We start from the raw sequence: 61,233 nt of genomic DNA, 5'->3' as shown, positions 1-61,233 counted from the left end.
AAAAAATTTGGTGAAAAAAAAGGCCTCTATAAAATTAATTTGGTTATAAGTATATTATACGACAGATAAATTACAAGCATTTGCATAACTGATTGCCAAAAAGGCCTCAATTACTCTTGGTCATGAATTCAAATTTTGATCTCCACAAAATTGATTTTATATAAATATTCTGTTAAAAAAAATATTTTTAAAAGCCACATTAAAATTTTTGTTTTAAGCCTCTTAATCTGTTGGGTCGGCCCTACCAAGTTAAATAATAGCCTATGAGAACATAGCTTGATTTCTATCATCCAATTTTCTTCTTAACTGTTATCATCCAAATATTCTAAACTTACCAACACCTTGGCTTCAAGCTTGTCCATGTTTCATATTGTGTCTTATGCATCAATTTTTTTGTAAGACGCCTATTGAGAATATGCATTATAGTTGATATAACTTCACACCAAAATCTTTTTGGCATATTCTAAGCTTCAACAACACTCCTAGCCATATTCAAAATACTTCTATTCTTTCTCTCGGCAATACCATTTTGTGGTATACAAGGAGCTATAACTTCATGTTCAATACCTTCTTTCTCACAGAATTTTGCAAATTATGTGGAGATGTATTCACCCTCACCATTAGTTCTAAATTTCTTACAACAGTGATAACATTGTATTTAGAGAAATGATATTTGAACATCCATTTAATGACAACTTTTGTGACAACTTTCTATCTCATATTCATATTATTTTTACTTTATCTCTCTATTGTTTTGATTTCCGTGCAAATACCTACTTTTTCTTTATAAACTATGGTTGTCACAAAAGTTATCAACTAAATTGGTTGTTCAAATAACACTCCTCTTGTATTTAAGTGGTCTCAATACCATATTAGAGTGATTATAATATTAAATCCGAGTGGTCTTAATAGCCATATTTAAATGTGTAAGTCTTGAATGGTTAGCTATAGTGCAGTAGTTAATCGCACAGTTTTAGCTGGACTTATTTTATCCTAGAGTTAGTTTGATTGATAGTCTGACATGATTTTAGACAATGCAGAACCTCTTAAAAATAGTGACCTAGTCGTGACTCAATCAAGTAATAACTTATAGGAGGATACAAATTCTTTTTCAAAGTAGACCTTGAAAATCCAAATAAAACAGTTTTGAAAATTGAAAACCAATAGAGAGCATCTAGGATTGTCCCTGTTTTACTAAGTTAGTTTGTGCCAATTCTCTTGAATAATAGTCAAGCTTTATACGCCAATATTTTATCATTCTCATTTTTTTCTTTATGTAAGTGCTCATTTACATCTAATTAGCTTCACGATTTGGGTTGACGGACCACGAGTCCAAAAACTTTCTGCTTCAATTGTTTCTTTAATTTCTATTTTTCAAAACAAAGAAGTACAAAAAAGGGGGACGTCAGACCTGACCCAGTTAGTCCATACAAAAATGTAATCAACTCAAACGGGAAATACAAAGTGACGAAGCAACACAAATGGACATGTTTCTAATTAATCATAATAAACAAACACTCTTGACATGCACAACTTCAGCGCACCCGTGTACGGGTACGAAACCAAGATGCAAAAGAAGATGAAGAGCAATCGTTAGATGGTCTCAACTAGGGTTCAGAAGTCAGCGATTGAACCGACTACGAACACAAAATTCGATAATAAAATATGTTGGCCCGTGATATCAATTATGAAAATTGCTAAATCTCGCGACACATTTACACATGAATCCTTCCCGAAGGCTATTTTCATCTTCTCTCTCATGGTAATATATCCCTCTCTTTTCCTTGAATTCCGCACATGCATTGTTTTTGATTGAATACTCGTTTATTCGGGACAATCTTAGGATGTTTTCATTCGCTTTAAATAGCACGGCTCATCAATTATCACATATAGCACACTATATAAGTACAAATATTGTCATCATTGACTTCATTTCGATTCAATTACATTTTATCCATGTCATTATTTATTGAGATGTCTTTATTTTCACAAAATTTAATGTACCTAATATGTTTTTATAAAGCTAAAAAATCAAGTGTTATAACCTCACTTGAGTCATCTTGCTTTTTTGCTCTCTTTCTTGTTTGAGAATATTTATTGTTGGAACCAATATTGTTTCACACTGATTGCATGGTTGAAAATAATTTCCAATGATAAATTGTCAAATAGGAGCATCAATTGTGATTGAAATTTGTTAGCAATTGGTGATTGGTTTGCTAAACTTTGCAAATAAATTATCTTTTGAATGTTTGATTCATATTGCTTTGTACAAGGATAATAAAATAAATGAGATAATAATATTAATAACTTATTCTAACTATCTCTTTTTCCAACTGCTTTTTCAGTCCCATACAATATTGAGAGAACTAATTGATCAAAATTGTAATTAGCAAACTTATTAGTAAATAAATGTTCATTATTGACTCAAGACACTTACTTTCTTATATGTATATTCATACCCAACATATTCGTTTTGTGAGCTCATTATTCAACTCCAAACAACATATACTAAATAAGCCTCAAACTAAGTGGAGAAAATTTTGAAAGTTTTAATAACCAAATAAGTATATTACATCCTATATATTTCATCCCATATACAATTCCTCCCAATGTGTAGTTTGATCCATGTGTACTGTCATATCTCACATGCAACATGTTTAGTTCTTTGCAACTTTAGCTAGCAAGATTTTGGCATACGTGTAGAAAACCAAATTCCAACACAAAAACCAAATTCAGTATCCATATAAAATGTAGAAAAATTAATTCATTAGTTTTTATTTGAGTAAATAGGCAATTACTCTCCTGAAATTGTAAGTTTCGTCAATTATCCCGTGACATGAACAAAACTTCTATTACCCCCTGAAATTGCACAATATTAATCAATTTAGCCCCTCCGTCAAATTCTTCTTTTAGTCAACATGACGTTTTGCAAATACCTCCTGAAGTTTTACACTTATGTGCAAAATGCCCCCGAAATTAATTTTTTTTTTTCTTTTTCTTATCCTTGATAAAAACACTTCCACAAAGCAATAAACCAGCAACAGTATCAACACTTACAACAACATTATTTATATTCTTGAAAACACAACAACATGATAGTGAACATGGCTTCTCACTTCAAGATCTACATTTGTTTCAATTTTGATGTTTTTCTTCAACAATGACTTTATGGGTTGCTGAGGTAAACAACAGCGTTTTGAGTTTCACAGTCTTTCTAAATAAGAGACCGTTTATTCAAATCCTTAGAGATACCAACCAACATTATAAATCTGGATCAACAACGTAAAATTCGTTTTTGGCATGTTTGTTTCACATTTTACATCCTACTAAAATAATAATATAAAACTCCATAATAATGTTGCATTAATGCAGAAGGTAAATATAATAAAAAGAAAAACTCCATAATGAAAAAATACAATATACGCGAGTTGGTTCAAATTTCCTTAAACTTGTTGACAATATTTGCATTATTGAAATTTTGCAGCCAAGAAAGAATTTTTGAAACCTTGAGTTAGATACACTTCTAAACTAAACCATGAAAAGGCTTCTCATAAAATGAAGAGATCTTAGATTTAGTTGAGAAGCCTTTTGAGTTAAGTATAAGAAAAAATATATAAATTTTCAAGTTTAAAGGGCATTTTACACATAAGTTCAAAACTTCAGAGGAATATTTGCAAAACGTCACATTGACTAACAGAAGAATTTAACGGATGGGTAAATTGATTAACGTTCTGCAATTTCAGGAGGGGTAATTGACGAAACTCACAATTTCAGCGAGGTAATTGTCTATTTACTCGTTTTTATTTATTTTATTTTTTTTGGATGGAAAATATATTATATATAATAAATAATTACACAGATATTCCGTAATAATATATTTACAATATAAACAGGTTTCCATAGATATTCAATATCATTTCCTTTTATATAATTAGGTTTGAAGAAAAATAATATTACGGCTTGATTTAGTGATATAATATGAACAAACTTCCAAGTGAAATTCATTTAAATTAAAAATATGTAGTTACAAACTCTTTTTTTTAGTACATGAATTTTGGAGAGAGACATATACTGTTTTAACACAAATGCTTAATTAAGATCTACCTTCAACTAGGTTAGCTGGATTTGGGTAGGTTGCTTTGTTGCTTCCACTGGCTGAATCCTTAGTATTGAATATCAAGACCATGGTAGTAATCTTTACTACCATCACTTCTATAATCCGACACACCAAAATTTTAATCGAGTGACGAGCAAGAATAACTGGTATAGATCCCCATACGAAGAGCACAACCCAAAAAAGTTGTCGCGGCAGCAAGATGGAGAGAAGGGAAGCCGAAGAAAGTATTCCAAAGAGGAGAAGGGCAAAGCTAAGAATTTGTTCTTGGTGGCAACCACGAGTCTTCGTGTAGATCTTGATTCCGATTAGCGAGCAGTAGATGCAGATGGATGTCAAGAAGGTTTGCATATGAACCTTGTGATCATCAAAGGGAGATTCTTTCTTGTTTTGATACTGAAGTTGCAATACACCAATGAGTATTGTATCGAGAAACACAAAGATGGCATGGCATGGGATTGAAGGGATGAAGTCTTGATCCTTCAAAGTAGTTGGTAATCTACAAAGTCCAATTAGATATATAAAAATTAGGGCTTTTGCTATACTTTTAACCAAACCATAATAAACAAAAATATGTGCTACCTAGTTGTAAGAAATTTGACCAAATTAAAATAAATAAAAGAGGGTAGTTAAATAAAAGGATTGAAAAATACAGTAGAATCAAAACATGCCAGTACTATTAAATTAATATATGTGATAATAATTTTTTAATCTAGTCTTATTTAAATATTTTGGGTTCAGTGAAGAATCATATAAAATAGGGTTTTTATGATACTTTGTTTACGGATTTGATAAAACATAAGAAAGAGAAAGATAATGATAATAAATTAGAAAAGAATCAAACTTCATACTGTTTAAGATGTAACAAATTTACCAGTGAAAAAAACAAAATAATAAATTTAAGAACTTTTAAACCATATAATGGAAGACTAATTAATACCTTGCTTGATTATAGTATTTCTGACGGGATAAGCAATTCACTAACTTCAATTTTCTTTGGTTTACTCTCATGGCCACTCTAAGTCTTCTTTTTCTAATTCTGCATACTGATAGACTAACATCCTTTACATCTTCAGGTTCTTCCAAATCCAAGACAATATGGTCATTACATGCATCCATGTCACTCAACACAGAAGAATAATATATAATATTGTTAGATAGAGAATCTATATATATTGAGATCCAGTTCTTCTCATTTACTCACTCCGTTTAGCTATCATTTTAAGCTAGGACGGAGTGAGAAATTAAACTTAGGGAGCATCAAACTTAAAAGTGTAATTTAGTAGAGAAAAAATATATTTCAAATAAAAATTTACTGTAAATAAATGTAAAAATTTTTATGATATAGCCGAAGTTAATGTTGTCAAACAAATATAAAAAAACTAACACTTTCTTCTAATAAATTAATTTTCATGGGGCATCTACCATGGTCTATTGATAGACAAACAACATGCATTTCATTAAGTCATTGTACAAAGGAATTCTCTATGTCATTAAACTCATTGAAGATGTTACGAGTGTACTTACAAGTTTTTCGTCATTTTTTATCTTAGCTTAAGGTGTTATCTCCTCTGTTATATGGTTTTCATTGTCAGCATGTTACTCGTTAATTTAATCAAGTGTTTGACCCTGCCAAGTATATGGTCTTAGTCATTATGTTCCTTTAAAGATGTTTAATTTAGTTATGAGTTTCCTGTCTTTGCTCATCATTGAGGGGAAGGGATTAAGCTTGTATTTCTTTTCTAGGGATTTAAAATTTGCTTTTAACATTTGGATCTTTTTGTTAAAAAAAATGGTTGAAAATTAGTTGTTTAAGATCCAATATATTGAGTTCACAAAAATTAAATATAGAAACTAAAAAATAAATAAATAACATACACTAAAAAATAATTGTGGAGAATGTGGCCTTTGTTGGGCCTCCAGATATGATTTATGAACATTATGATATAATTTAATCCATTTAACTGATCTTATTTAGTGAGATAAGTTTGGTTGTTGTTGTTGTTTGTTGTTTACATACAAGTATATTATTGATAGAATAAAATAAAAAATTGAGCAGATGAGATGATAATTGATATTATGGCTGCGTTTGTTTCAGCTCTTTAAAAAATATATTTTGGTTAAAAGAATTTAGAGATTGTGTTGACCAAAGAAAATAATTTGGAGAATTTTTTGAGAGATTCTTAAAAAGAAATCTAAAGATATTTATATTTATTTAATATCATAAAAATAATTTTTCTAAAATTTGAAGCTCTTCCACTTGAATTCCTTATTTTTAGAAGAAAAAAAATATATTTTGATAAAGCTACTAGAAATAGCTTTTCATTTTAAGGTTAAAAATGATTTTTTTTTTAACAAAACGTATTTTTTAAAAATCTAAAACAAACACTAAAAAAATAAAGTATTTTTAATTAAAAAAAAAAAAAAAAAAATTCTTTCAAAAGAAATCCCAAACAAACTAACCCTATATTCATCTTTGAAATGATAAATAAATAGAATCAAACTAGGCAAATTCTATGGTACACCCAATATATTTTAGTGTATTGGTAAATTCAGTCTTTAAATTAATAGTTAAATGAGTTGTTTTTTGAAGAAAAATATTATTTTTTATCATCTATAATTAATAATTAAATCTTATTCATCAAAAATGTCAATGAAATAAAATTAATTTTATTTTTAAATTTTTTCACTCATAATTAAGAACATTGATTATTTTTTATGATAATATGTAAAAAAAAAATATTATGATTCTTATAAACAATGAAATGATTTTTTTTTCTTATGAAATAATATTCTATAAAATATAAATATTAACAAATAGCTATTTATTTTATAAAAAATGATTTTTAATTTATAAAATTATGAAGCAGAAGTACTAATACATCTCATTTTGTGAGTATACCGTAGAAGTTCCCATCAAAACTAACCCCACGGATAAAATGAATAAGCGAGTAATAGGCTAAGGTCATTCTCAAATAATGAACCCCGCATATTACGACCATGCTTTGCATTTGCACCATCTCCATGTTTTCGTTTTCTTTATACGAGAAACACCAAAAAGAATATGTTGACCAGTGAAAATATAATCTCTCTGTCACCTAATGCAACAAAGTGGGACCCACTATGAAGGTTGGCCAAAGTTTCCTAGTGTGAAATTGTTTCTGACAAATTACTTATAAGAAGAAAATTCAACAATGATGGCCGGCCACTAGAATAAAATAGCGAGATTCGTTTGGATTTAGGGCTTTGGCATCACAACATGAAGAAATCTTTTTTGAAGAAACGTGAACAAGTTTTGGTTAGTCACAAATACTTGAGCATATTCATTCACAAATAAAAATAAAATAGTAGAATTTAATTATTTTAAAAATATACGTTATTTCTTTCAAAATTCTGTCTAAAATATTTTTAGTTTTAGTTCTATAAAATTTACGTTCGTTTTACATTGTTATAAATAATAATGAGGAGAGAAGATTCATGTAATGGATAATTGTGATCAAGAGAAAGTTGAAATTTTGGAAATAATAAACTATAATATTTAAGATATAAACGCTAAAATCTTTGAGATGGTTTCTAAATAGGACAAAACTCAACTACATGTTTTTCGTGTGGTTCTTAACTAACTTTTTTTTTTTTTTTTGAGATAACAAATTCTGAGAAAATTATGGATTTAAGGAAATCATGGTGAATTTAGTTAAGAACCATATGAAAAGCACCTAAGGAATTGTACGGAAGTTTTTTCCTTCTAAATATAATATTTTGGAGATAATTATGATCTTAACTAACATCAGGTATCAGGTGCAAGGAAGAACTTTATATTTATATTGATCAGAAGAACTTGATAATTACATCATAAGCATGTCATGGACTCTAAAAAAATGAAGGGCAAGATTGACCATGGAATATGAGATCATAAGTTGATCCAAGTCAATCTTATGAACAAAATTCTTCAATAAAAAAGAACTTTAGAATAGACTCTAGAAGCACTTCAAATTGTAGATCAGAGGATGAGGTAGGCACATCAGAAGCACTTCATAAAGGCTAATACATGAAGTTCAGAATCAGTGTTTAAATTGATATTCATCTCAGAAATCAATATTAAAGCTTTTGAACAATGGAATGAAGATCAACGATACTTGAGGTTGCAGATCGGGTAGATCAGAAATGCAAGTCAAGGAATATTTGAGACTCAAAATCCAAAGATACGAAGCAAATCAAAAGAACTTCATGATGGGAAATTCAAAAAAAAAAACCATTAGGAAGGATGACAAAAACATTACCAGAGGTGCACAAGATCACAAGCAAATATCATAAGCTAATAAGCAATGCATAACGGCTAGTTTCAATACTTTCTTAGCCCACAAGGCAAAGCACAAAAGGACAAAATAACGGCTTGTTCTTTACTTCCTTACCAAGATTGAAGCTTTATATATGGATGCATCATTCAAATGAGAAACCATATATCTCTGCAACAACATAATCTCTCACCTGTTTACTAGTGTTTTTGGTAAATAAGAAAGGCTGGTTTTGGTTATTACATTCATGATCAAACCAGAAATTATAGGACATGTTGTGCAATGTTTTTCCAGAAAAAGAGTGAACGTTCATCAAATTCATAGGTTGTTTTATGAACAAAACGAATCTGTATGGTATCTTTCGACAAAAAAAGGGATAAAAGAAAAGAAAATCCAATAAATGCAAATAAAATACAATGAGTTTAAAACGCATAAACTTAAAGAAAAAGTAAATATTTCTCTCTTCATTAGTGGAAGCGATGAAATCAGAGTCATTTGACACAATGTCAAACATATTTCTCTCTTCAAAAGATTTTCTTGTTGAAGATTTTTCTAAATATTTTGAATGGGTAAACATCTTTGAATGAATATGCTAGATGATTTTCTCATTATAATAGAAATCAATTACATGTGTTTAACAAGAATTTGGAAGACACACATGTTCTCAATAAAGTATATGATTAAATTTATTTGTAAGTGTATATGTGTGAGTTCTCTTAATGCAACATAGTTATACAAACATATATTGATACACCATTGATGTATACATCTCTATTTTTGTTTCCAGTGTTTGCAAGTGTAGCAAGGTAGACATTCATCAATGCTTAAACTAAATTTCCATGTCATGGACATGTTCAATATTAGTTTAGGTACAAAACATGCAAAAAAATTCTTTCTTAGAACAATTTTGAATCACACAAATCATTCTCATATAAAACAATTATTGACTTCTTTGTTGATTGATAACCGACAAAAATGTAGGTTATTACCTTCAATTTTACCTCTAAATCAAGTTTCTTTTGAGTGATTGCATAACATATTTCTCCTTATTTTGTGTTTTCTGATTGTTTTACTAAGCTGATCTCCTCTGCAATTTATTGCATGATTTTTGAACATTTGACTTGCTCCGAGTATGTTTGGTTATGTAGGAATGGAGATGGATAAAAGGTAGGTCACGAGAAAGCTTCCAAGTGGACGGATACATCTTTTGTTGAAGTTTGCTGATCGATTCTTGCGAGGCCAGCAGGCGCTAGGCGCTAGAAGATCACCTCAGAGGCGCCAGCTCCCTGGAAGTGGGCGCTAGGCGCCCATGCAGCAGCGCAGCGCTGAGATAGTTCGTGTTCCTCAACTGTGCACCGACGCTAGGCGCTAGAAGACCACTTCAGAGGCGCCAACTCTCTGGAAGTGGGCGCTAGGCGCCCATGCAGCAGCGCAGCGCTGATATTGTTCGTGTTTCTCAAGATGTGCACCGGCGCTAGGCGCCCTAGTCGGGTCAAAGCGCCCCGTGTTGGGCCTGTTATGCTATAAATACGTTTTTAATCAAAACATAGGGTTCTTAATCACTTTTGAGGGGAGAAACCTGTGACCTAGCAGACAAGACACAAAAGAGGCGGCTTTCAACACCATTGAAGGAGATTTATCAAGAATCGTTCATGGATCGTTCTTGTAATTCTTCTTTAATCTCTTTCTCTTGTTTATTTGCTATGAATAACTAAACCCTCCGTTGTTGGGGATGAGTAGACCTAGATGATTACATTTGTCATGTGATTGGATTATGATTATTGATTAAACTTATTGAATTGTTTTTCTTATCTCCATGCTTAATGCTTTTATTGATTGATCACCTTTAAATTGATTTACGGTTTATATTGTGAAACGGAAGTTGAATTTATAAACGCTTTGAGATAAGAAATTCTTGCCTTTGTAATCTAGGAATAGATGCAAACCCTTGAAACCACTTGAGAATTCTTGTTCATTCATGCTTAATTCTAATCCTAAATTCACTAAGGAATTAGGAGTTGTTTTAGAATTAATGGTTTTGTCACTAAGGAATTAGGGCAAGAATAAATTAGAGAATTCGGTAATAATTCGATAAGTTGATTCAATAGTTCTATTAGAGTTACTAACTTAAGATAGTCATCTAGCGAACCTCATCCTCAACAATTTTCTTATTAGAAAATTCAAACAAATTTTCTTCTGTTAATTTACATTATTGCTATCAAACAAATCTCGTACCTTTTTGTTCAATTAAGTAACAAGTATTTTTCGACAGTATAACGCGATCCTTGAGTTCGACACTCGGTCTTACCGTTTTAAATTTACTACTTGAACGATTTCGTACACTTGCGAAAACCGCTATCAAGTTTTTGGCGCCGCTGCCGGAGATCGCCAAATCACTGTTGAATTTTATTTAACTTCTTAATTGAAATTTTTTGCTCTGCAATAAAATTAGTTCTTTCATTTTATTTTAATTATTACTCAATCCTCTATTACTCACTCTTTGTCTAATCTTGTATGCGAGGCCAGGCCTCAGCTGAACTTCTCTTTGACGCAGAAATTGAAAAGACTTGCCGAGCAAATCGGAAAGAAACTCAACTCAGAAAACGCAGAGAGAGGGAAGAGGCTAGTGAAGTAGAGATTGACACGGACGAACAAGTACTCGAGGTAGTCGACAGAACCACCACCACCACCACCACCTGAAGAGAGGCTTCTCGGAGACTATGGGACCCGTGATAGAAACCGAAACAGGTTGACCATTACTAATCAGCCTGTGACGGTGAACAAGTTTGAAATCAATCCAGGGTTGTTGCGTGAGCTGAAGGCGAATCAGTTTGCGGGAAAGTACAATGAAGATGCTAACAAGCACCTGAAGAATTTCTTTGTGATATGTGAGACAACAAAAGTGGATGGGAATTCTGAAGAAGCCAAACGGTTGAGACTATTTCCCTTCTCATTAACTGATGATGCTAAAGAGTGGTTCGATTCCTTACCAGCTGGGAGCATAACAACTTGGAATGAAATGGAAGACAAGTTCTTGGAGCAGTTTTTTCCTACAGCTTTGTTTGTGAGAAGGCGACAAGACATTTCTAAATTCCAGCAGAAAGATGGAGAATCACTTGGAGAAGCTTACAAGAGGTACAAGAAGTTACTAGCTGCATGTCCAGAGCACAATTATGATGGTACTGTTCAGATGCAGATTTTCTGTAATGGTCTACTCCTAGCTACTAGACAAGTTTTAGACACAGCTTCTGGTGGTTCCATAAATTTCAAAACCGCTACTCAAATCATAAAAGTCATTGAAGCTGTTGCACTAAATGAACAAATGGAGATGTATGACAGAACTGGTGGTACAAGAGGTGGACTTATAGACCTGAATCAACTTGAACACAGAAATGCTCAGAATATACTCACCAACAAACAAATTCAAGAGGCAGTGTCAGCTGAAGTAACAAAGAGGATGGCAGCTCTTAATTTAAGTCAACCTCTAGTTGCTCCGGTTAACCAAATGAACACTGTAAGATGTGACTGGTGTGCGGGTCCTCATTTCACAATGCACTGCGATGTTCCTATGGATGCATCACAAGTAGAAGCGGTGAATTTTCTCAGCAACCAAGGGGGTCGTCAGCAGAATAATCCTTACTCAAATACATTCAATCCAGGCTGGAGGAATCACCCAAACTTCTCATGGAAGAACCCACAAGGTGGACCTCAAAATCAACAACAAGGGGGTTACCAAGGAGGCCTATCAAATCAAGCGCCGGTTCCCCCAAAGAAGGCAGATTGGGAATTAGCTATTGAAGCAATGGCCACAAACATGAACTCGCTCACTCAAGAGACAAGAGATGCACAAAAAAACACCAGAGCTTCAATCAAAAATCTTGAAATCCAAGTTGGACAAATTGCTCAACAGCTCTCTCAACGAGCTCCAGGAAATCTTCCAAGCGACACTGTCACTAACCCGAGGAATCAAGAAAATGTGAATATGGTCACTACCAGAAGCAAAAAGTTGGAGGAATCAAAATCACCTAAAGTTACACAAGATGGAGGTGTTTCATCTCCTGAACTTGTTGAAGTAGAGGTTGATGTTCGAGATACCATTCCGACTCATGATGTTGAAGAACCAGAAAATAAAAAGAAAGATGATTTGCCAAAGCCACAAATTAAGTTACCTTTTCCTCAAAGGTTGAAAAAAGAAAAGGATGAGAAAAGCTTCGGTAAATTTATTGAGATATTCAAAAAGTTACAAATCAACATCCCGTTTGCTGAAGCTCTTGAACAGATGCCGACCTATGCAAAGTTCATGAAAGACATTATTTCCAGGAAAAGAACAATTGGTGATGAGGATGTGACGCTTACCGAGCAATGTAGTGCAATCTTACAAAGAAAAATTCCAAAAAAACTCAAAGATCCGGGAAGTGTTACCATTCCTTGTACCATTGGAGATAGGACTTTCAAGAAAGCATTGATTGATCTTGGAGCTAGTGTAAGTCTGATGCCGTTATCCATTTACAAGAAATTAGGCATCGGAAGGGTGAGGGACACAAATATGACATTGCAGTTTGCAGACAAATCTTTCAAATACCCATATGGCATAGTTGAAGATGTACTTGTGAAGGTGGACAAATTCATCTTTCCGGTAGATTTTGTTGTTCTTGAGATGGAAGAAGATGACGATATTCCACTAATCTTGGGGCGACCGTTCTTACAAACTGGAAGATGCTTGATTGATTTGGAAGATGGTACGTTGACTTTGAAAGTTGACGATGAAGTGGTCAAGTTAAATGTCCTCAAAGCTATGAAACATCCGAAAGAAAAGGAAGAATGTTACAGGGTAGATATGCTGAACTATATTGTGAAAGAAAAGTTACAAACCGAAGTGCCAGTTTTACCGCTTGAAAGAGTTTTGAGCTTACCACCAGAAATTGTTCAAGAAAGTAGTGACCCTAGAGAATGTGATGTTCTGGCTATGTTGGAGGCTTTTCCATCTTACAACCGTCGCACCCCTACTAGGTGGGAGGAGTTACACCCCAAAGAAGAAGTTGTTGTGGAAAACTCAAAGAAAGCATCAGTAGTTGAACTTAAGCAATTACCCTCTCATTTAAAGTATGTGTTCCTTGATGAGAAGGAAAAGTGCCCCGCCATTATAAGTGCAAGTTTGAGCAAACTAGAAGAAGAGAAACTGCTAAGGGTTTTAAGAATGTACAAGGGTGCCATGGGGTGGTCTATTGATGATTTGAAAGGTATAAGTCCTACTTTCTGCATGCATAAAATTTTGATGGAGGATAATTTCAAGCCGGTGGTGCAACCACAACGAAGACTCAATCCAGCCATGAAGGAGGTAATAAGAAAGGAGGTGGTAAAACTACTTGAAGCAGGCCTTATTTATCCTATTTCAGACAGTTCGTGGGTTAGTCCTGTCCAAGTTGTTCCTAAAAAGGGTGGGACTACTGTGGTAATGAATGAGAAGAACGAGTTGATCCCAACTCGTACAGTCACTGGGTGGAGAGTATGTATAGACTACAGAAGGTTGAACACCGCAACAAGGAAGGATCACTTCCCACTACCTTTTATTGATCAAATGCTTGAGAGGTTAGCGGGTCATGATTACTACTGTTTCTTGGACGGGTATTCCGGCTACAATCAAATTGCTATAGCACCAGAAGACCAGGAGAAAACTGCCTTTACATGTCCTTATGGGATATTTGCTTACAGGAGGATGCCATTCGGGTTGTGTAATGCTCCTGCAACATTTCAAAGGTGCATGATGTCCATATTCTCCGATATGATTGAAAAACATATCGAAGTATTCATGGACGATTTTTCTGTCTTTGGCTCTTCTTTTGATAATTGTTTACATAATTTATCTCTTGTTTTGGAAAGGTGTCAAAATTCTAATTTAGTCCTAAACTGGGAAAAATGTCATTTCATGGTGAGAGAGGGAATTGTTTTGGGTCATCGAATCTCCCACAAGGGGATAGAGGTAGACCAAACAAAAATTGAAGTAATTGAAAAACTTCCCCCTCCCACTAATGAGAAAGGCATTAGAAGCTTTTTAGGCCATGCAGGTTTTTATAGGAGGTTTATTAAAGATTTTTCAAAAATAGCAAAACCCCTCACTAATCTGCTTGTAAAAGACACACCTTTCCAATTCAATGATGATTGTCTCAATGCTTTTGACACTTTAAAGCAAAAATTGACCACTGCCCCTATTGTCACTGCACCTGATTGGTCACTACCTTTTGAAATTATGTGTGATGCAAGTGACATAGCTGTTGGGGCAGTGCTTGGACAAAGAAAAGATAAGTTGTTGCATGTAATTTATTATGCAAGTCATGTTTTAAATCCAGCACAACTTAACTATGCCACTACAGAAAAAGAACTCTTGGCTGTTGTTTATGCTTTTGATAAATTTAGATCTTACTTGTTAGGGTCTAAAGTTATTATATACACTGACCATGCTGCTCTAAGGTATTTGTTTTCTAAGCAGGAATCTAAGCCGAGACTTCTTAGGTGGATATTGTTGTTGCAGGAATTTGATCTGGAGATCCATGATAAGAAAGGGACAGAGAACACAGTGGCTGACCATCTTTCTAGGTTGGAGAAGATGGATGAAACTGATGAGAAGAGGCCCATCAAGGACCTATTTGCAGATGAGCACATCTTAGCTATGACGGTGATGCCGTGGTTTGCGGACTTTGCAAATTACATGGTGGGTAGGACAATACCTTGTGACTTCAACTCTCAACAGCGTAAGAAATTCCTTCATGATTGTAAGTCATATGTGTGGGATGAACCATTTTTATATAAAAGGGGGGTTGATGGACTGCTAAGAAGGTGTGTTCCCGAGGATGAACAAGAAAAAGTGTTGTGGCATTGCCATGACTCAAGCTATGGTGGACACTTTAGTGGGGATAGGACTGCTGCAAAGGTCCTCCAATCTGGTTTGTTTTGGCCTACTCTGTTTAAGGATGCTTTTACCTATGTTAAGAGATGTGACCGCTGCCAACGCACAGGAAATATTTCAAAAAGAAACGAGATGCCGCAAAATCCTGTGTTAGAAGTGGAAATCTTTGATGTGTGGGGAATTGATTTTATAGGGCCATTCCCATCCTCATGTTTAAAGATGTACATTTTGGTGGCAGTAGACTATGTCTCTAAGTGGGTAGAAGCAATCGCCACACAAACCAATGATGCTCAAGTGGTGGTTGCATTCCTCAAAAAGAATATTTTCTCACGCTTTGGAGTCCCTAGAGCGTTGATTAGTGATGAAGGAACCCACTTCCTCAATCGAAAGATGGAGGCGTTGTTGAAAAAGTACAATGTGCATCATCGGATTGCAACACCTTACCATCCTCAGACAAGTGGACAAGTGGAAGTATCAAATAGGCAAATTAAGCAAATTTTAGAAAAGACTGTGAATTCTTCCCGAAAGGATTGGTCACTTAAGCTTGATGATGCATTGTGGGCGTACAGGACCGCATTCAAAACGCCTATAGGTATGTCCCCTTTTCAAATTGTTTATGGAAAATCTTGTCACTTACCATTGGAACTAGAACATAAAGCATTATGGGCCACGAAATTCCTTAATTTTGATCTATCTAAAGCGGGTGAATCTAGAATTCTTCAACTTCATGAGTTGGACGAGTTCCGGAATTTCGCTTATGAAAATGCCAAAATTTTTAAAGAAAAAACAAAGAAATGGCATGACAAAAAGATCCAAAATAGGGAATTTCGAGAAGGGCAACTAGTTTTACTTTTTAATTCCAGGTTGAAATTGTTTCCCGGAAAGTTGAAATCAAGGTGGTCTGGTCCATTCAAAGTTTCAAAAGTTTTCCCATATGGTGCTATTGAAGTGAAGGATCCAGACTCGGAAAGAACATTCAAGGTGAATGGACAAAGACTCAAACCATACTATGGGGGAGAGTCTGAGCGTCCAACCGAGTCCATCACATTGCAAACCAATTAAAAAAATTGGTGCGTCAAGCTTAGGACGGTAAACCAGCGCTTGATGGGAGGCAACCCATCTGAGGGAGTTATTTTTATTTTTTTTTTCAATCTTATTTTCTTTCTTGTTTTTGTTTAAATTATGTTTTGAAGTCAAGTCTTTGTTGAGTCGAATTTATTTTTCTATAAAAAAAAAAAAAAAAAAAAAATCTTTGGGGTCAAGTTTAGTTGAAATTATGGCAAGTGTCGATGATGTTGTACCCTCATTACTGTGTGCTACTCGGTTGTAACAATGCTTGTTGAAGTGCATGAATTTCATAACCTTTCCATTTCAAAAAAAAAAAAAAAAAAAAAAAAAAAAATTAAAATTGTTTTTGTCTCAGAGAAGTGTTCTTTTGTACCATTAAGGCAGAGAGCTAGCTTACTTCTAAAGTTCAAGAGCATGACTATGGGGGCTTGCTGCGGAAGATACTCATCAGAATCACCACTATTTTTCTCTATAGCATAACTGGTGAGAAATTTGAGCCAAATACTTTCCATTTTATTTACTATATTTCTTTCATATGTGAGTATCCATGTTTCAATGTTATTTTCCTCGAGTTTGCACTGGTTCTCTACAGTCTATTGGTCGTATTGTCATACACACGAGGCACTTGTTTGGTACTCTGAGCCTTTTCAAGCCACCCTGATTATTCTGATTATCCTTTGCTAACCCCATTGAGCCTTCATGCAAGATTCTTTGTTGTTTTCGTGACAAACTGTGTCACAAGTTTTAAACCCAAAATGTTATGTCTGTTTAATTTCTTTGGAGTTAGATAGAATCACAGGTACTTGATATTAAGTTTGAAACTAAGTTTGGGGTTGTCCTTGAGATTAGCAACGTTGTAAGTTTGGGTGAGGTACTAGTAAAAGGTAGAAAAAAAAAAATGAAAAAAATGGTAGACTTAACCACAAATAAATAGGTCTACGCAAAAAGAAAAAAATTGAAAAATAAGCGCCAAGCAATTATAAAAAAAAAAAAAACCAACAGAGAAAAGAAAGAAATTGGTCTCTTGGTCTCTTCGAAAATGAGAACACAAAGGTAGAAAATAAATGAGCAGTTTTACTAGTTCCCATGTTGTTTTGGCAATGAGATTGAAGGTTGGAAGTACTTTAATGTTTAGGGATCCATAGTGTGTATCTAACTCCAATTCTTTTGGTTCGCCCACTTTTCCAAATTTATCCACCCTTAACCTAAGCCACGTTATAACCTTAAAAGACCTCTAAAGTGTGTGTGATGGTACTTGACTTTGAATGATTGTTTAGAATTCTTTTCAAGTTCATAGGAAAATGCATTAACATGTTGAGTTGAGCGGGCAAATGCCATATGACCAGCCCCACTGGCTTTGAGAATTGGTGAGGAAGAGAATAGGGAAAAAGTGTAGTTGAAAGAATCAGCTATCTTCTCTAAGTATGTCCCGCTTGCGCGAAAGTGGTAAGCTAGTCAAAGTCAGAGGTGGGACGAACAATGATCTGAGCACCCTCTCGGAAAGGTCTGTAATTTTTTTTAAACTTTGTGCAAACTTTAATTTTTTAGCTATTTTGTTACTCGAGGACAAGCAACATAGTAAGTTTGGGGTTGCGATTACTCGTCATTTTCATATTAGTTTTAGATTCTGTTTCGATTAATTTTCTTAGTTAGTTTATAGTTTGTGGTCATGTACATAAAAAAAAAAATTTGAATTAATTTGTTTTTATTTTATTTTATTTTATTTAGCTTTTAAAAAAAAAAAAAAAAATTGCATGTTATAAACAAAACAACAGGAGCTTCTTTCTCTTGTTGCCTTTTCACGTGAAAACAACACAAAACCCTCACCTCCATTTTTCTTCCCATCACAAACCAAAGGCCGCAAATTCACTCACCTAATAGTATCAATTGCATTAGTACCTTTCTCTACTGCATCCACTCCGTTCTTTTGTTAGCTTTCTAAACTCCACAAGTAAGTTTCTTCAACTCTTTGATTTCAATTTGAATGTGAAATTGCTTGATGTAATTTGCTGTCACTTTAATTTGAATATTAATTTTCTGCTTGTGGTGTTGATTTTGTGTTTAAATGTACGAGATTGAATGCTTGGGCTGCTTCTAGTTTTTACAATTTTCACGATGCCCTCTAGGTGTTTGATAATTTTCCTGACATAAGGAACACTAGTTTGAATGGTATTTGTGAAGAAGCTACTGACATGTTTGTGTGGAACAACATCTATTCTAACGTGTTTTGTAGATTTCCCATGGCTCGAAAAGGAAGAGGTAAAACTAACACATCGGTGCCAGAATTTGATGCCGAAAAGTTTCTTTCTGCAGAATGTGAAAGTAGAAGGGGGTTACTTGCTCGTCGGAATATCATTCATGAAAGGGTGCTCTCGATACCCGAAGATGACATGCCTCAAGTCCCTAATCAGATTGAGAAGAGAGGTTGGGAGTACTTAGTGACATATCCAGAAAACAAGGAGGCCTATGCTGAGTTAGTCGTTGAGTTCTACTGCAATGCTTATTGTCCACAGAAAGATAAGCAAAAGGAGAAAAGTTTTGTAAGAGGGAAACAAATTCCTTTTGATGCTGACACTATTAATTCTCTGTTGAAAAGCAAGCTACTCAGAACCAAAGATCAATGGCCAACCTTTAAACAAAATGTCAACACTGTTAGTCTCTTGAGGGAGTTATGTAAGGATGAAACTGAGTGGATTTTGGATTCGACCGGAAAGCCCAAAAAGTTTCCCTCTTCGTCCCTTGTGCCTTTGCCAAAAATTTGGGCAGCATACATTGGGACTAATCTAGTCCCATGCTCGAATGTTTCGGATATTAAAGTGGAGAAAGCTGCCCTCATTTCAGCAATTATGACCGGGAAAGTAATTGATGTCGGGAAAATTATTCAAACTCAGATTCAAATCATCGCCAACTCTGCCACAAATGCGTTGGAATTCCCTCGTTTGATCACCCTGTTATGTGAAAAGGCAAAAGTCGACATGAATCTCTCCCTCCTTTGAGGAAACATGCTGTGATAGATTGGACTTATGTCTGCAAATACTGTGGGGTGGATGGTGATGACGATGTTGATGAGCCAAAAAGGAAAAGGGTTCGACGCCAGGCAGGTGCAGAGAGCTCCCACCAATCAGCCCAAACCACTTCGAGAAGTCGTGAGGAGAGAATTGATGTTTTAGAAGGAAATGTGCAAGCCCTTCGTAAAGCTGGTCAAATCCAATATGAAGATATCATGAAGGCGCTGGGGGTAGTAGGTCAGAGCTTGAAGGTAACTGTTCCAGAAGCAAGGACATCAGAGGATTTAGATCAACTTGTTGGCTGGGTCCCTATGCTGGTGCAACCATCAGATGAAATTCAAACTGAAGAGAGTGGTGATGAGTCCGAATGAGGACTAGTACCCTCACCGGGAGAGAGAAGCACATGAGTTACTTTCATCAATTAATTTCATCTCTCTCAACTCTTTATCTTTTATTTTCCTGTTTAGAACTTGCAATTAGTGCACTTATTTTCTGTGTCATTTCTGTCTTCTTAGAAACACAACTCTAGTTTGGGGGAGGGGTTAGGAGTTATAGGTCAAAGTAGTTTCTGTCAGTTCTTATTTGTAGCAATTATCTTTTGAGTCAAGTATTTTATTCAGGTTGAGTTAGGATCCGATGATGACTTTTATGGTGAATTAGTAGGCTCTGTTAGTCCCGCTACGATGCAGCCTTGTGAAAAATCCCATTTGGTAATTACTCGAAGTTGCAACTTTGAGTGAGAGTGGAAATTTGCATAGTAAGGAATAACAAAAATCATGTTGGTAAATATAAGTCTGAAATGCACATAGAGGAGCATAAATTAGTGTGGGAAGCACAATAATAAGACAAATTCCCATCTAGCTTATGTGAAATAAAATGGTCATTTGATTCATATGTTTAGTGGCATGATTAGGGTTATTCTTTGTGATGCTATTTACACAGGAATAGGAAGAAAGTGAACTGCACACACACACCATATACCTATGTGGGGAATGATCCAAGCTGTTCCGTCATGGGATGACTTAGATGCTTGCTTTAGTAACCATACCTGAGGGCAATCCAACTAAAAAAATTTACTCAATACCTGTTGTCTTCATATTATGCTAGGAATTCGGAACTGACAGTCAATGCTTTTCATTTGCATCACTCGAGGTCGAGCAATGTTTAAGTTTGGGGTTGTGATAACCGACAAAAATGTAGGTTATTACCTTCAATTTTACCTCTAAATCAAGTTTCTTTTGAGTGATTGCATAACATATTTCTCCTTATTTTGTGTTTTCTGATTGTTTTACTAAGCTGATCTCCTCTGCAATTTATTGCATGATTTTTGAACATTTGACTTGCTCCGAGTATGTTTGGTTATGTAGGAATGGAGATGGATAAAAGGTAGGTCACGAGAAAGCTTCCAAGTGGACGGATACATCTTTTGTTGAAGTTTGCTGATCGATTCTTGCGAGGCCAGCAGGCGCTAGGCGCTAGAAGATCACCTCAGAGGCGCCAGCTCCCTGGAAGTGGGCGCTAGGCGCCCATGCAGCAGCGCAGCGCTGAGATAGTTCGTGTTCCTCAACTGTGCACCGACGCTAGGCGCTAGAAGACCACTTCAGAGGCGCCAACTCTCTGGAAGTGGGCGCTAGGCGCCCATGCAGCAGCGCAGCGCTGATATTGTTCGTGTTTCTCAAGATGTGCACCGGCGCTAGGCGCCCTAGTCGGGTCAAAGCGCCCCGTGTTGGGCCTGTTATGCTATAAATACGTTTTTAATCAAAACATAGGGTTCTTAATCACTTTTGAGGGGAGAAACCTGTGACCTAGCAGACAAGACACAAAAGAGGCGGCTTTCAACACCATTGAAGGAGATTTATCAAGAATCGTTCATGGATCGTTCTTGTAATTCTTCTTTAATCTCTTTCTCTTGTTTATTTGCTATGAATAACTAAACCCTCCGTTGTTGGGGATGAGTAGACCTAGATGATTACATTTGTCATGTGATTGGATTATGATTATTGATTAAACTTATTGAATTGTTTTTCTTATCTCCATGCTTAATGCTTTTATTGATTGATCACCTTTAAATTGATTTACGGTTTATATTGTGAAACGGAAGTTGAATTTATAAACGCTTTGAGATAAGAAATTCTTGCCTTTGTAATCTAGGAATAGATGCAAACCCTTGAAACCACTTGAGAATTCTTGTTCATTCATGCTTAATTCTAATCCTAAATTCACTAAGGAATTAGGAGTTGTTTTAGAATTAATGGTTTTGTCACTAAGGAATTAGGGCAAGAATAAATTAGAGAATTCGGTAGTAATTCGATAAGTTGATTCAATAGTTCTATTAGAGTTACTAACTTAAGATAGTCATCTAGCGAACCTCATCCTCAACAATTTTCTTATTAGAAAATTCAAACAAATTTTCTTCTGTTAATTTACATTATTGCTATCAAACAAATCTCGTACCTTTTTGTTCAATTAAGTAACAAGTATTTTTCGACAGTATAACGCGATCCTTGAGTTCGACACTCGGTCTTACCGTTTTAAATTTACTACTTGAACGATTTCGTACACTTGCGAAAACCGCTATCATTGATATTCAATAATAAATCTTAAATTAGAGTATTCATTTCTAAAGAAATTGAAGTATGATTTTTAGACAAGACATCTCATAAATCAATTCATGAATATACGTATTTAAAATATCATACTTGTGTAAGGATAACATATGATTTGTATTTTAATTATCAAAAGCATGATATTTTGACATTTTTCTTGTACTAAATCTAAATTCTATCATGCATTATGATTAAAAGACTAACTCATTTACTTTTAGAGTATTCATATCATGATCAAGAATATATTTTCTACAAAGAATACAATAAGGTATTGACATAGAAAAATATTGATCAATAATACAATCAGTATACATTTAAAACATTGTCAAACTGAAGTTACACAAAGTGTTAAATCTTTTGCCTTTTAGATGCAAAATTTTAATTGATCATTGTGACGAGAACATTCTCTACACTTAAAAAAGTTAAAGAACAAATGAACAATTTTCTTTTAAAAATATTTCAAAGATAAATTCTAAATTAGGATCCATTTAAAAACATGAATGGAGAATGATATTTTCATAATCCATATTAAAATATTTGCAAAAACCATTTTCAAAATATATCACTTAAAAATCAGGAAATGAATAGTTAATGATTAAACTAGAATAAATTTCATGAATATCTTCAAATTTCAAATCATTATGAAATTTCACTGTTAAGACATTTTTATGATCCATGTCTAAGTTTATATCATGATTTTTCATTTTAGGAACAAACTTAAATTTGTATATGAACCATTAAATATGAGAGTGATTCAAATTGCAGTTTCTGACAAAAGATGGTTTAGAAATGCATTTTAAGAGCTTCGGAATAATTTTGTTCAAGAATGCAAAGAAATGAATTATTGTCAGAATGATAATGAATCGTTTAACATGCATTAAGATATCTGATAAGAGATGAGTGTGAAATGAGGAAATATTATGCGAAATTATCTATAGACACAACATCAACTCCTTGTTTAATTTAGAACATACTAATTTATATGAAATGCATTCTTAAAATGTCTTCTTAAAGCATAATGCAACAATTTTAATCATCAAATCTTATTTGTGAAGTTGCTTATAGATATTTTATCTTCATGGATAAAGTTGGAACAAAGAGTGCAAGAATTATTGCATTTAGGCTAAAAATTAGAAATATGCATATATTAAACATTACAAAAATTGATGCATATTATTAAGGTTTAAAGTAATAAATTTGCATAAATGATTTTAGCATGTACAATAATCCAAATTTTAAGAGCATTCGATCATTCATATAACGCAAATAAATGAGTATACTTTTTTAGATGACTTTTCTCACTTTGAGATTTAATGTAAAGAACCTCTTTCTCTTTTTCTAGAAATGAACTCAACTTTCTAGCATATATTTTCTTGCTATTTTGCTATCTTGTAAGTTCTTCATAGAACTCCTTCTTTTCGTGTAGTTTCAGGTTGACATTCATTTATATGTATCTATTTTGGATGAGGGATTTCATGCATTGATAAGCATAACATTCTCATGTCATAATATAGAGAGATTTTTGTTCCCTTTACCATGTAGATGGTTTCCGACATATTTTGGAGAATGTGATCATCCCTTCAAAAATTAGGACCATTTTAATATGTGTTGGCTAAAGTAAAGTGAACAAGATATATATGCATTTCTCTTGACCTTTTTTTTAAAAAAAAAAGTATTTATAACACTTTTCAAAAACTTTGATTGTTGAAAAGTTTTTTTGAACAAGATAAAGCTTGTCAAAAATGATTTGAAAAATATATTTTTTATATTTTCTCTCATGATCATTCCTTACATAAATGATATTTGTGATTTTTCAATTTGAACTCTTTTACGAATAATTTCATTTGGAAAGATTTTAAGGATTCATCCTTAAGCTTTAAAAATAAACTCAAATGAATTTTGGATAATACTTATCTATTACAAAGCCATAAGACTTGTAGTTTTGGTAAGATCCTAAATAATTCAATGTGAATAAATTCAAGAGATTTTTAATCAATTTTTTGAAAAGAGAATTACCCTTGACTTATTTTCCTAGCACACAAAACTTTACATATTTAATCTTTGGTCAAATGCATCTAAAGGTCCTTTAAGTTTTTCATTTTTTCCAAAATCGTCCTTTAAGTTTCAAAAGTTCCACAGTCGTCCTTTAAGTTTCAAAAGTCTCAAACAAGTCCTTTTAGTTTTTGAATCGTTTCAAACAAATCCTTTTAGAGGATGATGGTGATGATTTAGATGATAGCGACAAAGAGCATTATTCACCATTTGTCATGCATAAAAAGATGACTAATTTTAAGTGGGTGTTAGGAGCCAGATTTGGTACCAAATATGATGAGTTCAAGGAAGCAATTACCAACTATGTTATCTACAATATGACTTGTTTGAAATGATTCAAAAACTAAAAGGAATTGTTTGAGACTTTTGAAACTTAAAGGACGACTTTGAAAAAAATGAAAAACTTAAAGACCTTTAGATGCATTTGACCTTAATCTTTTTAATTTTTGGATGACTTCTTTCAAAACGAAGTTTGAATACTTTTTCAAATGCTTTCAAACTTACATGACAAGTTTTTTATGTTTAAATTATATCTTGTTTTTAACATTGATAAAAATATAAATTAGTCCAGATTATTTATTTGAAACAAAATTCATGAGGATTTATGTTTTTCTTCAAATATGTGGAGTGAACCATTTTAACAAATGCTAAGTAAGTAATGAGTTAAATCGTTCACATATCAAACATTTTAAATCTATGGAAAAACAATTTTATCAATGATAATATATCTTTTTAAAAATTTCAAAGATTACATATCCTTCAAATTTTTGTCATGAGAGGAGGTATCACAACTTTCCAATCACGTGTCTCGAGCAGTGATTTTTAAAGCATCAATGTTCTTTCTTAACTATTAGATGATATATTTGCATCACAAATTTGTAATAATTTTGGTACCCATAGTGATTTGGGTCCTTGATGGTTAGTGTATCTTCTTGTAGAAGATTTTTTCAAATCATAACATTTTAATTAACACAAGATGGAAAGAGGATTTCTTCTATTTTAACTCAACATTTTAGACACAAGTTTGTTTCTTTTATTTTTCAGTTATCAAGGTTAACTCGAGTTGCCATCATAGATTTCTTTTTACAAATGAATCTTCTTTGTTCTTTAGTTTTGAAATGGACGTGCTAGTTCCATCTACGGCATGAACGTTGATTTGAGAGTTTTGACATCATTTCTTCCCGAATCTTTTCCTCTTACACTGTGAAGTGCTCAAACCTTAGAGGCATGTTCTGATGCCAATTTAAGTGGAAGAAATAGTCACAAAAAGGGGGTTTGAATTGTGACCCTTTAAAAATTATTGCTGAAACTTAAATAAGCTTATATACTCAAGAAAATTCTTGACTCAAACTTGGCACGAGCGACGAATAAAAAGAACTTTAAGTTCTTGGACAAAGAATCTACCTTAATGGTGGTGACAAAAGCAAAAAATATTAGTCACTTTTTCTCTATTGCATGCCGTTCCCAACCTCCTTATGGCCCTTGAATTCACAATAGCATCACTGAAAAATACAATGCACAAATTTCTGATTTTGATTGGCAAAAGTTGGACCAGTGATATAAAACCGAGTGCAAGGATCAATTCAATATTTAGATAATATGATTCATAATTATTTCAAATTTCACACTCATAAATTCGAAAATTACCAGTAAATCAATCTGGATATTGGCTTTTATGATACTCTTCATCTTATCAAAACGATTCTTCCAGCAGTGTCATAACAGTTGCATTCTTGACAGATGATTCCAAAACTGCCTCTTCAATCTCTCAAATCTTTATGAGGACCGAAGACAGAAATAATTGGATCATTATGAATGAGCTTAAAGGGCCATAACATTAGATCATTCTGAATAATTGGATCGCTATAGTTCCTTAACATCGAAGGCATGTCCAATGTCTGAAATATGTTATTGTTCGACACCAGCATGGTACCAATATATGTGGCTACTTTTAATCACTTTTAGCTGCATATGAGTAGGTTGTGCCAAGGTCAATTCCATATAATTAAGAGAATGAATTAATGTCACTTCCCTGTAATTAATCGTATAAACATGATGAGGCAAGTCAATTCATAAAGCTCTATAAAGGTTTCAAGTTTCAAAGATTATTTACTCAACACTAGAATAGAGTCTGAGAAGGATCAGATCATAAAGTAAGCTTTGAAGGATGCTGCTAAAACTAGAATAGAGTTTACAATACAGAAAACAGAAAGAAAAACAAAAAAAAAGTAACATGTGAAACACAAACATTAACATAAACTTCAATGCTATTAGATAATGATAATAAAACTAAAGGTCTGCATTCAGCAATTTCAAAAGCAAGACATCACTTTAAATCTTATCCAAGAAAAATAAAATTATTAGCCTTGGATATAAGGTGCTTCGACATGCTCTCTAGATCCTCCAGATGACCCTCAAGAACATCTATTTCTTTCTCTTTGTTATTCTTATCAAGCAAATTCATAGCAACAGTAATTGCATTGTTGATCTTCTCAATTTCTTGAGGCGTGAGAATCAGATTAACATTGTTCTTCTTTAAAGCGTTCTTCATATTGTAAACACAAGAATCTAATGCACACATTACCTTGGCCCTTCTTAAAAATTGCATATCTTCCACATGATATTTCGCAGCTTCTTTAATCATTTTTTCAATGTCGAACATTGACAACCTTTCTTTGTCATTAGTAATGGTGATTGCGTTCATATTGCCTGTAGATATTTCCCTAGCAGTAACAGTTAGGATGCCATTTTCATCAATCGAAAAGCAGGCCTCCAAGGGATGGCCACGGGGAGCTGGAAGACAATGAAGCCGAAATGAACCAAGCAGATTATTGTCAGTAGCTCTTGGTCTCTCACCCTCATAAACAGGAAAATCGACAATGCACTGGTTATCATAAAGGGTGAAATATCCATTTGTCTTCTTGACAGGTATGGAAGTGTTTCTAGGAATCACCACACTCATGATATTTTCCTTATATGTTGCGATACCAAGTGACAATGGGGTAACATCTCGTAGCACCAAGTTGGGCGCATTCTTAAAGCCTTCACTCAAAATAGCAGCTTGAACAGCTGCACCATAAGCAACAGCCTCATCTGGGTTGATACCCATGAATAATTCCTTCCCCTTGAAAAATTCTAGCAATAGTTCTTGCACTTTCGGAATCCTAGACGAGCCACCCACAAGAACAATATCATCAATATTACTCTTGTATATCTTTGAATCCCTGAGACAGGTGTCAACAATATTCATACACTCATTGAAAAAGTCCATGTTAAGTTCCTCAAATTTGGCACGAGTGATTGATGAAGAAAAGTCGATTCCCATAAATAAAGCATCTACCTCAACAGTGGTAACAAAAGCAAAAGACAGTATCCTTTTTGCCCTCTCACAGGCAGTTCTCAACCTCCTTAAGGATTTTGGGTTCTGCTTGATGTCCACTTTATTCTTCTTTTTTAACTCTTCCACAAAATAGTTAACCATTCTGTTATCAAAGTCCTCGCCTCCAAGGTGCGTGTTTCCTGCGGTGGCTTTTACTTCAAATAGATCACCCTTAATTGTGAGGATAGACACATCAAAAGTACCGCCACCCAGATCAAAGACAAAAATATTTCGGTTACCATCACAGTCATTTCTCTTATCAAGGCCATATGCAATAGCTGCAGCAGTAGGTTCATTGATTATCCGAATGACATTAAGGCCAGCAATAGTACCAGCATCTATGGTGGCCTTTCGCTGAGAATCATTGAAGTAAGCTGGCACGGTAACAACGGCATTCTTGACCGGCGACCCCAAATATGCCTCCGCAACCTCTCTCATCTTTGTAAGCAACATAGAAGATATTTCCTCAGCACAAAAGTGCTTCTCTTGACCCTTGTAGTTAACAGTAATCATAGGTTTGTCATTAACACCAGAAATAACCTTGAATGGCCACAACAATATATCTCTTTGAACAACCAGATCACTAAACTTCCTACCAGTTAATCTCTTAGCATCTGCAAAAATAACATTAATAGTAAATTCCCATGATCCCATCATTCATTTATCCAGCTAAAATAGCAATTGCATACTAATCAAGGTTTAAAAAAAATGTTTCCGAATGCCACATCAAGAATCTTTACACAACTACATTTGAATAGTTTCTTTAAAAACCAATTTCAATACATGATTTTAACAATGATAAAGAAATAGAAATTTCAATCAAGAATCTTTACACAAAAGCAATTTTTTTCAAACCAAAGACAAAAGAAACCTAAATACATACATGAAGCAGTAGATAATAGAAATAGAAATTTACCAAAGATAGTGTTTTCAGGGTTAGTAGCAGATTGATTCTTAGCAGCATCACCATCAACCTTTGCTCATTGTTGAAAGCAACAAAAGAAGGTGTTGTTCGGTTTCCTTGATCATTGTGAATAATCTCAACTCTTTGGTGTTGATCAAGCCACACAGCAACACAAGAATAGGTTGTTCCAAGATCTATACCCACTGCACGTCCTTCGTGTTCTTTTGCCATGAAAATAAAAGAAGCTGAAAATAAAAACGCAAGTCAAAAGAATTAGGAAGAAGAAAAACTTCTAGGGTTTTTTTTGTTGTTGTTGAAAGTAACTTTATTAGGGTAATAGAGAGTTTGTTCTTGAAGTGAATAAGCCTTTCTTATATAGGAGAAATGGTACGTAATATCCGTGTATTCAATGAAAAAACAAATTTGATCAATTCCATCAAAAATTGATAATTGAAAATATCATTTTTTGATCAAATTCGAATACAAATGACAAAGCGTGTCGCTATAAAAATTAATTAAAAAATATAGAAGTCAACAAATAGTAATTTGCATAACTGAATTTGACACAATACATGGGTGAAAAGGAAACGCTATTTGCTTTCTTTCAATGTTATTTCGTTCCTCTTGAAAAGGAAATGTTTCTTCTTTGGTAATAATAATATACAAAAATTAAATGAATAATTAATCAATATTCTTTGTTTTGTCAAAAAGAAAAAATAATGTGTTGCCACATTAAGTATAATGAATATGATAATTCATAATTTTATATTTATCTTCCTTCCTTAAAAAAATAATTATTTATCAATTCGCATGACAATATATCAGTAGATATATATGTAAAATAATTGTACACTAACAAAATATACTAATTAATTTTATTTTATTTTTGAGGAAAAATATACTAATTAAAATTTAAAAATTCCTTCAAAAAAATTTAAAATTAAATAATGTTTCTTAGTAAAATAATTCTTTCATTTTTTTTTTGGTAGATTTTCAATTTCCTTGTTTTAGTAACATTCTTTTCAAAAAGAAATAGTAAGAGATTTGATTATTTTCAAGGACCACGTACATCTTCTTATTCCTAAACAAAGCTTGGTTGCCCTAATTTTAACCTAATAATTTAACCCTAATATTTTAGCAACTTTTCCCTCATTTAAAACCTAACCATATTTCCTAATTCTCCTCCTCCAAACCTTAACCATCTAACTTAACTCCTCCTAAACCATATTTCCTAATTCCCCTCCTCCAAACCCTAACCAATATATTTTAATCTTTTCTCCTAAACCGAAATCTCTTTTTAAAACCATACCTTTCTCTCCTCCAAACCCTCACCAATATATTTTAATCATTTCTCCTAAACCGAAATCTCTTTTCAACATGGCTTCCAGAAACATTCAGACTTCCTAAACAAAGCTTGGTTGCCCTAATTTTAACCTAATAATTTAACCCTAATATTTTAGCAACTTTTCCCTCATTTAAAACCTAACCATATTTCCTAATTCTCCTCCTCCAAACCTTAACCATCTAACTTAACTCCTCCTAAACCATATTTCCTAATTCCCCTCCTCCAAACCCTAACCAATATATTTTAATCCTTTCTCCTAAACCGAAATCTCTTTTTAAAACCATACCTTTCTCTCCTCCAAACCCTCACCAATATATTTTAATCATTTCTCCTAAACCGAAATCTCTTTTCAACATGGCTTCCAGAAACATTCAGACTTTGCTGTCATACCACTGCCTCACTGGTAACCATATCTTCATTCCACTCTGGTTTAAACTAAATATATAGATTTTTGCTCTTATTCCTCGCTGTTTTAAAGTATAAATCATTCTTTCAATCCCTTTCAATCTTTTGTAGGTCCGTTGATGAAAAACCCTTTTTCCGATCTTGACAAAGCAATCAACAAGCTCAGACTGAAATACAGATCATATATCGTTGAATATGACATTGATGTTGTATGTGTTTTTTGCGAAATATACCTATTCTTAATTATTTGCATTCTATTTTTATCAATGTTTGTGATGTTTTTGTTTGTTATTTTTTTAGGGTTGAGTATGCTTGCTTAACATGTTTGGCGGTGATTTCGGAGATCAATTTGGGCGCTATGCAATATTGACTGATCCTAAGTCCAACAAGGTGTGAAGATCAGAGGGGGTGCTCCGATGGTTGAGTCACATGATACCATCTACCTTGATGTTATTTACAATTAGTCCATGTTTAGATAAATTGTGCAAGACCTTTTCGATTTGAATTTTAAGTTTTAGTTTCTTAGAGTTTTGGAAGCATCTATTTTTTTTGTCTTTGAATTTAGCAAATGTCCCTTGAATTTCATAAATAATTCAGCCTTGCTTGCTTTGTTTTTTGATTTATATATTTGTGTTTGTTTTTGTGTTGCTGAATCAATTTAGTAGCATGGCTGTGTTACTGAAGCATTTTAGTAACATGGCTTTTAGTAACATTATTAGTAACAATTACTAGAATCAATTTAGTAGCATAGCTGTGTAACGTCTCCTCTTAACATTATTACTAACAATTACTAATCATAATCTCTAAAATATGTTTTGGGTGGAAACAAACTAAAATCTTAATCCTAATTTCTCTCAATCAAGTAACTAAGAGATTTCATCCACATCTCTAAACTAACTTTTTGGTGGAAAGAAACTAAAATCCTTATTTCTCTCATTCAAATAATTAGGGGATTTCATCCACGTCTCTAAAATATGTTTTGGGTGGAAACAAACTAAAAATCCTAATTCCTCTCATTCAAATAACTACTAAAGATTTCATCAACATCTCTAGACTAAGTTTTTGGTGGAAACAAACTAAAATCCTTATTTCTCTCATTCAAATAATCAGGGGATTTCATCCACATCTTTAAAATATGTTTTGGGTGGAAACAAACTAAAAATCATAATTCCTCTCATTCAAGTAACTACTAAAGATTTCATCAACATCTCTAAAATATGTTTTGGGTGGAAACAAACTTAAATCGTAATCCTAATTTCTCTCATTCAAGTAACTAAGAGATTTCATCAACATCTCTAATCTAACTTTTTGGTGGAAACAAACTAAAATCCTTATTTCTCTCATTCAAATAAGTAGGGGATTTCATCCACATCTCTAAAATATGTTTTGGGTGGAAACAAACTAAAAATCCTAATTCCTCTCATTCAAGTAACTACTACACATTTCATTCACATCTCTAAAATATGTTTTGGCGAATCAACTATGGTAATTCTTAAGTAAAAAAAATGTCAATTCTTAAGTAAAACAAAGTGCCCCATCAACAATATTAATTTCATTTTATTCATATTAATCTTTATCCTAAAATGTTGGTCACTTCCTAATTTTGTGCTTATCCTGATAACTAATACTCTTTATTGCTCAACCGACATATCCTACTCACACGTATTCCACCTTTTTCCTATAAATATATCATAACCTATTAGCCAAACCATCTCAATCTAAATAAGCATCCTCTTTCTTGGAAAGGAAAAAACAAGCCAATGATGTATGCCAAATACACTCCAATCTCAGCTGTTTCTGAAGGAAGAAAGAATCTCAAGATGTGTGTGCGAGTTGCTCACATTTGGTTGATTCGAGAGAAGAAGGTCCCCACTAGCATCATTTTCATGAACATGTTACTGGTCGATGAAAAGGTTTCTGCATGTTTGCACTCTTAGCTTTAAAATTAAACTAATGTCATTGTTGTTTTTTAGTTATGTAATTTAACCAGCTGTTTAATGTTGTTGTTGTCGTCAACAGGGTGGACGTATTCACGCCACAGCTAGAAAAGATTTGGTGGCAAAGTTCAGGTCCATGGTTCAAGAAGGGGGTACATATCAGCTTGAAAATGCAATTGTAGATTTTAATGAAAGTCCTTATAAGGTAACTTCACACAAACATAAGCTTAGTATGATGCACAATTCAACTTTTACCAAAGTACACTCGCTTGCTATCCCTATGAACGTTTTTGAGTTCAAGCCATTCAATGAAATTCTCTCTTCAACTGTCGAGGAAGTATATACGGGTAAGACTTCAATTCTGAATGTGTGTTGTACATTATTTCTACCTATAAGCATTCGTTTAGGAATTTCATACATTTGTTTTTGCCTTTGTATATGTAATTTCAGATGTTATTGGTCATGTAATTGAAAGAGGTAATATAAGGGAAACTGAAAAGGACGAAAGGAAAAGCAGGGTTATTGATCTCACTTTAGAAGATCTTGAGTAAGATTTGTCTCTTTCTTTGTACTTGGTTGTAATATAATTTTAATATACCTTATGTTTCTGAATTGATATTTTGGTAATATTTTATTGCAGAAACAACCGCTTGCATTGCTCTCTTTGGGGTGAACATGTTGACAAAATTGTGACCTTTTTTGGCAACCATGACAACGACACACCTACTATATTGATATTGCAGTTTTGCAAGACACGCATGTATTTAGGTATGTCGTATTTTAAGTTTGTGCTTTCTGCTGATATCAACAATGAAATGTGAAATTATGTTCACTTGCTGTTGATTTTTTAAAAATTAGGTGTTATGGGAGTTGCTAATGCCTTTAATGGGACTAAGCTGATACTTAATGGCGATTTGCCTGATGTCGCTGTGTACATGACACGGTAACCATTTACATTTTTATATGCTTTAGAATAAAGACAAGTTTTTTTTTGTCACAATTAAGTTGTCTGGAGGTCTCACCACTCTTCTATTAACATTGGTGCCATTTTATTAGAATGAAAAATGCATCAATACAGTTCACCCGAAGTGTCAGTCAAATTTCAACGAACAGCTCCGCGTCTTTATCAGATGACTTGCTCAACACTAACCAAATGACAATTGAAAGCATGATTGAGTCAACTGAGGTAGCTATCTGTTTATTGAAATTTTTAGATGTCGTTTTGGATTCATCTTTGTTATTTTTCACATGGACAGTTGTACGTCGCAATATCACGGGTTACTTCGAGGGGTGGTTTAAAAATATTGATTAATGACGACGACGGCGATGATACCGATGTTGCATCAAGTGTGATCTACAGAGAAGTTTCCCGTAATGTGTAGGACTTTTTTGTGTACTATTCATTTTCTTATTTATTGAAACTATTTACATGTCAATGAACTTCAGTTTCCCTTTTAAAATTATATGTTATGTTAAAGTAACAGGAACTACGTACTAGAATTATGGAACAATAACAAAGTCTATGGTAATTGACATTTTGCTTTGATTCACGATAATTTTTACATTCAAGCGAACTACAATGTCTTATTTTTTCAGTGAGTATTAATTTTTTAAATGACATGTGCGTTAGCACGGGTCAATGGTCTAGTTGCACTAATTATTATAAAGAAATTAAATGAAAATGAGCAACATTAATGTAATGTTTCTATCAAAAAAAATTATATACTGCCTCCGGTCCTATTTATAAGAGAAATTTAGGTCAACAAAAGTGAATGTATTTGGACTGAATTTTTAACTAGATACATCAACTTTTGTTGACCCAAAATTCTCTTATAAATAGGACCGTAGGGAGTATAAAAATTCATTAAATATTTGTATATCATCCGTTGTGAATTTTATTTGCTTATATTTGCAAAAACAATTTTTTATGTACCGATACGATAAATTTTGAAAACTTTTATGATTTTTTTTTTTTTAAGACATCAAAATGGAATATATTAACACAGACAGTGAAACCTTTTCAGTACAGGATGTACTGAAGGACCACCCCTAAAAGGGAACAGTCAGACAATATTTACAAAAGTACGACCAGTCGATACTCAAACATAACATAAGGTCCGACCACCCTAAACTCATGATTGTTTTCAAAATATAAACATTAATGTAGTGTTTCTATTAATTAAATGTATTTTTTATCTATATGTAAAACTTTGTTAAATGTTTGCACCGCGTCTGTTATATATTTTATGTGTTTTTATATCCAGAAACAAATTTTTATGTATCGACATTAGAAAATTGATATGATAGAATTTTGAAAACTTTTAACTATCTAAAATATATATCAACATTAATATGTAATGTTTCCAATAAATATTTTTGTTATGTTATATGCAAATTAGTGAGATGAAAAGATTAATCGGAAGACATAGTATAAAGAAAAAAAAATGGTGAGATATGTGAGGAGAATAAACCCTTTTCCTATAGTCATGCAATAAGAGAAGAAAATGATTTCGTATATTTATGTCACCATACGTTGTTTTTCGATTATTTAATAGCAAATTATCCATGAAGGCCACAAAATTAGTGAGATGAAGAGTCTAAACGAATTTATACAAAATGGTGGACTTAAGTTTTATTATATTTGTAGTAGAGAAGGAGTCGTGTAAGCATTTTCCTCACTTTCGTCTCTCATATTTGAAGGCATACTTCCTCTAAAAAAATGCACTTAGTCAATTGCATAGTTTTGAAACTCGGCTCGGACCGGTCGAACTGTGCACCGGTGGGTAAGCCGGTTCGAGTCAACATATGGATCGGCCATGCAGTTAATTCGGTCAAAATCGATCAAAACCGGTGACTCGGCCGAGTCGCGGGTAAGACCGGTTTTTTTTTTTTTTTTTAGCTTACCTAAAAGGCTAAAACGACGTCGTTTTGGATTTGGCAATTAAAAAAAAAAAAATTGGAATTAGAAGGGTCAGAACAGAACTCTAAAACGAGTAAAACCTCACTCCCTCCATCCAGTACTCTGTTTTCACGTACAAGAGAAGAGAAGAGAAGTTGAAAAGTTCAAACCTTACCATCATCCTCCACGCCGTCGCCGCCGCTTGTCTCCACGTTGCCGTCGTTGTGAAACACGTACGTTACGTGGAAACCCTTTTTTTTTTCTTCTTCAGATTGTTCTTCTTTGATTCTTTTTGATTTCTTGTTTTGATTTATTGTTGATTTCTTGTTTAATGTTTAATTCCATGTTGATTCTGATTGTTTAATGTTTAATTTTGATTGTTCTTCTTTGCGTTTTTGGATTTTTATAACTGGGACAATCTCTTATTTGAATTTATGTTGGAATCATACTTTTTTGGGATCTATTTGGATTTTTACTACCAAGATGTATTTTGAGTTATGACTATGTTTTGAATTTGAGCAATTAGCCTATGAAATTATTATTGTTGGATAGTTTTTATCTTATTTTACAAGGGTCGTTATTTTAGTTTCTAAAGTGACCGAGTCACCGATTCAATCCGAGTTAATCCGGTTAAATAACTATATAAATTTAATCTAAGGACCGAGTTATCTAACCGAGTCATCCGAGTGGTTCCGGTTTAGTCATGCGGTTCGACCAATGACTTAGTGGTTCGACCATTGACCCATTGACCCAGTACCCCCGCCGAGTCGATGACCGAGCCGAGTTTTAAAACTATGGTCAATGGAGTTACTTTTTTTTTAAAATAAGTCAAAATAAATTATATTAATCAAACAAAGATTTCTACTGAACATCAAGAGTACGAGGATTGAATTTAAGAATACAAATAGTTCATAAAACACCGAATAAAAAACCAACAAGATGAAAATCTAAGTGACAAAACCCATGCACAAAATATAATTTCGCCACCAATCCCCAAAATGGTAAAGGTTTAACTTTGTCAAACAAATAAAGAATTGAATTCTTTTTACGATGAAAAATACAACTACTCATTTCCTTTCTAAGGATCCAAACACAAACTATCCAAATATGAATTGTTCAAATTTCATCTAAGTCAACAACTTAAAAGCTACATCATCATCGCTGTCCTTGCCCCGCTTCCATGCACCCACCCCCGTCCCCAAAGCATATTGGGGGTTAAAATTGAACACCCAACCCCGCCCTTAATGGGGACGAATCTCCCGGTCCGGCTCCCACCCCCACTCGTTAAAACTCTATTTTTTATAAAATATTTAAAAAATGCATCTTTTTTCATAACAACAACAAACAATTAATTATATTAATAGTTAAAGATCTAATAAACTTTTTTCAAAAGAGCAAAATAATTTTAATAAACATGTTTCTAAAGAGTAATAATATATTAAAATAGGTTGGTGCTTATGGAAATAAGATTATAAAATTTAATGAAGTAATTTTAAAAAGCGGGTGTTGGGCGGGGGTGGGTATGGGGCGAGTTTAAGCATCCCCCTCCCCCGTACTAAAAACCATATTTTCCCCACACCTGCACCTAGTTAAATTGGCTTTTCCCCGTTAAATTTGGGACGGGGATGGCCGAGTCTAGGCGGGGGTAGGTTTTGTTGTCATGTCTAATTAAAATGATCTATTTGAAACTTTTGAAATTTAAATGACTAAATTGAGAATTCTGTCAAACTAAAAGAACTTAATTGAAACTTTCGAAACTTAAAAAACTAACTTGAGAATTTTGTCAAACTAAAAGAACGAAAAGTGTTATTTGACCTATGCTTAAAATGAGTAGTGTTAACTTGTGACATTCATTAAAAAGTTAAAGATTAAATATAATGCACACATTGCAATAAATTATTTTTATATTTGATTAATTAAGTTGTGCCTTAAGGGCACACGTTAACATTTAACTTTTAAAATTAAAAATATAATAATCAATCATATTTATTAATTTATCATTCTTTGAAAAACTATTCTTTTAAATAAAATTGAAAAATTTCTTTATTTTCTCTTGTATTTTCCACTTTCAAAGTCTTTCGGTCCACTCCAAACTCGCAAACAAATCTACCGATCCTTAACACCCATGATGTCTAACCGAATCTATCTGATTGGCTCTATAACTACTTAAAAAAAATAAAATAATAAACTGGGTAATAAATTAAAGGATTTGTTTAACCACAAAAACAAACAAAAAACACACAAAGGGTGTTTATTATTTTGTTCCTCTGAATCTCACTCAAGTTGTTGCGTAAGGCTTTACCAGCAACATTCAACGAAAAAGGTCACTCCTCATTCGAATCTTTTACCTTTCAATTTATTTCTTTCTGAATTTAATTGAATTGGTTTCCATCCATTCCTTGTTTGTTTTTCTTTATCTCTCTCTGATTATTTCAGCCTCTGTTTGGATAAAAAAAACTTAATTAATCGTTTATCATATAAATGTTTCTGTATAAGTAATTTCTATAACAAAAGATAGAATAAAGTCAATCAGTTTTCGTGGAAGCTATAAGCTATTTTCACAAGCTACCCTGTTTTAGAGAGCTTATGGACACAGGGCCCGTTTGGTTTGGCTTATTTTTTAGCTTATGTAAATAAATAAGCTTTTATGTTAATTTTTAAGTTTTCAGTAATGAAAATTGTAGCTTCATAAACTGTTTTTTCATAAACTACATTGCAAACTACTACATAAAAACTTATTTATTTGTATAAGTTGTTTTGCATAAGCTCAAAATAAGCCGAACCCAAACAAACCCATAATCTATTTTCACGAACTCCCACAAACAGTCTCACAAGTACTTGTGCTAGTAGATGAACCAATTTGATCATTTGATACTTGTTTATTTGTATTAGAGTGATTGCAGTGATGAAAACTCATTCCTCAGTTGTTTATATGTAGCTTTGACACTTATTGAACACTGATATTTGACGACCGGTGTTGTCAATGCAGAACGCTGAAATTAACAATTCGTTAGAATTCTGCCACATAACAGTGTTATAGCCGCTATTTTTTACAATATTTTGTACTAAATAGCATATCACTAAACAATATGAATTTGTTCAAATTCTTTCTTTGATATAACCGTTATTTAATAACAAAGCGTACAACACATATTCAACAATTTTATTTTAATTTATTTTTTTACATTTAAATTAAAAAAAAGTGTTTAGAAGTTTAGACTAGTGAACTGGTCGATAAAGTTGGTTGGTAACTGGGTTCATTTCGGATGATCAGAGGACGCTCTCTGATTCATTTGATAAATGTTTATGTGTAGTAGAGTGATGAGTACTCCTTTCTCAAAGTTCTATCTTCTTAGATGATGAGTTTTGTGTTCTTTTATTTTATTATGTCTCGGCTCGTGTGTAGCTTTAACACTTTAGGAAGAAGGCGTACAAGTTTCCGACACTTGTTTAGCACTTACACTCGTATGGCCAGTGTTGTTAATCACAGAACGTGGAAAACATCAGTTTGTTAATCACTTGTTTAGCACTTACACTCGTAGCTGCTGTTTAACTATATTTGCGCTAAATAGCATATTGTGAAACTATAGCAATTTGCTCAAATTCTGCAGCGCTATAGTGCCGATAGTTGCTATTTATCAACACTGTGTAAGAAACCCATCAAACACTCCATTTCAACCTTTTTATGGAAAGGGTCATGAATGGAACTCAAGTTTTCAATTTTTTTCAATGATGATGGTCAACTAGGAGGTGCAATGAATTCAATTGTAGATCCTTTTTAACTTTTTGGTAGTAGATTGATGGGTTGAAGGGGGAAGGCGTTGTTCAATAGTTCATCATCTTGTCTTAGAATCATTTTTGTAAAACAACAAATCCCCAAAAGTGTATAATGATGTCTCTGTATTTTTGGTAATACTCTATCCTAGGATATATGTAATACTTAACAAGTTCTTTTGATGTGATGATGAGTATAGAAATCTTGATTTTGTCCTATACTTTTGACATTACTGGTGTCTAGGTGCTCGTGCGGTGCCGTGCGCCTGTGCCTGATGTTTGAGCCTGAGTCTGTACAGTAGATCTCTGTAGTTCTCTACTGATGGCGAAGAGCATTCACTAAGTAGTTATATTTTGAGTATTTTAATAGTGATTTTGCGCCAAGCTTGGTAACACAAGCTTGTGACATAAGTAGGGTCATTAAGGTGTTGGAAGGTCCTTTGATGTGTGCCCCAAGAAAAAAAAGAGTGATTTTGCCAAGTGATTGATAGTTTGAAATAAGTTTGAACATTGTGTAGAACTAAGGTTTGAAATATTCAAATTCATAGAAAAAAAAATGTTGACTAAAAAACTCAGAATTATAGCTACTAAAGCTCACTAATCGAGGGCTAGAATGTACTTCAAGTTCAATCGCTTTCATTTGCTTTTGACTTGATATCATGACTGATGGTTACTCTATTTTTCATAGAAATCAAATTATCAGCTACTTTGCTATCTAACTTGGCTTAAATATTTTTAAAGTAACTAGATTGTCTTTCCAAAGAAATTATGCTTACCTGTTTTTGCAGTTCTTGCTGTGCCCACTAGTTTGTTATTCAGCTCACTATTTTGGCATTCAAGCTGTGTCATTTGTTAAGAAAGAAGAAACTAATTTACGCAACTTGTCAAGTAACTTTGTTCAATGAGCCACCGACAAGACACTAATCAAATTATCAACTGCTCGTGCTTAGTACAATTGATGCAAAAGACTTCTTTTTTTCTTTGTTGGGATTTGGAAATAGCACAACTATTTAGCTAGACCGTCATCACTCTGTATTTCTCTGTTAATCAATATGCGCAAAATTCTGTCGTTCACGTTGCCTCTGTTGCATTTGAACTATAGTTTTTCACTGTCTCCTTTTTTTGTTGGTGGGAAATGGTAGGAAAATACAATAAAAGTAAAGCTGGAAATAGATCTTAAGTATTAGGTTTATTTTTCGGGGGATATGTAGTGTACCAGAAGATTTCTCAATCTCAGTTTTGAAGAAAATCCTGTTTAGTGTATCACTTTCAGCATTGAGGAACAGTATTAACTAATAAGCACTTAAGTACTTGCTGTAGAGGTACTAATACATATTGTCCGTGTCTCCTGAATAACAGCATGTTTGGATTGACTTATTTGAGCTCATCCATTTACATAAACACTTGTGAAACTGTTTGGGAGAGCTTATGGAAACATATGACGTGTCCATAAAAAGTTCATAGCTTATATGTTATACAAATAACATATAGATAAGCATTTATATCGTAAATGTTTATGCTATAAGTGCTTAATTAAGCTGTTTATCCAAACTGCGTCTAAATCTTGTTTGTTTTTCAATTTTTTTAATATTGATATACTTACTCAGTCTATGCCTAAAGTATATTTAATTTTTGGTGGTTAACAGTGTTTCTGTTATAAACATTTTTCTGCTTAACTTCAGGTGCCAGAAATAAACAGCGAAAATTCCTTTAGAGAATCTGCAGTCAATAGTGAATAAAGAAATGGCATCGTCGTTAATTCATACCCATTACAAATTACATACCTCAACTTTTGAGAGAGCATACCCTAGAAGCCATGGATTACTGAAATCTGGAAAACCGTTCCAATCCCGAAGATTCAATTTTCCAAGTATTCGCCTTAATCAATCCTTCATATGCTGCACAAAGTTAACTCCATGGGAGCCATCACCTGGTGTTGCATATGCTCCTACTGATAATCAGAGTGATAATTTCTTGCAGAGTACCGCCAGTGTATTTGAAACCCTTGAATCTAGTAAAGTCGATGAGTCACCAACAGCAAATGTTGAAGGGCTTGTGGAGGAAAAGGATCGACCAGGCCCAGAGCTTCAGCTTTTCAAGTGGCCAATGTGGCTTCTCGGCCCTTCCATTCTCCTTGCGACCGGCATGGTACCAACATTATGGTTACCGATATCTTCAATTTTTCTCGGTCCCAATATAGCCAGCCTACTTTCATTGATTGGACTTGATTGCATCTTCAACCTCGGTGCAACGCTTTTTCTTCTCATGGCTGATTCTTGTTCAAGACCTAAGAATCCAACACAAGAAATCAAGAGCAAAGCTCCCTTCAGTTACCAGTTCTGGAACATCGTTGCTACCCTTACCGGATTTATCGTCCCGTCATTGTTGATGTTTGGATCTCAGAAGGGCTTTCTCCAACCTCAACTACCTTTCATCTCATCTGCAGTTCTGCTAGGTCCTTATCTTCTTCTTTTGTCAGTACAGATTTTGACTGAGTTGTTAACTTGGTATTGGCAATCACCAGTGTGGCTCGTTACCCCTATCATTTACGAGGCGTACCGTATCTTGCAACTAATGAGGGGATTAAAGCTTGGCGCGGAGCTCACGGCACCGGCATGGATGATGCATACAATTAGAGGACTGGTTTGCTGGTGGGTGCTGATTCTCGGTCTGCAGCTCATGAGGGTTGCTTGGTTTGCTGGTTTATCTGCTCGAGCTCGTAAGGATCAATCGTCTTCTTCTGAGGCTTCTACTGCTAATGGTATTGTTGATTACTAATTAATACCTTTGTAAACAAATTCTGAAAGAGACAGATTATAGCATAAGCACATATGGCTTAAATTTATTTATTATGGTTACTTTCCATTCCTTCCATAGACCATAGTGATAGAATGATAGTGACACACATCTTATAGCTATATATACAAGTAAATTAGATTCAAGACTTCTCTGTTTATTACTTCATTAATATTTATCCCCGTGTTATCTTTGAATTGTAAAAGATGAATTGGTTGATCTGTTTTGTATGTCAACATGTGAAGATGGAAGGATAATTATACAGTTGTTCGTTTATAGAAAAATTCAAGGATTTATTACTTTTGATAAATCATATAGGTAAAAGGAATAGTTATATTACTTGCTATTATAGCTTTTTCCAATAGAATGTATAAGTATGATGATGATATCTAGCAGAGTCTACGCACATATTCCTTTCATTCAGAAATGGTAAGTATGCTTTGTAAGTTCTGTAGCTGTTCTTGTCTTTCTTTCTGTTCCTTATAGTTTTTGTCATTGATCTGCATTTAATCTGCATCTTTATTAACAATAGAAAACAGAAATGACAGAGCAAAATACAATTGATCTGCTTATCTTAATTTTGTGACTATTTAATCTGCAACTTTCTTATAGGTTTTGTAACTATTCAATTGCAGATTAAATAGCCACATCTTTATGATGGCTTTTGCCATTGATCTGCATCTTTCTGTTCCTTATACAATTGATCTGCTTTCTTTGGAAAATTATTTGGAGGTTAAAGGTTCCTGAGAGGGTGAGGCATTTCATATGGATTATTTGTCATGGTAGGTTGCTAACAAATTAGAATAAACATCGAATGGAACTACTTGACTCTGTTATGTGTGAGTTTTGTGGTAATACCATAGACTATTTTGCACGTGATGAGAGATTGTCCTTTGTTCATGCCAGTGTGGTTGAATGTAGTTCATCCAACTGTTTGCAATCAGTTCTTCATGGAGGATGCTAAGCAATGGATGAATTTAAACTTGAGTAATGACGTAGGTTGGAATCAAGATATTGGTGGAGTTTTTGGGCAATGACTTGTCATTTCTTGTGGAGTTGGAGGAATAAGGAAAACCATGATGTGAAATTTAAGAGGCCGACTTATCAAGCACATGTTTATAAGAGTGTTAGTGATTACTATGTAGCGGATAAAGCTAACAGATTGGTGATTGAGAACCCGCATAGGGTGGTGCTTATTAGGTGGAAACCTCCTTCGGTTGGTTGGGTTAAGGTGAATAGGATGTGGAAGAGTTATTAAAGGCAATGATGGCGAATGGTTAGGTGGTTTCGCTAAATATATTGGGTGTGGGAGTGTTTAGTTGGCGGAACTGTGGGGAGTTTTGGAAGGATTGAATTATGCAAGGAGGTTAAATTTTAGAGCAGTAGAGTTGCACGTGGATTCCCTTGTGGTTTTCAAAGTTCTTACTTCCAATGCAATTAATGCATTGGAAGTAGTGGTAGGTCGTCGTTAGTCAAGAAGATTTGTCGGGTACTTGAAATGGGTAAGGAGATTGTGGTAGATCACTCATGCCGAAAGCTAATCAATGTGCAGATGCTTTAGCGAACCATGTTTATTCCTTAGGTTCCGGGATTGTCTTTCATTCGTGCCCGGCTTAGTTTATTCATTTGTGATTTGCAGGTGTAATGGCAATTTCTACCCGTCATTTAATTTTTGTTTAGTTTTGTTCTTCGAGACTTAAGCCCTTGTAATATATAAAAAAAAAGGCACATATTAACAAAAGTTGAAGTGACTGTGGTCCCTCTAATTTAGATAAATAGTCTTTGAAATAAAAAGACATAGAATATTTGCAATTCCATTTATCTCTTTTGAAATACTATAGCATCCTTTGAATGACATCCTCCTCATCCGTTACTATTTTGTTCTTGTACTTTCATGTAATGTTTGTGGGGTCTAGAATCCAAATCCAGTATTTGTTTTGTTTTCACTCTCAATTTCCTCTCTCGAATATTCTGTTTTGAAAGATTTTTAATGCAAATGATGAAATAAAGTAAAAAAATTGGTGTTTAATATCTTCTGCAAATATTTAAAATAGAAAATAAGAAATAACTTAACAATTCTGTAATTAAAATTAACAATTGAAAATAAAACAGATAACGTTTTCTCTAACAAAACTGGTTCTTAATCATCATCAAGAATAGTAGATTTAGCTGCAAAGATTTCATCATTTGGGTCATCATCATCAACAATAGTGGACTATGGCATAATCCTGAATTTCTTTGCCTAGAGTGTGCATCTCTTTATTTATATCCACACACTAGTTCAAACTAAAAGAAGGGAATGATAATGAACACACGTAATGGACTTGGACGAGGTTGATGCAAAATTAAGGAAATATGTGCCTAAAATTTGGTTTGCTCATAAAGGATTAGGTTGATACAAAAAGAAGGAAATATGTGCTTAAATTTGTTGTATCTATTAGTGGAGGTTGGTGTCATTTAAAGCTAATTGGTTAAGGCATTAGGCACTATAGGACTAGGATATGACACAAAAGTCATAAAAGTGTGTTAATCTCTTTGATCTGTCATAAAAAGAGATTATTATTTAGAGAATAAAAAAGAGAATATTTGATTCGTTATTTTTTTTATCAAGTAGTTTAATGAATATGTGGAAAATATGAGATTTGAACCCAACTTTTATATACTTCAACGTCTCCATCAACAGAGTTATATTATTTTCAATTAATTATTTTTTCACTTTGTTTTTGTTTAGTTTATAATTGGAGAAAAACTAATGCTCAATTGTATACTATTACAACTTGGTGAAGTGCACTTAATAAAAATAAACAAAATCAGCCACTTAATTTGATGTCATTAAATCAGCCCTTCCCAAAGGGGTTATGTCAAAAGTCAAGCTTAACATGTTCTTCATTCACCCAAAGTAAACAATTTTTTTTTATTTTTTTTATAAAATCAAATTGTCTCTAAATCACCATGCATAGACTTGTAGTTTAAGTTATTATTTTCCAATCAATACACTTGCACTAAGAAAAAAATGCAAACTAGAGGATACAATGAAACCTTAATTATACAATTTAAGTTGGCAAGCTTCTTTAATTAAGGTTTAAGAAATTTATCTCTTTAGTTAGGCGTTTGAATATACATTGTATAAATAGGTGAATTGAAGCAAAGCTTTTGATTATATGTCCCTATCCCAACAGAAGGCTTCAAGCAAGCTTTTTGTCAAACTTTACTACTAATAAAATATATATTTTTTTTAAAGCATCAAGTGAATTTGAATCAAAAATTGTCCTTTTCATAAAACAAAATATGGGACCAGTTTGAAATCCAATTTGAGTTTGAGTTTTATTGTACTGCCTCACCGCATGGAAGTATATGCTATGGAGACAAAAAATAATCAACTTCTCATCCAAATAACCCTTTTGTACCTAATAATGACACAATAAACCTCAAATATCTTGAATGGTAAAAATATTAGGTGTAAGTGACATATGTATGGCAGAAATTCATTAAAAGAACATAATAATGTTAATTAAGTGTATGTTTAGGATCACCGTGATATGTCAGAATCACGATAACCCTTTATTATTTTACAGAAACTAAAAAATGTAGTTTTTAAAAAAGTATAAAGGATTGTCGTGACTCTGACATATATTCGATGATACCAAATAAAGATGGAAACTATCAATAATAAGTAAATTTATATTTGTCTATAAATATATGCTCTAATCATATTGAATTGGTATGCATATTGCTTTTTAAATACTCTAGATAAAATCTATTAACCATGGAAGACTAAATACTTGATTATATGTGTATGTTTTGTTGATTGCATATATGTCAATGTTAACAAAAAGTAGAATCGATTCTCAATTTAGGTTATGAGAGAAATGAGACTCAAGTTGGTTAACAAAAAATAAAAATAAGATTTTTGTTGGTATAAATTGGATATGTTCTGCTGCAACCGTAAAAAATTATCATTTAAGTTGGATAGAATACAATTTATAATGTCAATATGATTCAATGGCAACAACAAACATTGTAACTGTAAATTATAAAGTATAAATATAGATGGTTGTAAAATGATCATTGACAACATTTTTCTTTTCAAAGAATCATTGATAACACTCTAACAATTTTTTTTTTCCAATCCTTATTTTTAAAAAGTAAATTTCAATTATCTCAATTTCCTATAAAAAAAATAAAATAAATCAAAGATACCAAATTTTGATAAAACAATTTTTTATCCTTATATGGTCTTAAAAGTTATAAGAGTCAACCCATTTAATTCTTTTTCTTTTTAGTCAAGTTCAATCTTTTAATTTTTTATTTATTTTTGTTTTATTAAATGCTAGTCTCTTCAATTGAATATTTTTTTGACCAATTATAAATTAAATAATATCAACATATATATTTTAGTAATTCAAATCCATATTTTTCTAATTTATAATAGTATTTTTAAATAAAGACATCTATTAGAATGACGAAATTACCCTTTTAATTTTTCTTGGAAGATAGGAGAAATGAAAGAGTCATCATAAACTCACACAAATAAATAGAAATGTCGGAGTTCGAACCCCAATCATAACGCTCAAGTTAACAATTTCGACATTTTAATCGGTTGAGCAAGAATGACAAAATTACCCTTTTGATTCAATGCATGGATGACAAATCACAAATATATTTCCAAAGACAAAAACACACTGTCCCACGTTGGTAGTGTACTTTGTAATAACACCTCTCTCTCTCTCTCTCTCTCTCTCTCTCTCACCTACCACAACCGTTTTCTTCACCGGAAATTCAACAGCAACTAGTCTCCTCCGATCCACCACCATGAGCTCCGGCGAACTTCTCCAGATACATCCTCAAGAGCTGCAGTTTCCATGTAAGCATCTTAACTTCCAAAACAAAAAACAAAAAACAAAAAAAAAAGTTCACTTTTCGATGAAAAATTCGGTTTTTTGGCTTTTGTGTTTGGTTTTAGCTTCTGGGTATTATTCTAATTTTTTGTTCTTTGATTTTTGTGAACACAGTTGAATTGAGGAAGCAGATCTCATGCTCTTTGCAGTTGTCTAACAAGTCAGATAATTATATAGCTTTCAAGGTTCGAATTAATTATATATATTTTATTTTTATTTTTTTGAAAATTTGTAAATTTTTTTATGTTCTGTGTTTTAAATTGTGTATTTTTATAGAGAGTTGTAATTTTTGATTTGGAATGAAATTGATGTTTTTTTTTTGTTTCAGGTTAAGACTACAAATCCAAAGAAGTATTGTGTTAGGCCTAATAATGGAGTTGTGTTGCCTAGGTCTACTTGTGATATTACAGGTGAAATAATTTGCTTGTTTATGTGAATGGTGAAATAATTTCAATTAATAACTTTTTTGGTTAATTTTTCCTTTTGTTTTATTTTGTTGGAACTTGGAAATGGATTCCCTACTTTCAGATTGAGATTTTATTCAAATTGTGATTGTGGGAAGATCTTATATATCCTGTTTAGATCAATGATTTATGATTTATTTATTGAGCTTTAAATCTGGACCATCTGATTTCAATCAAACGCTTTATTGAAATGCATGGCTACTTTTTCCGTGTGCAACATTTTCAAATAAAGTTGCAAGAAAGAATGTATTTGGTTGAAGGGTCACAATATATTGTATTGATTGAGTGAAAAGGATCTAATCATAGTGTACATCTTTTGCAAATCATAGGTTTATTGAAATATTGACTCTTTTTCATCAATGGTTGAGATTACTTACTTTATACTATTCATTTTAGATGAGTTATATCTTGTAATTTGTTCTTCCTTGGTATAACTAACTGGGATTTGGTTAATATAAAGTAAGTAATTCATAACAATCTCAACAGTTGATGAATAAATCGCTGTGTAGGATTATCACATGTCAATTTTTTCATCAACGTTTTGATTGCTTATTTCACCCTTTAAAGTTAATTGCTCGCTTTAGAAAAGCTAAATCCATGTATAAGCGAGGATAGGTAGTTACTTTTGAAATATTGTCATTTCCAAATCATAGGTTTATTGTCATGTACATGTATTGCAAATCAATAGCGTCCTTGTTTACTTATTGACTGTTCCTTGTTGTATGTACATTTTCACTTTGTAGTTACAATGCAAGGCCAAAAGGAGGCACCTCCTGACATGCAATGCAAAGATAAGTTTCTCCTTCAGAGCGTAGTTGCAAGCCCTGGAGCAACGGCAAAAGATATCACTCCAGAAATGGTAACCATTCAACATATAACGACTTCGGAATTATTTTTTTTTAGGATAGGAAAATGTTAGCAAATTTGTGGTTATGGTAGTTTGAAAGTTCGAACCCTGAACCTCCTATTTGAAACTCCTTCAGTGCCTGTTAGCTCACCAACTGAGCAACCCTACCTGGCACACAACAAATTGTTTCTTGATAGAAATCTGAGAATAAATTGTACGTATGACATGACAATTTAATCGTTTTCTTTTCTCGTTGTATATGTAGTTTAATAAAGAGTCTGGCTATGAGGTTGATGAGTGCAAATTGAGAGTTGTTTATGTTGCTCCTCCTCAACCACCATCCCCAGTTCGAGAAGGATCTGATGAAGAATCATCTCCTCGAGCATCTGTATCAGAAAATGGGCATTCAAGTGCTGTGCAATTTCAGGTTATAATAACAAATGTGTTTGCATATATTTTCAAAGAAATTTTTGAATGGTTTTACGTTAATAAATTGTTGTGATCCTGCACTGTAGGCTTCAAAAGCTTTCAACGAACGGGTTGAACCGAAGGACACATCATTTCAGGTAACATATATATACACATATGTACATATTTTCTCTGTCATTTAGAAGAATAATTTGTCACTCATCTAGTCGAATTTTGTTTTTTTTTTTCCTTCTAAATAAGGTTTTTTCTTCTATATATACACATATGTACACACTGGCTCGCATACTAACACTTAAACCTGTTAGGACGGTACTTTAATAGCCCTTGGTTCTTGATTTATTAAAAAAAAGTTCTGTTACCTAAGGGCGGACTAATCACCTTCCAAATGTATTTGAAATGCATAAGTTGTCAAGTTTTCTTAGTTTATATACTGATTAATATTGCTATACTTGCCTTTTATAATGATCTTGGTAAAATATTGCTATACTGATTAATCTGCTGATTGACGCCGTTGCCTAGTACCCTATTCTTGGTAAAATGTGAATTCAGAAAAACTGGTGCTCATTTTGAATTTCTTATTATTTCAGGCAAGAACACTAATTTCAAAGGTAACTGAGGAGAGGAATTCTGTTATTGAGCAAAATAAAAGGCTTCAGCAAGAACTGGTATGACGTTTATTCTGTAAATATTCTCTTAAGGATGCTTAATTGCTTATGCACGTTTTATCTTAAATGTTTAGGCAGATGATCATGATTGTTATCTCATGATCAAAATGAATTTTATGATGAAGTTCTTTTTCAGCACTTCTAATTTGTTCATGTGTTATTGTAATTCATCTATTTACCTGAACACATCTTACCATTTAAACTCTTGAATGCTTTTGGTTCAGCTGAATGTTATACAAGCTTAGTTCTGTTACCAATTTTGCAAAATGAACACATCTTTAGATTATATGCTCCTTTTAGCAATAACATTATGTTTTGCCTTTTGTATACCTTTACAATTACTTAAAATGTGCCTCATCTACATGAGAAATTGAAAGACGAAATATTGAGATATCTGTTGCAATATTCCTATAGTTGTAAAGTCTAAAATCAATTATACATGGATGGATGGGACTTGTTTGTTTTGGTTGCTTGGTAAGAAAATATGATAGTCTTGCTCGTGTTCTTAATTGACACTATTCTTCCCCTGAACACTACAAATTAGTTACTCTTCTTAAACTATGTCATTTAGAGTGAATTACAAGTTAGTCCCTAAAATTATCAGCATTGAGCAATTTGATCTATATGAAATTACCGAAAATGATCCCTAAAATTGAAAATTCTTTGATCACATTAATTCTGTAGGGTTGATCAATTTGGTCCCAAAAATTATCTTTGGAGACACTAATGTGATTGTAGATTTTCAATTTTTGCGATTGTTTTGAAATTTCATTAATTTCTTAGACCAAATTAACTAAATTCTACAATTTCAGGAACTAAATTGTAGGATCCAGTCATATCATTTTCCTTGAATATCAGTAGCATAGTGAAACTGTATTATTGCTAATTCCTACAATTGTAGGAACTAAATTAGTGATCCATCTATATCATTGCCATTGCCAAATTTGTTATCATATGTTTGGTGCAGAAGTTAATAATTGCTAATAATTGCTGTATTATTAATAACCTATGGTTCTCTTGGAAATAGATTGACTAATTGAATACTGTCATGCACAGGATCTTTTAAGGCGTGCGGCCAAGCAAAGCCGTGGAGGTATACCTCTTATGTATGTAATCATTGTTGGATTGGTCGGCCTCATTTTGGGTTTCCTATTGAAGAGGACGTGATGCCTGCTTGCGAGACTTCACTGAAATGATCAAAATTGTAGAAAGCAATGAAAAGAAAAATGTTTGATATGAAAAACCAATTATATTGTCATGTTGTCTTGTATTGTTCCTAGAAATTTGGAATGTGTGATGAGAAATTAGGTACCTTTATAAGCAGAATAGCAATCATAGACAATAGACAGGTTGATGAAATCTATATCATGATAACTGTGTTGTTATTTAATGTTGCACATGTGATTATTTTAGTTGTCACATCTCTTGGTTGTTCTTTGTCCCCATGCATAGTTATAGACAATATGAAAGTGACTTTATATAATAATGAATAATCTATACATTATCCAGGAGTATATACAATTGATTTGTAGTGACAATATTATTTTAGCAAATAAAACTCATAATTACATTAGCTTGAATGTGCTTGGTCAATATAAACTTATGAATTTTCAATATTACAATGGAGAAATATTTTTTTTAATAAACAAAAAATGTAAGAGTGAAGACAAAATAAATGACTACTTGTGCATTCATCCTCATTCACAAGTAGTCTCCCAATCATCTACTACATCATAAGCTTCCAAAGTGTCAAAGGCTCTTCCATGCTGGTGTTCTAGATTTGAACCACCATCACCAGATTCTGACTTTGCCACAGAATTACTTTCAGTTTGTTTCATATTAGTGTCAGCTTTAATAGAAGCATTAGCAGATGAACTTGAAGACCATTCTTGATTTAAGACAGTCCAAGGATTTGATGAAGTAGAAATTGGTGCTTCTTTCTTCCAAATAGATGATTGAATATTTGCACAATCAGTAGTCCCCTCTTGATCATCCCAAGAATCTTCTCTACAAGCTGGTTCTATAATAACAGCCTGTTTCCACATATAACCCGTCAATGTTGTCAGCGCACCGCCTTTCACTGTCTCAGCTCCTCCTCGGTCAGTTGTAACTGAAGATGCTACAGATGTCCCTGTGTTTGGAACAGCCACAATAGCTCCTTGATATACACTTCCATGATCCAACCTTCTCATTGCAGTTGCAGATCGGGCAGGATCGTTAAAAACAGCCAATGCATTTTTATCATTTAACCAAACAAGTTCACACTCACCACCAAATCTCAACACCAATGCACAAATATTTGTATCTCTTGGTAAGTCTGGAAAAGAGACGACCAATCGAGGGTCCATGTCTACTAAAGAGTTAAATGCAGGAGGAAGGAGAGAAGGTATGGTTGTAGTACCCTTAATCCCTAGCACGCGTGATGGAGCTCTTGATTTTTGGACAACATGAACAACTATAAATTTCTTTGGCTCCCGACCAGCTTCATTTATTGCAAGCTTCCATCTATCAGCAATCATCCTCACTGCATCTCTCTTATCCTTTAGCATGGGACAGAAAACATGGGATTTTAGACCATGTGTAGTTCCTTTACCCTTGCCAAGTACTAAATACTTGCATCTCTCCTCGACGGACAAAACCCATTTACTATCACGCCTCAATAAATCAGCAAGTAATTCAGAATGAGCAACAGAATTCTCACCAAATTGGAAGGAATCTAGATTTGGAGTGCTAATCTCAAAAGCATTTGCAAGAACCCTTTTACGCTCCAACTTAGCGCACTCATCATTACACATCAGTTTTCGCTGTCCAAGAGGAACTTTTTTGCCATTTGGATCCAACGGTTGAAGTGGCACAAGCAACTTTTGAATAATGGAAGCTTCATGCATAGAATCAACATCACTACCACCAGCATCACATGGGACATTTGTTGTTAAACGACCACATGTACAGGTGATTGCGACAGCGAATCCACATCTTCTATCTGGACATGGAGATGAAGGGTGACAAGGAGCTGTACATGTATGTCGGCAGTCTCTCCTCGGAGCGCCACATGATTGCCCGCATGAAGTTCGAATACCTTGCACAACATGCTGATTATCACAAGGTGAGGAGTGACATATTCTGCTACAGGCATGTAAACCACATTGTTTAGTCTTTCCACAGAGCTTATTACATCTTATATCCCTTGAGCTACATGGTATGTTCCTAAGAACTACATGCCCACCAACACATTCTCTTGCTACAGGAGCCACACAGGGAGGGCAATCTCCATGATGACAACTATGGGATGCTGGATGGCCACAAGGTTGAGGAACTGAACATGGAAGTTGACATGAAGGCGACGGTGTACCACATGGCAGTGGAGGAGGGATTGAAGTCTTGCCACAAGCACATGTCAAATCAGTGAATATAGTTTCAAGACAAGGTGGGCAATGACCACTGTGACAATTGGAATCACACGCATGCTTCCCACAACGTAGCTTCTTTCCACATGGAATGGAACATAGATGTGGATCCGAATCCGTTGCATTTAGAATATTATTTGGATTAGAGAGCGGACAACACCGTTCACTACAACGATGCCTTCCACAATTCCTTTTCTTCCCACAAGGCTTTTCACAAGTAAATTTCTCATTCGCCATTGTTTTCTTACAGCACTCCACCGTTTTGGAAGTTGAGCCACACCGACACTTCTGGGAGACTAAAACTGAACAAGGAGAACAATCCCCGTCATGGCATGTCAGTGTACAATGATGCATACCGCAAGGAAGGGTCTTGCCACATACTTGTGAACATGTAGGAATTGGGTCTAAACAACTCAGCCGTTCCTCACCCAACCTAGTTTTCCCGCAGAAGCATGTCTTAACATTGGTTGGCAACAATGGACACTCAACACAACTTCCCGGATGACAGGTCTCAATACACATGTGATTACCACATGCAAGTTTGTTTCCACAGGTGGAACCACAGGAATAAACTCCAGCTTCTGCTTTGTATTCACCCTTGACAGCCATGTCCCCACAAAGAATAACCTCCAAACTTTTCTTGCAAAAGCAAGAGGCGTCGATTGGAACACGACACAGGTCACAAGGACCGAGATGACAAATTTGGTGACAGCGATGACGCCCACATTGAAGAAGCTTTTGACATTGTTGTCCACATGTAATAAGGGATTGGTCGTCGGAACAACGAGTGGTAATAGTAATCTTGCCACAAGGGCACAAACGAGGAGGGGCAAATGCTTTGCAAGGAGGACACGGACCAGGATGACATTGCAAGACACAAACATGAGGGCAAAGATCCCCCGTCTTTTGAAGAGGCTTCCCACAAGGTTCTCCACATGAATGTGGCGTGAGATAAAAGTCAGATGCAGGGTCAGGTGTCTTCCCACAAAAGCAAAAGTACCTGATGGAATTGGATGAGGTGAGTTGCACAGATTGACAGCCGGGGCAGCGCCAATCAATGCTAGTTTGGGATGATGAAGTTGGTGCACGAGCCCACTTGGTTGTACAGTTGAGGTGAAAGATGGAGTAGCAACTAGAGCATGACCAGATAGGGGAAGATCTGCGCACAATGTCGTAGCAAATCATGCATTCGACGGTGCCTTTGGTAAGCTTGTCCTGAATCTCTTGCAGAAGTTGAGGTAATAACTGGTTGGTAGTTGAGGATGGTCTAGGAGTCCATTGCTGACGACGACGAGGAACCCTATTATCCCTCCGTTGGAAGCTCATAAGTGGGAGTGATTCTTCTGTAACTGTAATGATTAAATTTTGACATCAGCAAGCATCCCCATATATAGCCAAGGCTAAAATTTTGAAGAGATGTAAAAAAATTTATACTAATCTTCTAGCTTTTAAGTTGAAAATCATTTATCAAAATTTTACAATAAAAAATTATAGCATTTCATTCAAAATAGATAAGAGGACTAAATGATTAATTAATTCAAATTAAAATTGTTTCTTTGTTGATCTCATATATGATTGAAGCAATTTCTTAAAAAAAAATATTACAACCACAGAACCCATTCAATTATCTTCAATAATGTTCCATAGGAAAAACAATATGCACATACAATTTAAAAAGAAGTTTTTTTTTTTTTTTTTTTTTGAGGAAATGTTTAACGGTCATACTGTTAAAATTTATCTTCTTTATAATTTGAAATCAAATTCGATAGTCTAAAGTTTACTACACTCGTCCCGTAGCATAACTCAATTGACACGGACATGCATTGTTATATGTAGGGACCGACACCCCATTTATTCACCTTGAAAAAGGTGAATTTTAATCACTAGACTACTTGACAAAAAAAAGTTTAGTACACTCGCACACTCTATATACCAACTACCCACACTATTACTAAATTATGAACTACTATATTAAATAATTATAGATTAAGCTACTATATATATGTGATTAAAAAATGAATTGAAGAACATAAAATAAATCAAAGAAAGCATTAAGAGTGACTGACCTGATTGGGAGGATAGAGGAAGAATGTTGGTTGTAGAGTAGAATGTGAGAAAGAAAGAAAGAAAAATGAGAATTTCAGAAATGGGGGTGAAAAAAGAGAAACCCACTCTTCTGTGAAATTTAGAGTGGAATGAAAAAAAAAATGAGAGGATGCTAACCTATATATAGTGAATGACCAAGCAAAGCAAGCAAAAAGTTGACTTTGACTTGCTGGATTTCTCCTTGGCGATCAAGTAAAGTAAAGTAGTGATGTAACACAACTTGGGTGGGCCCCATTGCTTGCTCCATACGTATATAATTATACAAATTGAAATTCTCTTTCCATCTCATTCCAACATTTGTTTTATATTTTATTTTTGTATTTACTCCCTCCGTCTTATTATACTAGTCTTTTAAGAATTGTGTACCTTTCTTAAGAATAAAATAGTAAAATTAATACAATCAACTAAAACACTCCAATTAATTATATTTAGTTGAGCCCACTTGGGTTGCTAAAATTATATTTAGTTGAAGGCTTAAATATGGAAATGGTCCAGCAAATATCTGGCGTTTTGATTTTAGTCTCTATAAAAATATTTTTTTGGTTTTAGTCCATGCAAATATAGAATATTTGATTTTGGTCCTTGGTATTTTGTTTTAATCCTTGTAAAATCATTTCATATTGATATTGGTCCGTATAATATTCATTTTAGTCCTCATTTTGAGGACTAAAATAAAATATTCTACATATTACAATGACCAAATCCAATATGAATTAATTTTACAAGGACTAAAACAAAATTTCAAGGACCAAAACCAAATTTTTTATGTTTGAAGGGACTAAAATTAAAAAAATATTTTTACAGAGACTAAATCAAAATGATAGATATTTGCAGGACTATTTTTATATTTAAGTCTTAATTGAATAGTCAAGTGAAGTAAAATTCAATAAATAAGATTATATTAGTGAAAAATAATAATAAACAATACATTGATATTCTAAAATGACAATTATTTTTAGATAAAAGATGTTAAAGTGGCGACTAAAATGAGGTGGAGGGAGCATTTCTTTTCAACTTATTGTTGTACTTATGTAAAATAAAAACTTAATGTTGTTTTTTTTTTTTTTTTTTTTTTTGAAAAAGAACAAAATACTTGCATCAGAATCTCGGGTCTACATCATCCAAGAAAAAAATTTGGACTATAAAATTGATGTAACTCCAGGATATAATTTTTAGACTAAACTGACCAAACCTAAAGAACTAAACAAGTAAGGTCAATTCCAAGATTCAGTGTGGAATTTTGGTAATTTCAAAGATCAAATTGGTCAATAATAATAATAATTAGAAGGACTAAATTGTTGATTCAAAAAATGATATAGTCTGAGAAGAATAAACAATCTATAGTGGTATGAGGAAGACTGGAAGAGTAATATGAATTAAGAGTACAGGAACAAGAAAATTTTGCAAAATTGATATCAGAACTAAGCCTATGGATAATATTCAACTGAATTAAGAATTTGAAACTAAACATGTCCTACGATCTGTTCAAGATATCTGTTAGAAAACCAAAAATAACATAATTCCTCTCCTCAGTCAACTATAAATAAGCACTTTTGCATGAGGTAAAAGAAATTCTAAATGAGCACCAGAAAGCTTTTAGACATGAAATATCAATTAGTACATAAACTCTGAAAACTTAAAAACAGCTTTTGGACATGTCATAAGGTCTCAAACAATCTCACAAATGCTTATACGACTAGATAAACTGAAATAAACCGATCCAAACAGACCCGTTTTCTGATTATTTTTGTGTTTACCATTTTTGGAGTGATATCTTTTGTGCCAAGCAACTATGCTTCGAAGGAGAAACTTATCATTGCATTGCATGTCAGGAGGTGCCTCCTTTTAGCCTTGCATTGTAACTGCAAAGTGAAAATGTAAATATGATGCAAACAATCAGCAAGTAAACAAGGACTATGAAGCACTGCCACAGTTACAGACACTCAACACATGGACATCAATAACATTTAGATAAAATGAAAGTAATTGAATGTAATCACATGTATCAGTGTCAGACACACATTCAATTTGAAATTTTGGTGCTACATAAGGATATAACACATGACATTATACACCGGATCCCATGTAAACATTATTTCAAAAGTAACTACATATCCTCACTTTATACATGGATTTAGCTCGTCTAAAGCGAACAATCAACTATAGGGTATAAAATAAGCAATCGCAGTCGTTGATGAAAAAATTGACAATTTATATTCCAACACATCCATCATTTGTCATGCAACACACGTACATGTATAATCAATCATCAATTTGTTCATCGATGATCGATAATGTTTACTTTACACTTTAAAGCTAGTTTCTTGCTTTCAATTTGTTGCATCTCTTACACTGATTCACTCAATCAATTACTTTCTTTCTTACAGCCTTTTCAAAAAGTTATTCACTAACAGAATTTTCCAGAAATATAAGGGATGGTTATTCTATTGTGTTGCAGGACTACCTTAAATTATTTCACCATTCTCAGCTCTGGAAGTTTCAAGGCTGAGGAAACTTCTTTTACTGTAATAGCAAAGTAGTCACCAACTGCCTCCATTATCATCTGTCTCCACAAATCCTTCTTCACATTCAATGTCCATTCACCGATCGTGGAAAATTCCTTCTTTTTTCGTACATCATACCAAATTTGCTTTACCGAAACTGGAAGATACGACTCCCGCTCACACTCCTCAATCAATTCCAGGAACAACCATTTCCCTCGTCGCTCCCACTTATCCGTAACTTCATCCCAATCCTGAGTAATCCGTATGTCCTTAATTCGAACCTTCTTTTCATCGCCTGAATCAGGGAAAAACACACTCCTCTCCTCCATTCCATCACAGTGATCATATACAACACCTTCCCACCAAGCAGCCATAGAATTAACATCAACACACATACCATATTTAAGATCACATTTATCAAACTCAACCGAAGGAGGCGGTGGCCGAATCACCCCCCGTTTACTTGAAGAACCAAAAACACCATCCAAAACACTTGAAACAGACACTTTTTCCACCAAATAACCCAACTTATCAAAATCATGATTCACAATATTATCATATCTAACATGACGTTTCAGCTTCCCACAACGGACAACTGTCCCAGAAAACCATGATCCCTGAAAACCATCCTCCCATGAAACCTTCCTCACCTGAAAAAAAAAAAACTTTAAAAACTTTTAACACCCATCAACAGAAAACTTCAAATCAGAATACCAACATTAATAAACAGTTCCAATAATCATAACACTTTGCATGAATTCAAAAACCTTTGTAACACCGTAGTACCGACATAGACACTGACACGCCAACATTGCTAATAATTTGAGAAAATAATATATTAAGTGTAATTATATGTGTCAGTGTCCGTGCTTATCAAAGGTGTGTCCCGTATACGACATGTGTCCTGTGTCCGACATGTGTCAGTGTTCGATACCTACATGTGTGATGACATTGAATTATGTCATTTTCTTAAAATTTATCAAAATATTTGAGAAAATAACATAATTCAAGCTAATTACATGTGTCCGTGTTAGTATCAAAGGTGTGTCTCGTGTCCGACACCGATACTAAAATGTGTGATGACATTGAATTATGTTATTTTCTTAAAATTTACGGGTGTCGATGTGGGAGTTTCTTGTCTTCTGTTCGCTGTCCATAATTCATAACCAAAAACCCAAGAAAACAAATAAAAATCAAAGCTTTTCAACAAGACAAGATAAGAGTGATATTATCAACAATAGGGTTTACCAAAAAAAAAAAATCAACAACCCAGAAAAAAAAAATCAAATATATTCTCAAAAAAATAAAATAAAAATTGAGATTACCTCAACCCATTCATCGATTTGAAGCTTTTGATGCGGAAACGAAGTTTTACTCGTAATGTTACTTGAATTCTCGAAATCCTCCATTACTAACACAAGAAGAAAGTTTTGATCTCTCAAAAGAAAAGGAAAAAAAAGAAAGTTTTGCGAATACGAAGAAAAGAAGAAAATTAGCGGTATCTTCTTGTTTGGTTAAATTTTCAATCCAAATTTCCAATTTTTCACAAAGTGTCGATTTTTGTAGTTCAATTTTGGCGCTTAGTTAATTAAAGTGTACGATATTCAGATTTTTTTGTAGTAAATATGCAATTATTCCAAAATTGTAAGTTTTGTTAGCATTAACAAAACTTCAATTATTTCTGAAATTGCAAATCGTTAATCAATTTATCCATATGTTAAATTATATTATTAATTAACATGATATTTTACAAATATCCTCTAAAAATTTACACTTATGCGCAAAATACTCTCGAATCTGAAAATTTATCCTTAACTCAAACTTTAAAAAATAAAAATCTACAACTTATTTTTAGGGTATAGATTTTACATTAAAAATAAAGCAAGTAATTAATTTGTACATAAGAAAGATAATTTGGTAATTAGTTTGCCTTTTAAAAAAATAAAAAAAAATTAAAAATTAATTGCAGCTGATTAATCATGGAGTTAACACTTCATTGGTTGAAAATATGAAGATCGGTGTTGAACAATTCTTCAACCTTCCAATAGAAGAGAAGAAGAAGAAATTTCGGCAAACACCAAATGATATACAACAATAAACAAATATTGTTGATTATTGCCTATTTATTCATTTTTTTCTCAACAATAAACAAATATTAAGGTCGATTGTTTCAAGTCATCTTTGTGAGTTTCATTTCATCATTTTGGTTGTCGAATGTGTAACTAATAATCGACTAATCGTACTCCCTTGATATATCAAAATACTAAAATAATGATTGATTATACATTTTGTTAGTCAAAATAATCTTTGATGCTAAAATAATCCTTCAATACTTATAATAACTTTTTTTATATAGGAATTGAAATGACAATAAAGAAGTATTTATAAGGACTGATATGATAATAAATAAGTATATTTAATGACTAATATGACAATATTAACAAAGTATTTTAATGTCAATAACAATTTTGACTAACAAAGTATAAAATCATGGACTATTTTAAAATTTCGATATATTGAAGGACTATTGTGGCTATTGGTACACATTCAAGGATCAAAATGACTATTTACCCTTTCTCGAATATTTGGAAAAATAATATTTTATTAATATTATAATATTCTTGAAAACCTTAATAATATAAAAGTTAATATATAGTTACACATGAATTTATTCTCATGTAAGAGAACTTTATTCTCACATTTTCTTTGCGAAAGTTTTTCTATTCCGCAAAACATTTTACATTTGGGATAAAATTTAGTAAACTTGTAACAAACATGAGCTTGCATATTTCGATCATTTTGTTCTTAGAAACTTATGAATAGAAACAAACACACTCATATGAATCAAGCGATAAAAATATATATTCCTATGTTTGTTACAAGCTTATTAAATGTTAGTATGTGTATAAAATGTTTCTCAGAATAGAAATGTTATCTAAAAAAATGGTGGGAATAAAGTTATCATAAAGATGATAATAACTTTTTAGTGTAAATGCCTATTAACCTCTCTATAATACTAGCGGAAAGATGGGCACTATCGTGCCCGTCTGTCCGCTCTTTCTACTGCGCTAACGCATGTGATTATTTTATTACGTTTGTTTGTATAATTTTGATTAAATTTTTTAAATTTTAAAATATTAATGGAAATTATTTATATATTGATTTATAAACAAAATATTGTCAAGACATATAACAAACTTATTTATGAACTCAACATATTTTAGTTTGCATACATATAAAATAAAGATAAAATAATGATATTTTATTGTATATTCTAATAGTAATTAGTAACATCATAACATAAATGTATAAATTCTTTCAAAAAAAAACATAAATGTATAAATGACATGTTAGGTAAAAGAAACATTGCTTTAAAAAAAAATAATGATTTATTTAATAATTTAAAAAAATCACGGTTCACTTTATATAAAAAAAAGCCACGCTATCATAATTTGTATAAACAATTATAAACCAGGAAAGTCAAATAATCCTTGAAATTAAGCATAAACTGTAACAGCCCGATTTTTAGCTAGATTTATTTTAATTACTTTTATTGTGTGTTTGTGTGTGATTATTCATTATTGGGTGCATTTTCATGGGTTTCCGTGTTAGAAGGGTATTTTAGTCATTTTTAGACTTAAGGGTATTTTGGTCATTTGGTGAGAACGGGTAAAATTATAATTTTTGGTGGGAATTACCTTTAGTGATTAGTGAGAATATTTATTTCATTAAGTTACTAGATAAAATTGAGATTTTACCGTTAAGTGACATTTTACCGTTATTAGTTAAAATATCGTTTGGAGTGTAGAAATATCTTTGGTTTGAATAGAAATGGGTTAAGCCCACTAGAGTTTAGAATTGAGCCCAATTGAAATAGAGCACACCTAAACCTAACTTGGGGGAGTAATTCATTTTATTCATTTCATTTCACAAGTTAGAGAGAGGTAGAGAAAGAAAGTTGGGGGAGCCCAATCTCTAATTTTCGTGCTCTTGTTTTGGTGATAAGTTTGAGTATGTTAATTGAATGATAAATGAATTGTTGGTAATGAAATAACATGTTCATAATGTATGAAAATGGGTTGTTGTGAAATTATGCTTAATTGATGACTTATGACATGTTGTTGTTGAATTGGGGTGTGAATCAAGTTTCAATTGATGTTGTTGTTGCTGAGATATGTTGTTGATTATGAATTATGGCTTGGGTGTTCATATATCATGATTGTTGTTGAGAAAATGAGTTGTTGTTGGTGGTTTTGTAAAATGGGTTGATAAAGAAGAAGTTTGATTTTGATGATGTTGAATGAGATAAGGAAGTTGTTAGAATGAATTAGGATGATATGATTTTCTGTTTTAATCACTTGATTTTGGAGAGAAATCGTTTTGGGAAGAAAACGGGTTTCTGAGTAAAAGTGGTTTTTAAGTGCTTT

At 33.2% G+C, this 61,233-nt stretch overlaps 7 protein-coding genes across 8 annotated transcripts; 4 read left to right on the top strand and 3 right to left on the bottom strand.

Moving 5' to 3' along the window:
* Positions 1-18,161: 18,161 nt before the first annotated feature.
* On the top strand, positions 18,162-21,419 carry LOC25491672 (uncharacterized). The gene is made up of 2 exons (XM_024782375.2): positions 18,162-18,332; positions 18,615-21,419. The coding sequence occupies exon 2, from the start codon at positions 18,622-18,624 to the stop codon at positions 19,375-19,377; it is 756 nt and encodes a 251-aa protein (XP_024638143.1). The 5' UTR covers positions 18,162-18,332; positions 18,615-18,621; the 3' UTR covers positions 19,378-21,419.
* Positions 21,420-26,385: 4,966 nt separating this feature from the next.
* LOC25491671 (heat shock cognate 70 kDa protein) lies at positions 26,386-28,561 on the bottom strand. The gene is given in 3 exon segments (XM_039832601.1): positions 26,386-28,040; positions 28,343-28,396; positions 28,399-28,561. Coding segments are annotated over 3 exon segments (1,872 nt in total).
* A 3,282-nt stretch (positions 28,562-31,843) lies between these two features.
* Positions 31,844-32,964, top strand: LOC120579870 (uncharacterized). Its single transcript, XM_039832600.1, has 5 exons — positions 31,844-31,981; positions 32,100-32,364; positions 32,468-32,564; positions 32,658-32,785; positions 32,876-32,964. The coding sequence occupies exons 1-5, from the start codon at positions 31,844-31,846 to the stop codon at positions 32,962-32,964; spliced, it is 717 nt and encodes a 238-aa protein (XP_039688534.1).
* Positions 32,965-37,084: 4,120 nt separating this feature from the next.
* Positions 37,085-41,796, top strand: LOC11420743 (uncharacterized). The gene is made up of 2 exons (XM_003605194.4): positions 37,085-37,239; positions 40,373-41,796. Exon 2 carries the CDS (start codon positions 40,434-40,436, stop codon positions 41,466-41,468), a length of 1,035 nt encoding a protein of 344 aa, XP_003605242.1. The 5' UTR covers positions 37,085-37,239; positions 40,373-40,433; the 3' UTR covers positions 41,469-41,796.
* Positions 41,797-46,166: 4,370 nt separating this feature from the next.
* LOC11424030 (vesicle-associated protein 1-2) lies at positions 46,167-50,210 on the top strand. Of its 2 annotated transcripts, none has more exons than XM_039833276.1 (8): positions 46,167-46,350; positions 46,499-46,569; positions 46,713-46,794; positions 47,592-47,707; positions 47,961-48,122; positions 48,211-48,254; positions 48,705-48,789; positions 49,846-50,210. In XM_039833276.1, exons 1-8 carry the CDS (start codon positions 46,299-46,301, stop codon positions 49,954-49,956), a joined length of 723 nt encoding a protein of 240 aa, XP_039689210.1. In that variant the 5' UTR covers positions 46,167-46,298; the 3' UTR covers positions 49,957-50,210. The 2 variants fall into 2 exon arrangements, with proteins under 2 accessions (XP_039689210.1, XP_003605240.1); XM_003605192.4 differs by having other exon boundaries at positions 46,168-46,350; positions 48,211-48,261; positions 48,712-48,789.
* Positions 50,211-50,332: 122 nt separating this feature from the next.
* Positions 50,333-54,416, bottom strand: LOC11424029 (NF-X1-type zinc finger protein NFXL1). Its single transcript, XM_003605191.4, has 2 exons — positions 54,263-54,416; positions 50,333-53,545 (listed from the first exon to the last, which is right to left on the bottom strand). Exon 2 carries the CDS (start codon positions 53,520-53,522, stop codon positions 50,487-50,489), a length of 3,036 nt encoding a protein of 1,011 aa, XP_003605239.1. The 5' UTR covers positions 53,523-53,545; positions 54,263-54,416; the 3' UTR covers positions 50,333-50,486.
* A 939-nt stretch (positions 54,417-55,355) lies between these two features.
* Positions 55,356-58,400, bottom strand: LOC11429698 (uncharacterized). The gene is made up of 3 exons (XM_003605190.4): positions 58,132-58,400; positions 56,767-57,456; positions 55,356-56,164 (listed from the first exon to the last, which is right to left on the bottom strand). Exons 1-2 carry the CDS (start codon positions 58,213-58,215, stop codon positions 56,773-56,775), a joined length of 768 nt encoding a protein of 255 aa, XP_003605238.2. The 5' UTR covers positions 58,216-58,400; the 3' UTR covers positions 55,356-56,164; positions 56,767-56,772.
* Between the last annotated feature and the right edge of the window lie 2,833 nt (positions 58,401-61,233).

The sequence above is a fragment of the Medicago truncatula genome, chromosome 4, assembly GCF_003473485.1.
Source record: "Medicago truncatula cultivar Jemalong A17 chromosome 4, MtrunA17r5.0-ANR, whole genome shotgun sequence".
Taxonomy (NCBI): Eukaryota; Viridiplantae; Streptophyta; class Magnoliopsida; order Fabales; family Fabaceae; genus Medicago; species Medicago truncatula.
This window is presented reverse-complemented; position numbering and strand designations above follow the sequence as displayed.

What these genes read in the sequence shown, in the direction of transcription:
- LOC25491672 (XM_024782375.2), top strand. Translation starts at nt 18,622, where the DNA reads ATGGCTCGAAAAGGAAGAGGTAAAACTAACACATCGGTGCCAGAATTT.
- LOC120579870 (XM_039832600.1), top strand. Translation starts at nt 31,844, where the DNA reads ATGTATGCCAAATACACTCCAATCTCAGCTGTTTCTGAAGGAAGAAAG. An exon ending in TGTCGAGGAAGTATATACGG is followed by an intron (nt 32,365 to 32,467) that starts GTAAGACTTCAA and finishes ATGTAATTTCAG; the next exon opens with ATGTTATTGGTCATGTAATT. An exon ending in CAAGACACGCATGTATTTAG is followed by an intron (nt 32,786 to 32,875) that starts GTATGTCGTATT and finishes TTTAAAAATTAG; the next exon opens with GTGTTATGGGAGTTGCTAAT.
- LOC11420743 (XM_003605194.4), top strand. Translation starts at nt 40,434, where the DNA reads ATGGCATCGTCGTTAATTCATACCCATTACAAATTACATACCTCAACT.
- LOC11424030 (XM_039833276.1), top strand. Translation starts at nt 46,299, where the DNA reads ATGAGCTCCGGCGAACTTCTCCAGATACATCCTCAAGAGCTGCAGTTT. An exon ending in CAAGTGCTGTGCAATTTCAG is followed by an intron (nt 48,123 to 48,210) that starts GTTATAATAACA and finishes CCTGCACTGTAG; the next exon opens with GCTTCAAAAGCTTTCAACGA. An exon ending in AAAGGCTTCAGCAAGAACTG is followed by an intron (nt 48,790 to 49,845) that starts GTATGACGTTTA and finishes TGTCATGCACAG; the next exon opens with GATCTTTTAAGGCGTGCGGC.
- LOC11424029 (XM_003605191.4), bottom strand. Translation starts at nt 53,522, where the DNA reads ATGAGCTTCCAACGGAGGGATAATAGGGTTCCTCGTCGTCGTCAGCAA.
- LOC11429698 (XM_003605190.4), bottom strand. Translation starts at nt 58,215, where the DNA reads ATGGAGGATTTCGAGAATTCAAGTAACATTACGAGTAAAACTTCGTTT. An exon ending in AAATCGATGAATGGGTTGAG is followed by an intron (nt 57,457 to 58,131) that starts GTAATCTCAATT and finishes TTTTTTTTTCAG; the next exon opens with GTGAGGAAGGTTTCATGGGA.